This window comes from Bombus pyrosoma, linkage group LG3 (assembly GCF_014825855.1).
Source record: "Bombus pyrosoma isolate SC7728 linkage group LG3, ASM1482585v1, whole genome shotgun sequence".
Lineage (NCBI taxonomy): Eukaryota > Metazoa > Arthropoda > Insecta > Hymenoptera > Apidae > Bombus > Bombus pyrosoma.
In genome coordinates, this window is record NC_057772.1 from 15748120 (window position 1) to 15818591 (window position 70472).

General features: G+C 40.5%; 7 protein-coding genes and 1 long non-coding RNA gene across 25 annotated transcripts in view; 4 read left to right on the plus strand and 4 right to left on the minus strand.

Annotated features, from left to right (window-relative positions):
• Positions 1–803: 803 nt before the first annotated feature.
• Positions 804–2953, plus strand: LOC122565881 (peroxisome biogenesis factor 2). The gene has a single exon (XM_043722361.1). It carries the CDS (start codon positions 2081–2083, stop codon positions 2951–2953), a length of 873 nt encoding a protein of 290 aa, XP_043578296.1. The 5' UTR covers positions 804–2080.
• Positions 2954–3053: 100 nt separating this feature from the next.
• Positions 3054–21958, minus strand: LOC122565876 (protein bicaudal C homolog 1-B). Of its 12 annotated transcripts, none has more exons than XR_006316305.1 (15): positions 18933–21013; positions 18389–18432; positions 15185–15254; positions 11817–11896; positions 9869–10084; positions 9528–9767; positions 9230–9448; positions 8667–8970; positions 8171–8551; positions 7947–8048; positions 7624–7871; positions 7301–7535; positions 6890–7009; positions 3903–6807; positions 3054–3757 (listed from the first exon to the last, which is right to left on the minus strand). XR_006316305.1 is itself a non-coding variant. In XM_043722334.1 (15 exons), exons 2-15 carry the CDS (start codon positions 19150–19152, stop codon positions 6689–6691), a joined length of 2598 nt encoding a protein of 865 aa, XP_043578269.1. In that variant the 5' UTR covers positions 19153–19207; positions 21173–21958; the 3' UTR covers positions 3054–6688. The 12 variants fall into 12 exon arrangements, 11 of the variants coding, with proteins under 11 accessions (XP_043578269.1, XP_043578268.1, XP_043578270.1 ...); XM_043722334.1 differs by adding an exon at positions 21173–21958 and having other exon boundaries at positions 3054–6807; positions 18933–19207; XM_043722333.1 differs by having other exon boundaries at positions 3054–6807; positions 18933–19207; positions 20488–20502.
• Positions 21959–22136: 178 nt separating this feature from the next.
• On the plus strand, positions 22137–24311 carry LOC122565879 (N6-adenosine-methyltransferase non-catalytic subunit). The gene is made up of 5 exons (XM_043722358.1): positions 22137–22415; positions 22507–22683; positions 22754–23071; positions 23144–23526; positions 23608–24311. The coding sequence occupies exons 1-5, from the start codon at positions 22359–22361 to the stop codon at positions 23843–23845; spliced, it is 1173 nt and encodes a 390-aa protein (XP_043578293.1). The 5' UTR covers positions 22137–22358; the 3' UTR covers positions 23846–24311.
• LOC122565877 (phosphatidylinositol 3,4,5-trisphosphate 3-phosphatase and dual-specificity protein phosphatase PTEN) lies at positions 23970–38750 on the minus strand. Of its 6 annotated transcripts, XM_043722346.1 has the most exons (10): positions 36906–37840; positions 36461–36665; positions 36240–36369; positions 35872–36150; positions 35658–35803; positions 35416–35579; positions 35057–35338; positions 34731–34917; positions 25722–25805; positions 23970–25623 (listed from the first exon to the last, which is right to left on the minus strand). In XM_043722346.1, the coding sequence occupies exons 1-10, from the start codon at positions 36975–36977 to the stop codon at positions 25604–25606; spliced, it is 1569 nt and encodes a 522-aa protein (XP_043578281.1). In that variant the 5' UTR covers positions 36978–37840; the 3' UTR covers positions 23970–25603. The 6 variants fall into 6 exon arrangements, with proteins under 6 accessions (XP_043578281.1, XP_043578282.1, XP_043578286.1 ...); XM_043722347.1 differs by lacking the exons at positions 23970–25623; positions 25722–25805 and adding an exon at positions 26071–29275; XM_043722351.1 differs by lacking the exons at positions 23970–25623; positions 25722–25805; positions 36906–37840 and adding an exon at positions 38229–38750 and having other exon boundaries at positions 31303–34917.
• Positions 38751–39207: 457 nt separating this feature from the next.
• On the minus strand, positions 39208–41431 carry LOC122565880 (outer mitochondrial transmembrane helix translocase). Its single transcript, XM_043722360.1, has 6 exons — positions 41080–41431; positions 40708–40950; positions 40448–40649; positions 40171–40367; positions 39858–40036; positions 39208–39770 (listed from the first exon to the last, which is right to left on the minus strand). The coding sequence occupies exons 1-6, from the start codon at positions 41233–41235 to the stop codon at positions 39620–39622; spliced, it is 1128 nt and encodes a 375-aa protein (XP_043578295.1). The 5' UTR covers positions 41236–41431; the 3' UTR covers positions 39208–39619.
• Positions 41432–41641: 210 nt separating this feature from the next.
• LOC122565884 lies at positions 41642–47284 on the plus strand. The gene is made up of 2 exons (XR_006316306.1): positions 41642–42613; positions 45018–47284. It is a non-coding gene; the product is annotated as an uncharacterized LOC122565884 (long non-coding RNA).
• On the minus strand, positions 47037–48311 carry LOC122565882. The gene is made up of 3 exons (XM_043722362.1): positions 48152–48311; positions 47624–47809; positions 47037–47473 (listed from the first exon to the last, which is right to left on the minus strand). The coding sequence occupies exons 1-3, from the start codon at positions 48207–48209 to the stop codon at positions 47256–47258; spliced, it is 462 nt and encodes a 153-aa protein (XP_043578297.1). The 5' UTR covers positions 48210–48311; the 3' UTR covers positions 47037–47255.
• Positions 48312–59945: 11634 nt separating this feature from the next.
• LOC122565754 overlaps positions 59946–70472 on the plus strand; it is a 19661-nt gene continuing 9134 nt past the window's right edge. The window contains exons 1-2 of one of the 2 annotated variants that reach the window (XM_043722057.1): positions 59946–60623; positions 63318–64020. In XM_043722057.1, coding sequence (XP_043577992.1) covers positions 63805–64020 — 216 coding nt within the window. In that variant the 5' untranslated portion in view covers positions 59946–60623; positions 63318–63804. Of the gene's footprint in view, positions 60624–62973; positions 63115–63317; positions 64021–70472 lie in introns of those variants that run through there. The other variant, XM_043722058.1, reaches the window with a different exon arrangement.

Here is a 70472-nt window from a genome sequence, read left to right on the forward strand (position 1 = left end):
TAAGTATGATAACCAGATTAAATTCGAAAAGACACCAGAAGATCACGATACGACGTCGAGAAGACATTTTTCGCGTGTTCAGATGCAAAATATAATATACTTTCGAACAAAAGCAGGAGATCGAGTAAGTTCGATGTAAAAAGCTCGATTCCGTTCGTTTGAGGAAACGATCCGGGGCGGAACGAACATCGTCACGTCGCGTCGCGTTGCATTATGTTCGATGTTGCGATCGGTGGTTGCAAACAAGTGGCCAACACGAAAATAACGCGTGCAACTGTGCTACTAATGCGCTTTAAGGCAATGTGCTCGTAACGGGAACACCATAAGAGGTTACGGTTTACCGAATTAATTTGGCTTCTTCCCTCTAAACGACAACGAGGAGAGGAACGAACATGGAAGACAGAAATCAGGGAAAACGCGAGAGCTGAATCGCGATGTACAGCAAGGAAAACCGAACGCGCTCGCGCGCTTGTGCTTTGCGCGCGCGTGTGTATGTGTGTGTGTGTGGGTGCGTGCGTGCGTGTATATGAGTGAGTGCGTGCGTGCGTGCGTGCGAGCGAAAGAGCGAGCGAGCGAACGAGAGAGAGGAGGGGGAGAGAGAATAAAAGGGAGAAGGAGGGAAAAAGAGGAGGGAGAAAGGGAGCGGAAGGGAGAACGAGCCCGAAGAGATCGGAGGGTCGGATCGGAGGTTAACCTGTCAGTTGACGAATCGATGGTTCGAGGGAAGGTGATGAGTTGCAGAGTGACGACGAGTGAAAGCGAAAAAACCGGACATTATATAATAATTGGAAATACTCACCTCTGCTGGTGAATGCGTGGCAGTCAAGCACACTAGTGCCAATCGGCGACCGCCGCTAATCGCTGCGAGTTCACCGAGTTCACCGTCTGCCGCACTAGAAAACCTTAGAATTTATCACGAAAACATGATCGGGTAACTTTCATAGGACGGGCGAGGAAGGAGCTCACTCTCGAAGCACCAACACTCGATGACGTCATTCCACTAGCGGCAACATGGAGCCCAAAACGCGATAGGACGCGGGCTCGAGAGACTCGAGTTAGGTCGCGCTCGCTTCGAGCTGTCCCTCGAGTTAACCTCAAACCGCTCGGCCGTTACTCGCGAATACGCGAACCCTTCGATCACCACCGGCTGACAACGACCGACTCTCCCGTGCACCGACACCGACACCGACACCGACACCGACACCGACACCGACACCGCACCGACACCTCTCCTTTCTTTTCTTTTCTCTCTTCTCTTTCCCTCCTCTTTTTCTTTTCCTCTCTTTCTCGCTTTCTCTCGAGGCTCCGCGCTGCGAAGCACACCACCGTCCGCGACTAGAATTCACTTCGGTCCGCTCCTTTTTCCACGTGATTTCCGAGAGGCCGCTAACAGAGGGCAGTCGCGTGCGCGCCCCCCACAACCGCGATTCCTTCACTGCGGGAAACCAGAGATTCGAAATCGAAGCTGCGCGTCGCGCTACCTCCTTCGCTTTTCCAACAGAGGACGTTGTCAGGCGACCGGATGGACCCGATGGGTTGGTCGTGCCGCGTCGTCGTGAGTCGTCACCAATCGTGTCGGGTCGTTTTTCCTCGCGTCCCGTCGTGTTGCGCCGCTTCGACAACGCCACCGTCGCCTACTTTTCCTAACCTCGCTTTCTATCGTATGCGGCGACTCATTTCTTCTTCGCGCACACAGCACCAGTTTGTCCTACGATACGCAATTCTCGTATCTTTTGATATCGTTCGAACACGATTCTTCAGCTCGCATTTGTGTTCGCATTAGCGTTCGCGTTCACTCGTGCTTGTATCGTATCTTTTTCGAGAAACCTCGGAATCTCTGTGATCGCCGACCTAACAAAACGTTCGACACGACTGGCCCGTGCTGATCGACTCGTTCGCCCACTTTGCTCTGTGAACGCGCGCGCGCGCGCGGCTACGCGATCGCGCCACGACCAAAATAATCGCTTCCTCGATCGACCGTCGACCACGACCTTGCGCCATTCCGTCGCGCGGCGCGCCGCGTTCGGACTCGTCTCGTTCCCTCTGTCTTGCCGAAACCTACGACCAATCACCTCTGGAGATGCCGACATCACCTTACGTCTCTCGAATCAATCAGATTGATGCGGTGCAGTTAGACGAAGAAATCTACAAAGTGCTTAGGAATCAAGCCAGGGAAATCGGCAAGTATCAACAGATAGAGAAGATCGATCGATGGCAGCCCGAGATCGACGCGCTCCTCAAATTTTTCATATGGAATTTCTCGCTGCGCCACGGAAAATCGACATTTGGTCAACAACTGCTCAATTTGCATTACGAAAACATTACAAGCGCAAAGTCCATTCTCTACATGCTTTCAACGATCGGCCCGGCGTATGTACGAGATAAACTCGTCGATAGTGGCGCGAATCGTCGTTTCACCATTTTACTCGATCGTGTCGCGAACGTCTTGAAGCTCTGCGAGTTTATAAACTTGTTGATCTTTTTGCATCGTGGGACACAGCCTCGTATCGTCGAATATATACTCGGAATCGCGAGTTCTTCCACAACTGTTCACAAACCGAGAAACATCGGCTACTCGTACATGACCAGAGAACTGCTATGGCACGGTTTGATGGAATTGTTTACTACCAGCTTGCCCATGGTCAATTTCCATTACTTAAAGCACACGATGAAGAAGCTATTCACGCGGTCAAAGGCCGTCGACTTACAACGCATATTTCCGACCATGAACTTGTCTACCAAGTGCGCCTATTGCACCAATACACCAATTCTACCGGTACACGCGGGCTGTCAGCATATTTTTTGCTACTACTGTTTGAACGCTCACTTCACCGTGATGGTCGAGTTTCAGTGTCCCGAGTGTAGCACGCGACTCTACGCTACTAGTATGAGAACGTACGAAGCCAGTTCCTCGACCTCGAGCAAACGAGAAATGTCGAGCACGGCATTTTAACGTTCTCCGTCTTTTACCAATAAACAAACATTTTGTACATACAGATATATATATATATATATACATATATATATACATATATTTATATTTATACATACGATTGTACATGCATTGTGTTTTATTTTTTCTTTTTTATTAAAAATACCAATACAAAATTTTCTCTATCTGCTTTCATACAACGTTACGATTTATTCGGTGTTTCCTTCGAAACGAAACGATGATGGATCTAGTATATGATATACTCCTTGCTTATCGGAATAACTGGATTACCGTATAAAAATATCATGCCGCTTTATCGTAAAATGCTTTCCGTTTCGTATATTCGCGGCAATATGCTTTACATAGATTGGTCGTTGGTTTATTCATTAAGTCGTTTTACTTGCACGATGGGCGGGCACGTCCATTCATTACCTGCTAACATTCGGATGAACACGTTTGAATTCTTTTCGTCCACTCGGTTTCTTCGATATCTCGATTCGGTTGCGCTCTGATCTTGATTGGAATGTTTGCTTATTCTCTACAGTAATAGGTAAGTTGTGCGAGCGTGCGATCGCACCAGCCGTTCCAACGATTCCATTGATATTCGTTGACAAAAATTGCTCGAAGACTTAAAAAGACGTGCCATGACTGTACCTTGTACGATCACCTGACGTATATATACGTAGGTGTAATTAACAACCGTATCCCGCTGTAGTACTGAATCCGTTAATCGTAGTAAAAATGTTGATAGGGCACGTCACTCTTTTCACTTGGCGGAAGAAACTTGGCAAGATCGCATCAGCAAAGTAGACAAGATTAAAACACCTAACGTTTCGAAACAAGGCGGAACATGGTATATTTCATTTTATTCGTTAGTCTCCGAAAATATGATTCACCCGGATCGTATTTCATCGATTCTCAGAAACGTTTTACGGCGCACGATTAAACTGCCATCATGATAGGTACTCACGTTTTTACAAACGAAGCGTCTTTCGGAATACGCATCGTATTATATCGATACTATTATTACACTGCGCGTGGAAACATGCTCCAGAAAGGCATGTTTGGTCAGTCGAATGATCTCGCTGGATTGTTACTGTATGTTCGTCTCTCAATTTCTCTTCTCCTTCGCGAATCTTGTATCCGTGTTTCGTTTCGTTATTCTTTCTTTCTTTGCATGCAAATAGAAAAGAAATAAAATTCGTTAGCGAGAAAGGGTTTTTAGTTTTTGCGTATCAGATAGATCGAGGAGGAGAGAAAGAGAAAGAGAAATATGCGTCAAGAAATTTGCCGTATGCAACGTGTCAGGAAGAAGACAGGAAATAAGACGAACGATACGACCTGTACCGTGATGTTCGAAGGCTAGGTATCGAATGCTTCGTTGTCGCTTCCTTACCTATCATCGTTTCTTTTTTACCTTCCTTCTTCTTTTCTTCCTTTTAATTCTAATCGTTTTAGCAACTAATTGATCTGCTAAATCCCGCAATATCAGCTGATGCACATAGCTACATGCACATACGTACGTACGTATGTGTGTTCATGTGTATATACATATATACATATACCTATATTTTCTAGATAGGAACATCGAAGAACAGCGTAACGCATCTCTCTAAAAAAAAAAGAATCGTCGAGCATCAATCGATCGTGTAAGTATCTCGAGCAGCGTGAAAATACATATAATAGAAAGGACACGAGTGGATTCGCGGTAAAAGGAATCTTGCGGTCATCGATCAAGCTTTTCCTCGGAAACAACAATGGTCGTTACGACAAAATCGTTCTGCGACGTCCCATCTCTACCGCGAAAACAAGAACGATAATTCTCCGATACGAAAGCATGGGATAGGTACACGATTTTTGTTATCCGACCGGTGTAATGATCGGACGAAGAAAATCAAATTCGAATCGAATTTTATCAAAGAAAACGGTTAATGTTCGACACAAACACGAGTAACAGGGACGATCGGGTACAGTCTTGTTACATCACACACATACGCGCGCGCATACATTCGTACGCATAAAGTACACATAGCATGTATTCCTTCTCTAACATTTCGATCATTTTCAAGCATGCGATTTTGCCGCACCAAACAACAATAATTTATGCTTAAAAAGATTTCACAAAAGACTTAGTCAAGAACTATTAACGATAAAATCGTTCGACTCGTTAGGTATTCTCGATAAGTTTCATCGAGGCGATATTCCGAATATTTTTCTTGACACGCGATAAACAATAATTTATATCGCTAGTCGCAGCGACAAATCGATCGATCACTTAAATCGCGATAAATTGATATTTGAAGGTGTTTACATCTTTTAAATATTGTCGATCGTAGCGAGCAGAGCATGAGCTCGTTGCCGAACGCTTTCATTTCATCCATATACGAGTATACTCAGAAAAAAAGAAAAAAAAAAGATTTAAAATATTAATAATTTACGTAGAACACGAGTATCTTACTTTCGTAAAACGACTACTGTGTAAACGGACCACAACGTGCAGCTTGTTTTAACAAAAATATTCTCGTTCCCCGTATGTTTATCACGTACACGGATGTTGAGACAGAAAAGAAAATGAAGAAAAGAAGAGGAATCACGATGCACTCGTACGACGACCGATTATTGGAAATAATTTAGCTGCAGAATCGTTCGGCAGGTATTGCACGTTAGCTGAGTATAGACTCAAATTATAGCTTCAAGGGTAGTTGGAGAAAGTCGTTTCTCCTGTAAAACGATCGATCGTAATACGGTGAAAGAGACATAACTCGAAATACCCTTGAACGTTCAATCACCCCCTTCGATTCGCTTCGTGGAAAAATCATTCGCATTTGTACGTTCGACGTCTTTCGCGAGTGAATAATAAATACTTTATTACATTGTAAAACCCGAAAACGCGGCTGCTGCGAGAAAATCCGAAACTCGCGAAAACCGAGAGAAACATGACCGTGTGCCTTTCTTTTCGCTTTATCTTTACGTGAGTTCGCATTTTCGTCTCGGTTGCCAGCTTAGGTTCTACGTTTCTGCCGAGTTTCGAGCTTAGTCGAGATTAAATATTTTAACTTCCCTAAAGCGACAGGTCGCCGAACGTACGGGATATCCTACGCCCATCGCGCATATCGAGCTTCTAAGCCTCGTTTTTCCGCACTTTGCTATACTAATTGAACCGTTATCGTTAATTTATAGATACTGTATACGCCTATCGTTCAGTCCTATTACGAACTCTTCACCGTTACACAAAAACATATATGATACAACGTGTCGAACGACACTACGACTCCCGGAGCATCGTGCTTCGCGCTCCGTACAAAATAATATGAAAACCATATCGATTCGTCGAATATCGCGCGACCACGATAGAAAGACCATTAGCAACATAAAAAAAAAGCTAACGAAACGAAAGTAGTAACGAGTTTCTTAACCTAAGGCACCTTTCGACCGCGTGAATCGAGGACTGCAGGGAAAAAAATAAAAAAAAAAAGCAAACGGTCCTTGACCACAAAAAGAATCATCCGCCTATTCTTTCGGTGCCTAGAATCGCAAATTAACATACTAATTATAACTTGATCCTACTGTCGAGTCGGCGAAAGGGCTCGCGTGATTTGATTTCGATCTCGATTTCAATTCTCGTTCGAGCATCTTGAAACGTAATCGAGTCTGCGTGCGAACGCGAGGCTAATTTTAAGTACGACGCGGTCCTGTCTAAATTCTTTGTATTCGTTCTCACGAATTTTGCGAGACTCGTGACATGTTTCGTCCCTACTACCATTTGGTATCCAGATTGCATTTCTCCATCGACGACGAGGTCGACGACGTGGTCGTTTTACGTTCCGCACCAGGAGCAGCGCTACCACAGAATGGACTAGTACGTTTGTTCATTTCTGAAAACGTACAGATGTTCGGGTGAGTATTAAAATTGATTGACGTACGAAATCGCTACCAATGAGATAGCCGTTTACGTACCAGCGATTAATAACATTATTTTACGCCTTGCACCCCAAGCGGTTATCCCGATTTCGCATAGATCTTTTTCCGTCAGAGATGGAAATGTAGCCATGTCCACTTCGTGAGATGTGAACAGGCCTAGCAAACAGAAAATAAGCAACGTATAGGACGATGTGAGCGAGCAGGTGAGCAAGCAAGACGAAGATGGGATTTACCATAAGCATTGAACGTTAGCGTTAAAACGCGACGTTGTATTATTATTGTAAGCGATTTTTAGCCGCCACAATCACGTCAGATCTATGCATTTAACGCTTACAGGAAATCTCACGTTTCCGTGCGTATGTCTAGCGTCGAGGCCGAGTAACGATTAACGAGCAAAAGCCAAAAGTTACAGGACCCAAAAATTCAACAAATAATAATTTTACTTACGAATATACTTTTCCAATCCAACGCTAACCAACATGCTGGTTAAGTCGTCGTACCGGTGGGATGTGATTTTGTTCAAATGCGAAGTAGGCGTATGCTCCATGTAGTTGGAACTTAAGCCGATCTGTCCAACACGGTCTTTACCGGATCCGATTCCAAAGTCAATCTCTCTGCTGAATACCGGCGTCGTTGGTTCCTTCCATAAATCAGATGGATGGGAGGTGGTAGATTCCTGCGGCTAAAAGGAACTTGCCAATATCGTTCTCGACTCACCGATTTGTATCGACACCTAATGATGACACTTTGGTTAAAAGAGATACGCTTACCTTCTTTATGTCGCCCGTATTTATGGGAGGAATGGATTGACTGAGTCCGTAGCCGGACCAAGCGGAAGTAGGAACACGATAATCGCTGTTACTTGGTTTCCCTTGAATCACTTTCGCCGCTAGTATCTTTTTCTGTTCGTAATCGAAGGGAACGAGATTCTGTTGCACAGCCATTTCCAGCGATTTCTTCTCACAGCCTGGCGCACGACGATCGGGTACCGTAAGATCGGACAACATGCTGGATAAATCTGTCGAACGAAAAAATCCAGTCCAGAATGATAATCTCCTGTCAATTTCAAGGGGGGCGTTTGCCGAACACTCACCTATATTATGACTACTCTCGATAGGATTGACCGGAGATATGTTACGCGGACTGATAGCTGGACTAGATAGAGAACTGGAAACGCTGCTCAACGACGAATAAGCTGCGGTTAAACAAAAATAAGAGAAAATATTTTTGATGGAAAGAACATAGCGGATCGTAAAAGCAATCATACTTAAAAATATATATCGAATGTGAGAAAATAAGAAAAATGATAAAACTCACCGCTACCTTCCTTGCTTTCCACTAACGAGTTACCGTTCAATCCGTGAGTACTGTGGAAGCCTACAGGCCCGTTCGAATGAAGTTGTCCGATACCGGCAAAGCCGTGATTTTGCAGTCCATGTGAATGAGGAGGCATCGCGTTGTTATGCATTACGTGCTGCGTCGTCAACAGGTGATTAAGGTGTGGATATGGATAAGAGTGATGAAGCGGCAGTGGCGAAAAGATGGACGGTAATGGTGGTAAATGACCCCAATGAGGTGACAAGGCCATCGGATTTGGCGAATGAGGAACAGGCGATACGCAGTATGGAGAATTCTGTGTGTTCACCGTTAATATGCTCGACAAATTGTCCGATAGACTGCTGACTAAACTACTGGGACCTACGAATCATATTTCCACGATCGATTAATCATTAACATTTCATCGACTTGACGAATCGTTAGAAAGCGTATCGCTGAACGCGATAGTCAGTGAAATCAATCGAATCATACTCACTGGAGCCATTGCCAGTAGAGTTTCCTTGGAAAATATTACCAGCGTTTGGAATGTGATAGGTAGCCGGTATCTCGGCGTGCACTCTGGGTTCGTCCAGGCCTAAAAGCTGTTTCCTCGCTTCGTAAATATTGCTGGCGTTTCGTTCGATTCCTTTGATGATCACGGAAAGCGTACTCTGCTTCGGCTTGTGCCTCACGTTTATGAACACGTCCAACGACTGCATTAGTTGGGAAACGTTCTCGCTATCTACCGAAGACATCGAGTCTTCAGGTAAGTCGAACATTAGGACCAAAGGCAGGGAACCCTAAAGGAAAATTTCCTCTGCTTTTACAAGATATCATTTTACGTCATCGTAAACCGAATTCACAAACAGAAATGACGTTATCGGACCGATGTTAACGGTATGATATATGTGTATTTTGCATGTACGGAAGAGGAAGAGAGGCAGGGAGTGCGTTGAGAAAAAGAGACAAGTCAGTATAAGGAAAAAAATATAACCGAACAGATAAACGGTTCACCGATTGGCGAAAAGAAAATCGAATCACGTGAACAACATGACCTACCACTAGCTGTTGTCGAGCCAAGTAAACGTTGTGGATGCCACCTGTGATCGTAACGTTGCTCTTCTTTAAGCTAGGAATGTTCGGATCTCCGGCATCTGGGAACATTATTTGAGTGCCTGTGCGTTGCATGATCATCTTCAAGTTACTGCTCTGCTTTCCCAATACGATGCTGTGATGTTGCGGCGAAATCTCCATCGACATTTGTACTTGTATTTGACTCTAGTCGGATGAGGAATGAGATTCGAATAAATCGGATCTTGCAATGGCGATAACAGAACGAGGGGACGATCGTACTTACAGCTAAGTTTTGGCACATATAGTGAATTAGAAGCACGGTCGCTTCTTTCACTTGAGATACCTCCCATTCGCAACCTTTGACAACTACCAACGTAGCATGCAATTTTGGTCTGGTACGAAACATCACTTGAACGTTGTATTTTTCTTGAATTTTAACTACGTACGGCGAAGTGGAATCGGGCACTGTTTGCGACGCACTCATGATTGGTAACTCGAACGAGAAGATCAGAGGCGTAAGATTCTGCAAAGACAAACCGATCGATAGGTATAACGCACATTAAACCGGAAGAAAAGGTATATCGAGATCTGTCAGACACGACCGAGATGATTCTCTCGACTTACCCTGACACGAGCACGGGCACGTTCGACTCCCTCCATTTCTCCCGCAATCGACACCTGGTTGCTCTTCTCCTGATGATTACTTCGATTACTGTCTGGAAAATGGATGTGGCATCCAGTTTCCTCCATCACCCGTTTAATCGTTAGTCCACCCTTTCCAATGATGTGCGAATGGTCCGTGTAACTAACGTCCAACTTCATAGTTACTCTGTTGCTTTGCTGCAATCGAAACGAAAGATCGTCGTCGATGTTTTCGAGGTTCCCGTTACTGGCGTAGCAGGCGTTTAACGCCAACGTTGCGTGCGAAGATCGCGAGATCGATCGACGCGGCGTGTATCGGAGCGAAGCGCGAGCACGGTTCAACGACGAAGTCGGCCGAAACTGCGGATAGCGCGACGGGAAAGATAAATTTTGATAAAGAGCGGCATCGAGCAACGTAGAGACTAATGGAAAATTACGCATCGCCCACGACGTTAGGAAACCGCTAAACTGTTCACGTAACGCGATGTGTTGAATTTTGTACTCGACGCAATATGCACGCGATCCCGATCGTCCGATCGTCTATCAAATATTATGTAAAAGGCTACGCGATTCGAATTCGTTCAGGTTACGACTAGCGTAAAGGTGAACGCTCCCTACGCATTCTGGAAAATTGCTACTTGCCTCTTATTTACTTCGATCGTGCTAAATTCGCGTGATTTCGCAGCGTATCTCACGTTCCAACGAGGAACAGCTACGACGAGGTTGTTACTTATGAAATCGTGCGACATTTACGGCGTTCGATCGTCAGAGCAACAGGTTTGTGTAAGTACATACGCAGATGTCCGAGAAATTCCGTCTACTCTTCGTTTCGTTGGAAGCTATTCGAAACGATCGGAATCGAGCAAAGTCGATGCGGTACGGTACGATACGGCACATTACGATATCATGTGGTGAGATGTGGTGCAGAGAGTGGATGAGGGAGTGTGTATCGAAGTGGGAGGCAGAAAATGAGTGGGAGACGGTGAGCGAGAAGGAAAGAGCAGTTTGCACGGCCGGTGGAGGACTGTGTTACGTTGGAGTTGGAGATAACGGTACGTGGCAAGGAAATACAAGGCGGCCGATTCGGCCGGTCGGTTAACGCGAGCGAGACTGGTTCGCATGACGTCTCGCTTTCTCGACGAGGAATTCGCGGGGCACCGTCTGTCTGTATAAATAGAATACCTTCTTCCTATGCGTTGCGGTTACATCCCTTTCTTTCTAACGATTCCGTAGTACCTTGCGACCAACGATTAACGAGAAAAACAGCCAGACTGCCAAAGATATTGATACAAGTCGGCGAAAGTTTCACGATGCGAAATGGAAAAATAAAACTGGCTGCCTCGACTGTACGACAGTTTCATGCAAACGGAATGGTGCAGCGTTAATTCGACTTTTTTGAGAAAGCGCATTGAAAGGAAAACGAAGGAGATCGTTGCTTGCGCACATTCGCCGCGCCCGATCGTTTGGACCGGTAAGAAATGTACAATTCGCGCGCGAGCAACGTCGAACGTTTCCATCGTCCAGTATGATCGAATACACCGAGCCGTTGCATCGAGTTACGTTAAATCACGCCGTGTCGTTATAGAGGTCTCGCTGCGCGCAACGCGCGAGCTTTTTATCATTCGATGGATTATCTGTGATAAGAGTGAAGAAATGTTTGTACGGCACGCGGATTCGATCGGTTCTATGCCGCTGAAAGTCGAATTTCGATCGACGAGGTCACCGCTAATCTCGCAGCTCACGAATGACGTAATGTATCGGTAAACAGCAGCAAATCGCCCGTGACACCAGTCGCAAGATCGCACGCTTTTATCTCTCTTTTCCGTTGTTCGCTCGATGATACCCTCGACGACCGACTCGTCCGCGAATAGTTCACGAAACCAACGAAACGAAACGACTACGATGAAAACAGTGGAAAAATGCTGCTTACCCTCGTGTCTAGAATTTCCATTATTTTTTCCTTTGCGGCTCGTACGTCATCGGGTCGACCCGCGACCTTTATATGCGGATCTGTAAAAGAAACGAATTACTATATAACAATGCGACAATATCGACTATATAACACAATCCCCCCTTCGAGTTGCGGGTTACGAGGGATCGCGATCGGTGAGCAGCTCTTATGCATCGACCGAGCTACCAGAACCGGCTGAGCTCTACAGCGGCACCGAACTGGCACCGAGTCATCGATTACCAAGAGGCTTTTAATATTCTCTGAGCGCCGCTTCTTCGAATATGATTTTCTTCCTGGGTATGGAACACATCGAATTCGAAGACTATGACACAGACACGACGTTCAGAAATACGTACTTTGTACGCAACAATCGTTCACCGATGATCGAATCGAACCGACAGTTTAGTTCGATCGAATTCCTCTCTTTTTCTCTCTAAATACAGACAGAGACGAATGCACGAGTAAAGAGAGCGAAGCGCAAAGAGCAAACGCGACCGAGGCGTAAGGAGTATTTCGTAATTGGTCTCATGGAAGGGATCGTTTCTCGTGGCGTAATTCGTTCGTTTCCTTGTTGCACTTCGTCCGATTGCAGAGGCTGGATTCCGTGCAAACAGAGTTTTCCGAAAAAATCGATACTCGCCGGTGAATTCGCATAAAAATAGCGAGGATACAGAGAAGATGGCGAGGACCAAGCCGGTTGCTAAGAGGAGAAAACTCGGGCCGAATCGAAACGGTGACCCAGAAATAGATCGCGAACGACCGCGCGGGCGACCTTCGCGAATCTCCGTCGCGCGTGGTCTCCTAGCTGCACAGCAAAGGCAAAGATAACGCTGGACGCTAGATCGCGGTCGTCGATTCGCTCGTTTCGCGAGAAGCAACCGAACAAGCGATCGATTATCGAGATACAAGCAACAGTGACCATTTTCGCCGATATAGTCCTTCGTGCGTTACGTAACCTAACACCGATAAATCGCGCGCTAGTTTTTGTTTGTGCGTAAACTTCTACTTCTACTCTACCTGTTTCGCTCAAGGAGAACGCTCTTTCGAAAGAAAAAGGAAAAGGATCGGGATTTAAAGTCGTTCGGCACGTTAGGTGAACGACCAAACATTTCGTGGTAATCGAGTTATCTCAACGACCAACGTATCGTTTCTATGCAATCGACGATAAATCTCGTCACGCGTATCGCGAGCCGACTTTCGCAACCTTTCTATTTTGTCAACTCTTCCTCCGACTTTAACCTTTTCCAGTTAACAGGCTGACCGAAATTAAATTAGACTTCATTCGCTACGTCACAGTGAGACTCAAACGCAAATTTGCTAATTCTCGCGGCTCAGATACACAACCACTTGTTATTCACGATATTATCGATCAACGACACGTGCGATTATCGCTGAAAATGGATCGAAGCTCAAGAAAGAATAAAAGACTTTTGTTTCGTAGAAAAATATTCGTCGACGTTCCACGTTGCCGTCATTGATTTCTCGATTGGTTATTCATATCAATCGAGTCACTCGAATTCAAGCGACATGATGATTTTTCTAATAGGTGGATCGTGGATGTTTGTGCAAACGTTTTTAAATTTTAAATATGACGAATTCAATTAAAGAATCGCACACTAAACATTGTTACGAACGTTCACAACCTTGGATATTTTATATATATATATATTTTTTTATGTATTATTTACGTTTTTACATCTTTAAATGAATAAAGATGCATGCAAAAATGCATAAACATTCACATTCTACTTATAACAAAAAGGATAGAAAGTTGAAAGGACAAGTTGTTTAATCTGGACGAGACTTCACGATAAACTTCTCTCAAGAACAACCGCGACATGTATACGTAAGTATGCTTATCAATGGAAAAATTCGCGGCGAAGAAATCCTTACATTATTTCACATTTGGCTGTAGGAAATACGAATGCGAATGCGAATGCGGATGCGGATGCGGATACGGATACAAGCATGGATACGAATACGAATACGGATACGATTGACCTCGCACTCGACCTTTTAAAGACTCGAAAGTAGAATGTGTAGCTCCATCATCGAGTGTCACTACCTCCGCGTTGTAAACCGATGTACGTACACGCGTACGATACCCGACTGAATTAGAAAAACTGATTTCCCAGTTCTTTGGAAAAGAATGACGTCGTTTTACACAGCAACGTTCGAAGCTCTGAAAAAGTGACGGTCGTTACGTTCTGGCAATGAAAGAAACGTTGTCCAGGGGCGGCAAAGTTCATCGTAGTGGAGGTAGAAAATCGGTAGGAGGTAAGACTATTTATACCGGATTACGCGATTTATCATGCACAATAGGTTCCTTCGGTGGCAAAGCAGTTTCGGAGGAGAAGGGACAGTAAACAGCTGTTCAGGTCACGAGGAAGGGATGAATCACCGAAAAGTTTCCATGGCGAGAGGTACGTGAGGGAGAGGTACGTGCGAACGAGCGGACGATCGAAACGTAAAACGTTTCCGTTCATCGGACGAATTTCGTCTAGCTATTTCGATGCGTTCGACACGCACTGGGAAACGCGTTTTACTTCGCCGACATGCACTGCTGCGCCAGAGCAAGCACACGAGTCGTTTCGTAATCACTTTCGATTAATGGGTGCGCTCTAATTATCGAGGCTACGTTCAGGAACGAGTCGCGTAATCGCGACGAATCGAAGCCGTCACCGTTGGAGCCGGCAACGAGCTCCACAAATTCTTAGTTTCTAGCTTCTAGGTTGTAAATAGAAGCACGACTGTCCGCTAGGCGGAACAAGATCGTCAGTGCTCGCAAGTCGTAGACTACGAGCTCTCGTTTGATCAGAACGCGAAAGTACGGCGAACATGCGGCGCTGTGGAAGAACGTGCAACGCGAGAGTTCGCATACACGAGCTGCAAATAGACGTAAGAAAATACACGATAACAGCCAGCGTCAGCTGTCGAGCCAAGGCAACGCAACTACTCGCGTAATCGCATGCCGTGTATATGTAATAAGGTTCGGTCGGTAAACGATAAACAGTAGACACGATCGAACCGAAGAGAAGGAGAAGCCGAAGCAAATCAGGAAACGATCGGTGGATCCGCCGACCCTTCAAGGTCGGCAGTGTCGTCGAACCTACTTACTTAGGTCGTGTCACGTCGCACCGCATAGCGTCGTTAGCTCACGTATCGTTTCCGGGTGTTTGGCTCTCGCACCACACTCCCATATTTTCTATCGGCTCGTTTTTAACAAAATATTTGCCATTTGCGACACGTGTCGAAAATTTCGATCTAAGTTTTCGATCGTCTGAATGCAACTGCGATCGGCGGACGTGCTTCAAAGTACGTGCAAAGTCGCGCAGGCGCGCACTTACCTTTCTTCGACTTTGCTCCGATCTTTAGACGAGACGGCCACGTAACGAAGGTGTTTGTTTCCTCCATAATCTGTAATACATCAAAAAATTGCATTTAATCGCAATCAACTGTTTCGAGCGTTCGCGCTTGCCGCCACGCACGCACACATACTATCAGAGAATCGCGAAGTCGTCGAAGAAAATTGCAAATACTATCCGGTATCGAAAATTACCACGGTCATCGTTGTCGGGTGGTGATGGTATCTCGATCGGTATCGATCCTGATTACTTCGTAGTTCGATTTGGCAAGTCGATGAATCGTCGTCGATGAATCAGCAGCAGAGAAAAAGAAAGAGACGGAACGAACTCGGAGGAACGAAGAGCTACGGTTCCGGCACTTATATCACAGTCACTGTTCGTATGGTTGTTCGAAATGTTACACCAGGGGCATGATCGTTGTGCGATCTCTTCGGCGACGAGAAAACCCGTTCGGATCGAGAGCGGAGTAGAAAGAATCTCGAATGAGCGGAGACAGCTCCGGGTGACGTACTTTCACTGCCACGACTGTCGAGAGCCGCGAAACGTCCCGCCGCGCCACGCCGCGCCGCGCCGCGTTATCCGTTCACTTCATCGCGGCTACCCGATACGCGCGATTGATGAGCCGACACATCAACGACCATCGACCATCGATGATTTTTATTTCGATCTTTTCCTCCTAAAATTTCTCCAAAATCCTCCCACGAGTTTCTTTTTTCGTCAGAATCGTCGCCGATCTTGAAATTCGATGCAGATTCGATCGGGGGCTCGGCTCGTTCTCTGGATCGGCTGCCGGTTAATCGAGCCAACGTTCACATACACTTTTCACATGCGATTCGTACACCCGATCCGAACGCGTTATCGGTAACGCGGTAGCTACGTTTGTGCACGAATCGAACTTGGAATTTTAGTTGAGGCAGCTTGCGAACGAAACTGCAACCAGGAAAATGACAAAAACGATGCCGACGAAACTCGCTGCGCTTTTCAACGTGACCGGCTGTCTGGTTGGAAGAACGATGTTCGGAACGGCCACGTCGTCTCTCGCTTCTACCGCGTCCGGATCACTGGCACGACTGACTGACTAACAGCATATAATGTAACGGGACGGCTCGGTGAACCACCTCCCACTCGTCGTCGTCGCGACTCTAGCCGTCTCCGTTCCTCCGGAGTTCCGTACTCCCTCCACTATTGCCTCGGCGGAGAAACGACAGAACAGAAACGAAGTAACGCGACCCGATCGCGACTATACTCCAACCATGCACCAGAACATCTCACCCGTTTCCGCCTGTTTCCATTGCCCTCTCCTTTCTTCTCTCTCTCCCGCGACGATTTAAAGAGCCGAATACAAGAACAGGTAGTTTTCTGCACGATTCATCCGTACGATTCACCTACGAAACTTTGACTCCGTTTTCGGGCGGCTACTACCTGCAGATCTGTTCTCCACTTCTTTGATGTTCGGTTCATTGATTACGTTACACGCGAAATCCTATTAATAGATGACAGACGCGCATCTCTGCCGACAACAATCGACAAAATCTAACGATGCGCAAAAGCGAATGCAAACGTGAACACGCAATCAGATTCGAATGAACCAGTGTGAGCTAGTGTGAGTGAAACGAAACTAAGCGAGACTCGACGTGAGAAATACATACGTGGAAGTAACACGGCCGGAAAGTTTCACGGTCGGTCGTTCGATGGAACGCGTGAATCTCCTCCGAGCAGGGTTACCTGGAAGCGCATCGGATACATTTTGCGAGCAGGCACCGTCGTAAAAGTTTGAATGGCAACCCGATCGACAGAGGTAAAACCGTTTTAGATTCATAGGGAGATTTGAAAACGAAAAGAGACGAGAACAGATAATTCAGCAAACCCGACAGCACCAACACGAAAAAATGTTTTGACGTAAAGCTTCGGAGGAGCGAGATTGAGTGTGTAGCGGCGAGTCGAGTAATGCCGGTCTATAAATAATCGGGCGGTGTATTTCCAGGGCCCCTTTTACGCAACGTGTCAACGATAAGGATAAGCGCGAGCGTTGCCTTCGAACACGATGGCAAACGTTTTGCGTTCCCTGCACTCGTCTATGCGTCCTACACAACACGCGTTTATCGTTGTTCCAACTATTCGCAGGTGCACTACGCTCTACGCGACAAACGTATCATCTATTATCTCACGACCATCGCTTTTACCGAGGAGAGAGGAACATGTCATATGTCTTTCGTTCTCGGATACGCCTTCCAGATGCAAGCTTGACTCCAAGTGGGACGCAAACGTTAATGACCCGCGAAAGGTGAATTCGAAAGATCGGCGAGTAGAAAAGAGAAAACTTTCGACTCGAAGCCAAAACACCGAGCGATGACTCGATAGAACAACAATTATTTGCCGCTCCAGCAACAGCATCAAAGAAAACTGTACAGAAATAGCTCCGTTCGGTTTCGTATAATCGCAAGGTCGCAGCACTCTGCGCTACGAGCGCTGCTCGCGAAATCCGTGACGTTTTGCGCCATCGTTCTTTCCACGGCTCTTACCCGTCTTGCGTACCCTACATTCGTTTTTCTCGAGAAAAGACTCGAATAAATACGCGTTCCGATATAAAAATCCTCAAAAATCGAGTAAGATCGCGAACGAAAACAATGCGGTGATTCAAACGTTGCACGATAGGTTTAATCTCAAGTTAACACAGAGTTAATGTCAAAAATGGGAGCAGCGACGGGGCGACTAGTTGTCGATGCCATCGAACATTTCGAGCAACGAGTCACAGCGAGACGCACCGAAGACGTAGTCCGAGTCCGCAACAATGACGATGACAACAAATTTAAGGCTGACCTTCCGTCCACGCGAATTGTATTATGTATTTTAAATTAAAATGGACAATGTCTTATACGATTACATTGTCAGAAATACGATACGTGTTACGCGTTGCATGTATATATTTTTACACATTCTTCGTATGACATAGGTCATAGGTTGCTGATGTCGCATGAACGAAAAATCTTTTATCGGTGATCGTTGATCGGTGATCGGCACAGTGTTCTGTTCAATTCGTTGACGAACAGTACTCAAAGAAAACAAAAAGTACACTGCGTAAGTTCCAGAAAAAATTAGGGTAAGATAATATAGCGCGCGGAAAACGAGTTTGATTACCGGATCGACCGATCGAGATATCGACATGAAGGACGTAACGCAACTTACGTTATGAAAAAACGTGTCCGCTAGCTTGGGTGCGTCATTATCACCTGTAAACAAAGAAAAATGTACGGTCAGGGTACAACGAACTCTCGTCCGTTTGTTCTTTTTCTTTTTCGATACATTCCATCTTCGAGGATGGATCGTACGTAAAAAGACACTGAAATGCTTGGAGATATTAATTAAGGGCGAAATCAGCGGGCACAGCTTGGACGTCAATTCCGACTTTGACACCGATTTGATTCGGTTCGTCAGCCAAACGGATAAACTTATCGCTGATATTTACGTGATTCGCTCGATTTCAGCACAGGCGTAAATATCTATATATGTATGTAGAGCGTCTCAATCAAAATAAACGTTACGATCCTGGTACTTCTAATCGTGACCAATTACCATTTGACAGTCTCTCTAATTCCGTTTACAAACAGATAATCTATTTAAATCGCGCGATATGTAGCTTTCGAGAATCGTAAACTCGCATATCGAATAAGAAGGAAAAAGAGAGAGAAAAAGAAAAAAGATGAGAAATCGAATGACTCTGACCACTCACCTAGAAGCATCTGTTCCAACTTTCGGCGATCAACGCGAAATCTTTCTTGCAGCAGGTCGTCTGGATTGCCAATGCCAAGTACAGCCGCAATGTCGAACAACTCTTGGCGACTCTCGAAGCCCGATTTACCAGAGACGCTGGTCGTCATTGTGCCCTCCGACGTCTCGGACATCGTCTCCGTCGCTTTTCTCTCGTTTTGTATCACCTCGTCGGGTCTCATCTTGTCCAGATTCTTCGATAACCACTCTTCACCGTTCCAACTCGATCAATCCTTCCTGTAGAAACAAATACAAAACGGAACGATTTACATATTCACTCGACTGCGGACGGCACAACGCACGAGTCAAGGATAAAGGCATCCGAAACGAGGGCAGCGAAAACGCGAAATTTCGGGAAATCTGAGAATAATGGCGATGCGGTGTCGGCCCATTTCGCCGAGGAAACGCGATGATATCGATCGTGAATTCGACGAGCGTGTCGCGTCAATGACGCGCACGAAATTGAGGAGCGCAATGATCTCGACCGCGCTATACGCCATGCCAGTCCCCTTATTTTCTCTTTCTATATTTTCCCGCCATTTCACTTTCTCCTTGATCGTTTGTTTCTATATCTCTAACCCCGTTCGAATCGGCGCGTCGTCTTCCTTTTCTTTCTTCCGTGTTCCGTATTTCGTTCCGTATGCGTGGGTTGTACGCTACCGCCACCGTCCAGGACCAACGACTATAGGACGCTTGTTGCCCACACCGTTCGCGTAAATAGCTTAAGGGATTCCGGTGAGCGTAGCGCCACCGGCCGATTTCTTGGAATTCGAGCTGAATTTCGTGGAAGAGGCTCGACAAACCAACCAATCGGAACCGGTAATTGCCCGGCTGACGATTCACTCGACGCGTGGTTTTTCTTATCCCTCTCCCCCCTCCGCCGACGCGGTTCGCGAGACTACCTCTGTCATCTACCTTTCTCTCGTCGGTGTTCTCTTCTCGCTCCAACACACCTGTGCCAACGAATGTCTGCAAAAAATTGTTTTCGCCAACGCGCGACATGTCGCGTGTACCTACGTGACTCATGCCTCGTCGATTACCCTGACGAAAACAATGCATTCGATCGCCGGACGATACCCTAAACTTAATCCACCCGACACTGAAACTATACCTGCTGATACCGTCGAATTTCCGATCGGGACGCCCTCGATCAAATTTGCCGCCATCCATCCATTCACCCCCTATCGCGTTCCAAATTCTTTCTCGTCCTTCCTCCATTTGACATTTTGCTTCAACCTCGATAGATATTTGCTTCCTTTGAGTTTCACCTCCTGTCCTTCGCGTAACCTCAACGCAATTCTACTAATTTTACACGGTCACGAGATGAGCGGAATGTAAGTCCATGTAATAATTAAAATCGTTATAATCGATCAAACTCGAAAGAAACTCGAAAGAAGAATACAATGATAGGGCCGATCACAGATCGTAATTCGAACATTTACCGAACCTAGCCATTTAAACAAATAAAGACTCGTTTACTCGTTATCCAAATGGATCAACTGTTCCAACATACGAACCTTGATTACCCGGCGCAATTTTTGCGTCGTATCACGATGAAAATTCAAGCGAACCCTGGTCAGTCGAGACAATATGGAACGTTTGACGATAGTGAACACGAAGACGACGGAAAGACGACAGCAACGACGAGGTGAACAACGAGGAAGCGACGCGACGACGGCACAGTCTCTCGCTACGTGCTTCCTACGACCGTTACCTTGACACCGTCGTGATGGACTGTGTCAACGAGAGTTTCGTCTCTCACCGGTTAATACCGATCGCTACCGACCAGTGCCGATTCATCGCCTATTGTTCGAATTTACTCTAGAACTAGAACGTCGCCCAAATTTTCCAGGATTTCTATCTATCCGATTAATTGAGCCAGCCCAATGAACAGCGCAGTTAGGTTATGTATAGATTCTGTTCTTTTTTCCCGTTTTACGTAAATTACTTTCATCCTCGCGCATAACAACGTTTTGTCGGTTGCGTATCTCAAAGTTGCGTGATCGATCTTCTTCCTTTGCCTAACCTCTTACTTGGCCAATATGAGTTAGAGCTAGTAGTACTAAATCAATCAAAATGAGTGTTTAGAATGAGAAATTTATTTGTTTTTATTCATTTTTAATCCGTAATCATAAAAGTTTCTGAACAAAGGATCTGCCCCGTCCCGCCCCATCAAATACGTCAAATTAAACAAACGCTTACCATAAACCAAATTGTATAGGATTTCATATGGTCTTCGTCTCGATTATTCATCAAGGGTGAGCTATGGCTAGTTGCGCGGTCCACTAGTTGTCCTCCGCGTTCTCCAAGGAAAATCGAATCTCAACTAGCCTTGGTCTACCAATCCTGGTCATGCTTTGAAACGTCTATTTTCGTCACCTGTTGAAAATCTTACATTTTACAATGAAACGACCGTACTGCGATTCTGTTCGTGACCGATTGTCACCGCTTTACGCTGGTGCTCCTCCTGAGGACTCCGATCGCGTGTCGATTTCAAACCAGACTAAGGGAGACTGTGTCGATCATAAAACGTTCTGCAATCGTTCCTTCGTACTCGTGGCCATTCCCGTCACCGCGTCCACCGCCACTCTTATCTTGGTTATTTTATTTCCCTGAGCTGCGCTTTCGTGACACACTCTTCTTTCACTATCCTCGCTTAACTTTCGCTTTCGATCACTCCACCTTCTAATCCTCCTTCCCTTCCTAGGTGATTCTTCTAATAATCCATCGAGAAACATATAAAATGCACCTATTACTTAGAGCGAGATCTTTTTGTTTTCTTTAAGACTACATTGCTCGTCGCAACGATTTATACTATTAATATGTTTAGAGATTATACTAAAATCGATAGCGATCGCTTTCGCATCGAGAAAAGTACAACGCAAGAACGAGCCCAGAGAAAGCCTTTTCGATTCGCTTGGCGTTATATATTTGCAACCATATTTTTTTTTGAAAAAGTAAAAACGTCATTTTCTTCGTGCGTGATAGCAACTTCGAACGCTGCTCGGACGCAAAGCAGTCTTGTCGTTTGTTGCACGGTTTTCCACGAGAGGTCGTTCATCGTTTACGCGCCGTCTTAGCGCGATACATGAAGGAAAATGAAAATTCATTTGGCTACAAGATGGCGTGCGTGTACATTTTGTTTTCAGATCTTTTGGAGTGTTAGGTTAGGCAGCAGCGGATTATCGTTGACTGTACATACGTTAAATTTCGCGAACTTTCTCTTAAATTCGATCACTGAATTATAAGATAAAAGGAAAGTAACAAATACAGTTGTAGTTGTTCTGCTTGTTCTCCCTTTCGAACCGTGGAAATGAACAGAATAGTTATAAACGGAAATGTACGATAGATATTATTTTGCGACCAGTTCCAAAGGATTTAGCAGAAGATGCTTCAGACGCTACGCGAACGTTCGCAAAAACGCAAGAAATTGCTCGCTCAGACGGTGAGAACTACTCAAACGTGATTTCATGACATTGAGGTTATGTTCGCAAATAAGAGTTTGTGAATGGTACGAATTCGTTTCTTCCATGTAGTTAGGTGTTTCGAGTGTAGACGAGTTGCGGCAAATTCTTGGAACGGATGTCGACGATACGCAGAAGAAAAAATTGAAATCGGTATCAGAGAAATCGGAGAACGGAGTGAAAGATTTAAAAGGTGAAACAGCACCGACCGACGAAATCGTTTACAAAGACTCGTCGACGTTTTTAAAGGTAAGCGAGTTTGTATTCATAACCAAGCAACTATCTGTTTCCACTTTCGACTACGGATTTATTTTTTAAGGGAACGCAATCGTCGAATCCGCATAATGACTACTGTCAACATTTCATCGACACGGGTCAGCGACCTCAAAATTTCATTAGGGACGTGGGTCTGGCGGACAGATTCGAGGAATACCCGAAACTGCGAGAGCTGATCAAGTTGAAAGATGATTTAATCGCCGAAACCGCAACACCGCCCATGTATCTAAAAACCGACCTGTTTACGTACAATTTGAAGGAACTGAATTGCAAGTTCGACGTAATTTTGATCGAACCTCCTTTGGAAGAGTACCAACGCACCTGTGGTGCTACAAACGTGCAACTTTGGAATTGGGATCAGGTGAGTAAAGATTATACAACGTACCTCTTCTCTACTCGTAACGCCTTTATTAAAAACAATCTATATTCGTAGATAATGGAATTGGATATCGGCGAAGTGGCGGCCAATCGGAGCTTCGTGTTTCTGTGGTGCGGCAGTAGCGATGGACTAGATATGGGACGTTTCTGTCTTCGGAAATGGGGTTTTAGACGATGCGAAGACATATGCTGGATTCGCACCAACATTAATAACCCAGGGCACAGTAAAAACCTAGATAGCAAGGCCGTACTTCAGAGAACCAAAGAGCACTGCCTGATGGGTATCAAGGGGACCGTCAGACGATCCACGGATGGAGATTTCATTCATGCAAACGTCGATATTGATTTGATCATTTCGGAGGAGCCTGAATATGGTTCTATAGAAAAGCCTGTCGAGATTTTTCACATAATCGAACACTTCTGTCTCGGCAGACGACGGTAAGCGAGAAAAGCGTGTACATACGTATCAGAGCGTTCAACTCACTCAGCTAATCAACAATATTTTCGCACTTTACATAGATTGCATTTGTTCGGTCGAGACAGTACTATTCGACCAGGATGGCTTACTGTAGGCCCTGAGCTAACCAACACGAATTTCAACGCAGACCTCTATACTAGTTACTTTGCCAATGGTCAAATCACCACTGGTTGTACAGAACGTATCGAAGCTCTCAGACCAAAGTCTCCACCGCCAAAGGGGAAAGTCGCCGGTCGAGGTAGAGGCGGTTTCACTCGAGGACGTGGTAGAGGAAGGTAAAACGGTCCGCTGGCGATGATCGTTTTAAATCCTTTCTTTACGTATTGTAATGACCAAATACACCACACGTTGCCAAAACGTTGGCAACCAGATCACCACATCTCTTCCGTTAAAAGATTCGGTATCACGTGAAGAAAGCTTGTACCTTTGTATTGTACGATAATTTGTTTTACATATTGTGTTATAGCGTATTTCGAATATACCGCGCTACCGAATATACCAATTCTCTTCAATTACATGTATATATAATCACGCAACGAATCAGTTAACGCGCGAATGGTATCGAAACTATCGGGCATTTTTCTCACACCCTGACTTATGATTTAGAATCGAATATCACGATGTTTCTAACAATATACACCGCATTACGTGTAAATACTTTTATCCATTCGCGTCCTATTTGGAATATTTTGTAACGCAAACCAATATACAACATGTTCGAAATAAAGTCCAATATCGAATCGATGGTCACGGAGAATATCAATGCTTTATGCCTATTTACGCGTGTGGGTCGCTTAACAATATATCAATCATTCACCGGCACAATTAGCCGAGAGCTTTTTAAATTTTCGTCTAAGAACGATTCTTAAGAACGATTATACAAATCTTAGCATCTTAAGTATACGCATTCTTAAAAAGCAAACGCGATTATTTCGAAACGTTTGAGATCCGGTCATATTACTTTGTACTTTGTGTCTTGAGAATATTGAAATTTCTATAAATACAACTTACTACATAGTTAACTACATTTACAACTTTTATACGATCCACGGAAACTTACGAACATACTTCTTGGCCCCAGTAAAGCTTCCGGTAGTGTAGAATACGTATTCGATAAATGGTTCGCATTTTCTCGCATCTGAAACTTCCCATGAACTTTAAACGTATCGAAGAGGAACGAATCATGCTTGACGACAATCGATTTACGACGCTTTTAGATTATAGATTTCATGGAATAACATCCTTTGATTTTCATCGCTGACGCATCGCCAAAAGTTTGCGAAACGTTCGTTTCATAATAATTCGTATTAACTTCTAAATCTACGTACGATTACTATGCTCGGCGAGTACAATGAATTAAAAAATGGAATTATCTCGATAATAAAAAATATAGAGCACTGGATGTGCTTACCGATTCGGTTCATTGAACGTTTGAGAGAAAGAAAAGCTTGCAAAACCAAAATTATCGTTTGAATAAAATCACGAAAAGAAGATGACAAATTCATTGCCTTAAAACAATGATCGTCAATATGCGTAAAAATATCGAACGACGAACCTTGCGGTCAACGCGAGTATAAAATATATTTCTTTCTAGCTAATTACATATTGTCGTCGATATAAAATATACGAGAAACGAGTATCTACAAATTAAAATCGATCAACGGTACGATCGGTCGTCGAAAGTATAAATTAGAAGGTGTTAATCGTTCGAGTTAAGAAACGCGTCTTTTTTCCCAAAAATGCCGTGTAGGCGAAGAGAACTATCTTACACATGGTAAAAATGATTAGACAGAAAAAGAGAGAGAGAGAGAGAACGAGAAAAAGAAAGAAACGCAATTTTTTTGAAATTCTACCAGCTATTAAGAAGAATACGAATATATATGTATAGCGATGAACTGGCAGGCACAGGCAGAACTCGTTGGTATCGACTGATCGATTCGTTCGTGAGCAAACGATGAGTCGCAGTGAAGTGGACCGTTTTTGAGAGTAGAGTTTAGTTCTGATCGGTCTCCATCGGATCGGTCTACAGTTTCAAAGTCACAAATAGGTCGACTCCCCTGTAAGCAGAGTCAATGTGAATTACGTGGAAAGTTGACTTGTTAGCATATATGTACATAGTTAACGAAACGCAAAATCGCGTCGAGCAAATGCGTACCTGTATAGAAGAATTTAAATTTCTGCGAATGCGAGTGGCAAGGATCTCGGTTTTCTCCGTTTCCTACTTTATGCAGGGTGTTTCCTAGCGTATTTCATAAGAACAAACAAAAATCATCGTTAAAACAGTAAACTCGCACTACGTTTAGAAAAGTTCGAAAAGGAAGAACAAAGAAAAGTAAAAGAGATGCGGAAAAATGAAACGAACAAAATAGAGAGGAACAACGTGTTATTGTTTAATTGCGTCCTTCGATGCTCGATAACCTTTTTTTTTTTTCTTTTTTAATGATCGAAAATGTTGGAGGGGACGATATGTGGAGAGTTGTATTCGTATATAATATCACAGAAAAAAATAATGCATCTTATTTATATTTTGAACATTCCGCATGAATCATATAAAAGTTAGTTTTAAGAGATATCACTTATAAAACGATATTTATGAGCTTCGTATGAGAAAAAATATGTCCGAGAAGCGTGTACGTTACAAGAAGTAACAATATGGTACATACGTATGCCATAATTATTGGTACGTAAAAACGTATTTAGTAAGTTTACCTTCTTCGTTACTTTTAGAGGGTAAAAAACTGAGGTATCGCAACGATTGCTAGCGAGTCGACGTTAGTTCAGTGAACTACAGATGCGATTAAAATAGTTCGAGCGAGGTAAATTTACTAATTCGTTCGAGGTAATCCAAAACTCGCTACCTGATAACACGAATAAGTATTTCATTCGCTCTTGCACTGTTTTCGATCATTGCACGCACACACGCACACATTCTCTCTCTCTCTCTCTCTCTCTCTCTCTCTCCCTTCTTCCTTCCTTTTTCTTCTCCCTCCCTTCCTCTCTTCCATTTTATCAACCATCAAATTTAATTTCGATGACAAAAAGAAAAGCAAACATAGAAATAAAGATAGATTCTGAGACGCGGGATCAGAATTTATTCGAAAAACGAGAATGAGCTTTTTTTCTCGATGCATTCTCTTCGACATACGTGAATCGCGTATCAACGTATTTATCGTGCCATAACTAATTTTATGCAAATTTCATAAGTTTACGGTACTTATATCAACGAACGGAAAGATGCACCAACGAACGATAACGAACGACCGCATTTTTTTTACTTAACCGTGCGCGCGTATTACTATTCGTATTCGTAATCTTGTCTAAGGCTCGTGGCTAAAATCTATGCGAACGATCAACTCGGCAAGTTAGCAAAAGAGAGAAAGCGTTGATGTAAACACGCGAAATTTCAACATACTAATACGTTTCGTTAAAAGGAATAAGTTTTTGCAATATCATCTCTTGTTGCATATACGGACTCGGTCGATTTTGAATTTTCTTCCGTAGCGCGCGTGCGACTTGTCCGGTCTGCGTATCGGTCTGAGCGTACACATAATCGAAATGTTCGTTCATGGCTGCATGTACAAACGAACAAAACGAAGATACAATAACAGCGAAATTAGAAGAAATGCCAGTTAGAACGATGCATGACGCGACTCTATTTGTCATCATCGTTTTTAATTGCATCGAGTTACGAACTATCGTATCGCAACGTACAAGCTATGAGTTAGGAAAGGACGGCGTCAGAAACGATTCTTGTTGCGTTCTCTAAATTCATTTGTATCCTTTGCATATTCGATCAAATGGACGTTTCTCATCCAAAAGCTTAAAGAATTCGCGTATTGTGCGAGTGCTAAGGAAACAACGATATCTTTTATTCGAACAAAATTTCGCGAAAAATTTCGATCTACATCGAACGTTACTACGGTCGCAGGCGTGTACCAACTGTTTAAACGCATCGCGAACATCGTAACGTTACAATGTGATCTTTCTTTTTAGCCGTAACACAGAGCAGAACCGCATAGCTTCCGAGTCCGACATCTATGGCTTTTCTATCTTTCTTTTTTCTCAATTTTGCTTTTTCTTGAGACCATGTAAACGAACAGCGATCAGAAACATTCGTAGAACATCCGATGAGTCGGTGTAGAATCTATTCGACGATATCGTCGTAACGATTTATCGATTAACGTCGTATCGCCTTCTACCTTCGAAAAGAATAAAAACTGCGAACCCTACACCGAATAGGTTCGTTTATACAATTCTACTTTTCACGGCGCAATTCGCAAATTTTTCATAAATACCCTTAGCTTAGGTAAAAGCAAAAATGTTTATGCGCGCCGTGATCACGAGTCGAAGTGAAACATTGCGCGGCCAGATTCTTCATGACTATGTAATACTTAGACGACTCACGCACGATACATTCTACATCGCTCGTCTATTTTCCTTTTGTTACGCTCTTTCCCTCATTTTTATTCTTTTTTTGCGCATATACATAAGTATCTGTGATCGCAAAATTCGTCAGATAAGATCATTCGATATACATATTCCTTTCGGTAGATTTGTCATAGTGAAACAAATTTTGGTAAATTATACCGATTGCAATAGAAAAACATAGAGTTACGTGTTTAGTTAATGTGGTGATACAACGTGTATCGATTCGATCGTCTTTACAGAGGAAAACAAAGTTAATACACAAGTACGATAAACGTCGTCGTTATCGAACGAAGAGCAAACGACATCCTTGACGCTGTGGTTACCGATGTTAGAGTTCTCGTGAATATTAGTGATGCTGATGTTCTTCTTGTCCTTACCATTCTTGTTGCTGTATTTATTGACTTACAATTTATTAACGTTACGAAAATAATCTTGCTTTTTTTTTTACAGCATTATTCTTCCATCTGGATTCATAATCTATATAAACACACTTTCTTTCTCAGCCTATAAGACCGACGCGGCTATTTCTTCAAACACCAGCCATTGTCTCGTATTCGCGAGAATGCGCAGTTTCACCGACAAAACGAGATAAGCGTTACACAAGCCGCATTATGTATCTTTAATATGCTGAGCATGGAATTTCTCTTTACCATTTACATTGATTCTTTCTTTCTATAACGTTTAGCCTTTTCACTCTTCTTTTTCATTTTCTTCTCCCTTCTACCTCTACCTTTCAGATTTTGCTCAGAGAACTTCCAGCTCGTTGATAATAAATATAAAATACATGGTTTTAAAGAACATTCATTTATAATTATGCTTGGTGTTTATAAATAAATTCCAATGGAATTCTTCGATCAAACATATTGGACGAAAGGAAAGAATATGTGTGTAACACGAGCCAAACTGATGCGCATTCGTGAAAGAAGTTAAGAAAGAAAGAAAGCGACATATTTTTGAGACACGAATCTTCGAGATACGAAACAAAATTTCGTTACTGATATAAACGTTTTCTTTGGCTTGTTGGAACTAATATGCGTCGTCTAACAACACTTTACATGTCGTTAAAAGGACACGGATCGTTTGTTCGAGCGTAACATTCCAATCGAGCGTACATCTTCGATAATAAAGATGATAGTCGAATTTCTAATGTCCGCATGTGAATATGCGAGAGACAGCAATGTCGAAGAGTGTAGAGGGATGACTGGCGATGAACTCACAAAACATCTATCATTCCTCCGTCTGATAGAAGGCGGTATCGTCCAACACGCTGGTCCATGTCCACTAAGGGTGAACAGACATATAGAGAGGCAGTTGGTCAATATTGTGTATTTCAATTCTTAGATCGAATCTATATCTAAATACGGTGCGGTGCGGTGGAGGACAAAGTGAGCTCACTACCAAATATCTATATATTTCTCTTCTTCTTCTCTTATCCACATTCCTCTTCAAGTAAATTTCTCTCTCACTCCCACTCTCTCTTTCTTCCTTTCTTCCTTTTTATTCTTTTTGCTCGCGCGCACATTCTTCCAAAGATTCACGTTTCTCATCATCTTTTATCGACAATAAACGCGCGTGATAGAGTAAACGTGTTAGTGATTAACGATTGAACAGATCACCCAACACACGTACCCACACCGTATTAAATTTATAAAAAAAGATTTAACGCTCGATAACGAGACAACAGCACGTAGCATTATATTCGGACATGCGAAAGAAAAAGGGAAATTACAAAGCTGTATCCATTAAATCACATTAAAATACTATATAGCATTCACCAAAGACCAAAACGCTGTTAAAGATCATGTAAACGGAAGAAAAAATGACATGCAAGATAACAAGATAACTTCTACGGAACAAACCAAATGGAGAAATTTTCATGATCGACATTTGATACAATTTTGAATGCTGTACAGGCATAACGTGATCTATAAAGCTCAAATTTTGTATTTGGCAGAAGCACATTCTGATACATTCGCATGACACGCTGCCAATGCCAAAATGCTACATTTCTGTCTTGTGCAACAAATATTTGACGCTATGCAAAGAAAAATGATGTATAATTGTTATATAAAATACTATTCGTCGTTACAGCGGCATACATTAAAAGGCAAAAGAATTGGTATATCCATATTCAAATACGGTCTCATGAAGATCAAGTATGTTACACTCTTCTGCCAAATTATTAGTTTAGAATGTGCTTCGGATACGTACAATGTTTGAGTCCAATCAATGAGCCAAGCGCTTCATAATCCTCCCGTAAATAAGGAACTACAAGGAGAAAGCGTTACAAACGATGTACATATTTTATTTTTTATAAATAGAAAGGAGAAGTAGTACATAGATAAATATAAAAGGGTGGGGAACCATAAGCAGATATGTAATGAACAAAATTTTTTGTAGTAAGAGTTTTGAAGTAAAGTTTGCATATTACAGAGAATCGGAAGACGTAAGTATATAGAAAGTTCTAAAAGTGTGCTATTTAAAACTGCAATGCATGTGTAACATCATTCATAAAATATTTGTTACAGGAATACATTTGAGATATAAATATACGTTTATACGCTTAAAAATCGCTAATATTTTGTTTGAAATATTAACAATAATAACAATAATAATAATAATAATAATAGTAGTAGTAGTAGTAGTAGTAGTAGTAGTAGTAGTAGTAGTAGTAGTAGTAGTAGTAGTAGTAGTAGTAACAGTAGTCCTAGCAGTAGTAGCAGTAGTAGTAGAGGTGGTGGTGGTGGTGGTAGCGGTAGTAGTAATAACAGTAGTAGTAGTAACAGTAGTAGTAGTAACAGTAGCAGTAATAATAATAGTAGTAGTAATAGTAGTAGTAGTAATAGTAATAAAATAATGATAATAATAATGATGTCTCTGATGGTGGTATTAGCATAATGATAAAACAGCAGCAGCAGTTGCAGTATTAAAGATAAAGATAATGATAATAATAATAATAATAATAATAATAATAATGATGATGATGATGATGATGATGATGATGATGATGATGATGATGATGATGATGATGATGATAATGAATCAAAGTAATAGAAGTAGAAGTGAAAGTAATAATAATAGTAGTAGTAGTAGTAGTAGTAGTAGTAGTAGTGGTGGTAGTAGTAGTAGTAGTAGTAGTAGTAGTAGTGGTAGTAGTAGTAGTAGTAGTAGTAGTAGTAGTAGTAGTAGTAGTAGTAGAATAATAATAATAACAACAACAACAACGATAATAATAATAACAATATTAACTAATGATAATAATAGTAATAATTAATAATAAGAGTACATACAAAGATATAGCAACGATATAATTAATAATCATAAGTATAATAGTATCACAAAATAATCATTACAGAATATGTAATTTAAAATATTACAGACATCCGATAACTATGGTTATTATTAACTACAAACATGCAGCGATGCAAAAACCAGTGTAAAATTACAATGTATCAAGGTTTTGATATAATATTCCTAAACATACACCAAAAAACAAGATAAAATTTTGAATATTTGCATTCTAAATATTAAAAATTGCCAGGCTTCATCTATCTTTTGCATACTCATGCATGACACGATAAATATAATGTTAATCATGAAAATTATTAAACATGTACAAGTACTACAATCTATAAGAACAATTCAGAGAGGAACTACATATTGACAAACGATGAAATTTTCAAAGAATGACAATCATCCGAATATCTAATCCCTGTGTGGTTAGAGAATTGTTCAATTATAATAATATTAACTACGTATTTACAAAACTAACATATATAAAAGTCTAAAATCACCGTATATTAACAGCTTCAAAGATATCTTTCTATTTATACGTATTAACTATTCATAATCAGAATTCCATGTTGTTTGAAACTTTGTGTGCCTCTATTATGCTTTTCTCGATAATCTAATTATATTATTAACAACAATCACATATAAGTTTCATCGAAGTATTCGTAAGTTTTCTGTTTTACTTTAATACGACCTTATGAATTTTTACATAGTCGTATCGTACGTAGAGATTTTAATTCATCACACGTTCAAACGCGTAAGTAATCGAAAGAAAAATGGATCATTTTCTAAATAATAATAAATTTCATAATTTCTGATCATGTTCAATTTTTTTTACAACTTAAAAAAGAGAAACGGGAGAAAAAGAAAACAGGAAGAAAAAGAAAAAAAAGAAATGTGAGGAAAACTCTTCTCACGCTTGATAATGAGCGAACAGATGAAAAATTGGAGATTAATGATAACAATTAAGCGAAACACGCGAATGTGTGTGATTGAACATAGAGAAAGATCGTTGCGATTTTGACGTGAGTAAATTTAGAGGTAATAGGTAAGTAGGAAATGAAAACGGAGCGAATAGAGTCTCATAAGGAAACTTTGTGTACGTATCAAGTAACAACTTTCAATACTAATTTATTTATCGACAATTTATTGCTACCTAACAGTATACGTATCCGCTTCGTAATCATATCCATATACGCTTGAATTATGACTGCGTAGCTTGTACGAAAATCTGTAAAACCTATATTTATATATATGTGTATATATATATACATATATATATATATGTATGTATATGTATATCTAATAGAAAAATAATTAATTAGTAAAATCAGTATTAGATCGTTTTCAAATTCATTTTGCAATGTATGCAATTCTTTGCATGCCATTTCGCAAGTCTTATTCTCGTAAATTTATTACGACATATATATATTTAATTTGTATGTAACTATTATTATTCGTACCACAAATCTGTAACTCAATACACAATTTCCGAATCGATATTCGATACGGACAACATTTCAATGGTTGCACTATAATTCAACAAACGTAAAATATCAGTTTTAAGACCGCTTCTTTAAAACTGAATTTTACAAGGTTTCGCTAAATATTTCTGTGTACATTTGTCGCGAATTTTTCGTGTTACTTTGTACCCATAAAAAAAATAATTTAAAAAACAGCAAACGAATAGAAAGAAAAAATAATAAAACACTTCTCTCAAATTACATGTAATTATGTAAAAGAAAGAAGTTAATATCCTTAAGGTAACGTTATTCGATTAGGTAATTTTTGAATATTTGCACACGATATAATCTTAGTACCGCAGTAACAAAGATTCACACACGATAATTTACTCGATAGAACACGATAACTTAATTGAAATTAGATGTATCTTGTCATCGATATGAAAATCGTGTTCGCAAGATATCAAGAATTACAACTTTAAAAAATTGCACAGCCTGTTAATCTATAACATATTTCTATTACAAAATTGAAAGAATTAAATTTTCTGTACATTTGTTATCTTACAAATTTTGGCTACAATCTTCTACTCAAATCTATGCGAATTAGTTTTGCTATTTCCAAAACGTTAACGATCATCACATTGTATAAGGCAATCAGGATACATTTAAGTTATTTATCTGTTTCATAATGCCACGTCGAATACAAGTACAAACGGTAAAATGTTACGATTACAAATTGTCGCGCTTCTTACTCCCGTACTTATTGCATTAGTCAATTATTTTCTATAAGTTGGCTTTGTCATACAATTACAAAACAAATACTAGTTTCGTACATAGTACGTGATTACATAATTGCATAAACGCAAAAGACGGCACTTTCTCTTCAACACTAAGAATTCTCTTATTTGTTTGTTTGTGTGTATGTGCGTGGGCACGCGTGCGCGCGTGTGCGTATGTACATATGTATATTCACACACAACATCAAATTTTACTACATCGGACAGTTAAAATAAACAGTCATCGAAACAAAATACTTCAGGAAATCTACTGAAAAATAGATGGAACGTACATGGTAGTCATAATAGAGATTAATTCTTTTTCAATAATTTTTAATAATAAATATCCAATAATTTCTATTCAGAAAAAAAGATCGTAATCTTGAATCTTGAATACTGAAACATCTTAATATTTTGCAAACAATATCTGCTATGCAAAAATATACAATATCTTAATTTGCAGTTCTTTTATTTCGGGACATTCGATGGAATCTACTTAGTATCGACTATCTCAGATATATTATCAATATCAAAAGCTTTTGTTACACAAATGTAGAATCAATAACTTTGATTAATTATAACTTTATAACTACAACAAAACATTAAACATTCATTTGATAAATGTTATCTTACCGAAGGAATAGTATCGAAATATTCTGATATACTACTGATTTCATAAAAATTCTCTACCAAAGTATTTTTTTAAGTCTTCTTATCTTTCGAAACTGATCAGCCTAAACCTTTCTATAGACACATATTATTGTTCATTATCAGAGGACATTAGATAAAATCGATGCATTTAAGAACTTATCGAATGCTAATTTTTCATGCTAGCATAACAAAAAGAAACTAATAGCACGATCTGGTTTCACATAAAATTATTGTAAAGCTCGAATGCCAGTTCAGAGAACTCAGCGTTTAAGTACAAGATACGATAAATATATGTATATATACATATGTACGTGTATGTACATATACAAATATATATTTCTTTTTATGTGTCTAACGTGGCCGAACGTATGAGAGCTGAAGAACGTTTCACATTGCCAGTGCTTTGCCGATGACTACTTCTACTTTTATCCCCATGCGAGAGTAAACCTTTTGCAGTTTCTCTGAGACTAGCTCTTTGGTGGATACTAACGTGTGTACGGCTACTGCTGTGTGTAAGAGGATGGTGATTCACCACCAGAGATGCAGAAGACTCACCAGATTCCCCATCTTCATCTCCCGTCGTATCACCAGTTGTGTCGCATTCACTGCTATCCGCTTCGCTTGATTCGCTCGGGGTATCTTGTCCTCCCATTCCTATTTGTATACCCTCTCCTGTTCTATTTGTTGTCGCTGATACAGTTTGCGATATATTACCACCCATCCGATGCATAAATAAGCTAACCTACAACAACGTTCAATCAGTTAGAATAGAATGATTGTTCGTAGAATAAAATTCGGATAAATATAATAAATACATATAAAACGCGACAAATGTGTATGATTAATTTACTCATCAAATGTGATCAATTATATGTACTTACTTTAAAATCAGCGCTATACACTTTGTGATGTTTATCCTTGTGTGCGTCGTCCAGACCCCATTTATCTATACTTAAAACAAGAGTAGGTGGCATAGGTCCGAGACTAGCTAAGGATCCGGCTCTGGGTTTCATGTGCGACATAACCACTGGTAATTCCATAGTTGCACCATCGCAACTCAATGCCCTAGTTGAACGCTCAACTGGTAACTCTCCATTATCGTATTCCGGCGATAAGTAGTCTCGTACGAAGAATGTATTGAACCAAAAATGAAACAATTTTTCCTAGGTACGGAGCGAACGAATTGATTAAGTATGTTATGAAAAATTATGAATCTCGTTAATCTTATCTGAATATGTACCTTTCGCTTCATTTTTGGTCTGTTAAAGAAATCCACTCGTATATCTCCCGTCAATGCTATGCTGTGTTTTAAAGGGATGCTGACTGTGTGCATTCCTTTTCGTACTTCTACTATATCGGAACTAAATATTTTTTTCTTAGATTCAGATATTATGCAATGCAAATCTAAAATACAAAAACTGTATGTAATCATATTTTAAATCTAATTTTTCCAATAAATCCTCAATAGCTCATTATTCTTACATCCTTGACCTCCATGAAAAATAGGAGCTGGATCCAATTGTATTTTTCGTAACAACAATGTATCCGGTTGATAATCTAGTCCTTCTTGTACAAGAGTAGCATAATAATCCACATACCTCCTCTGTGAAGGTATTGTTACCCCCTTCCTGAATAATAAACAATATTAATAAAACAATTGTTCATACATAACAAGAACAAAAGATAATATAATCACCTATCGTGTGTTCTTTTATTTCCATAGTAATTAAGGGCTTCTGTGGCAGTGGGAAATTGTTTAGTATGAAGAAGGTAACAACACACCATTACACCCGTCCGACCTTTACCAGCCTTACAGTGTACGACAGCTACATTTTCTTGATGACGACTAAGCCATTCGTGCACGTCTTCACAAAATGGTCTGATTTGATCCAACATTGGTGGATTATGATCATCAAACGCATATGTAGCTACCCTTTGTTTAAATTTCTTAAAATCATAAGATCTCTCTGAACATCTGAAAGATATAATTGTTTTAAAATTTATTTCTTGATCCTTTGATAAAAGAAACAAAAATAAGCATAAAAGAGTGTTTGAAATGCTTACAGATTGTAAATCTTATAATGATCTTTATGCCTAGATTCCAACAGTTTAACAACATCATCTATGTGATTCCTATATACTCCTTCTAACTTTTCAGCTGGAAAACCCATTGCTATTAAGTTATCTCTTATATCTGTTGTTAACACACCATGGTTAAGGAATATAGAGACAAAAATATCAATACATATCAAGAAATTATGCTGATAATTGTGAAAAAAGGATACATGTGAGATCAAGGTCAAAGCCATCTTCTGTGAAACGCCTACGACGTTTGCTCACCATTCCCTTGATACGGTTGGTCATCTTCATATTACTGATAGTGTTGGACATATTTAGCTGACTGAATTTTAAATCTCCTCCCTCAGTTCCAATAATTTCAGTCTCCACTTCTTCTTGATAACAAAATGACAAGATTGCCCATGACCATTGCTAGAGAAAAATGACAAAATTTTGGTACTAGACTGTTAATTATAATTATAACAGATGTAACATATGTATATACATCCATACATTTGGTTCGTATCTTTAGAACAAGATTAAGAAGTGCATTATACAAACACTGACAAGTAATACAAAAATCAAGATGACGGAATACAAAAAAAGGATAAAAGATAAACCTATATTTCAATTTGAACGTAAATGGTAGATATAGAACCATTAATAACATACTCGCATAAATACTGTGAACTTAATCTTCATACAATCGTTGACAAAATCAGAAGTACAGTCAATAAAAAGCATTTTTAGAGTTTTACAAAGTAACGATTATAGTCTCATGTTTTTTATGATAAATTAAAATCGTACATGAATGCGGTAAGAAAAACTGACACTTGGAACATGGCGAAAAAGAAAGAAAAGAAATGATAAACGATAAACATTCGCGATTTATGGTCATTTGGTTACAAGTTCGTTATCAAAAGAACATTACTCGCAAGAAAACGCCGTGTAGAAGCGTCGATGAAAAGTTAGGTTAAGCACCGTTTATTATACATCACAGAGGCCACTTAACACCGCGGTACATTTTCACGCCAGTTTCACCGATACATTGTCCATCTTCTCTTTAATTTAATGTTCACATATCGTTTATAGGAGACTTGCATCAGATTTTAAAGAAATCGTTCGAGATACCATATTACTTTTGAAAAGTAAAAAAACAATCTTTTCTCGCATGTAACGTAAAATTCACTCCAGTCCTTTCGGAGCATGTTCAACTACGATCTAGCGGCACTCCCAGTTACGGTGAATTTCTAAAGAATAAAGTTAGCATCGATAAAAATCTCCCGAGTGCTTCATGGAATCCGTTGATCTAATTGCTTTATAATCGACAAGTTTTGTCTAATCACACCAATAAATGTATAAACTGGTTCAGAAGTTTTCGTTCACAGAAGAATCACGTTTTGGTGGCGTAATCGTGTCATCGTGTCAAAGTAGTAATATGAACTCAAACCACATTCTATCACGAAAATAAAGTGGTTTTTGGACAAAGAATTTATACAGATGTAATAAACGCACATATTCATGAATACGACCGTGAGGAACAACACAATGTCTATGTTGCATCCTCAATTTGCCAACATGGATAGACACGCACACGCGATACAGACACTCACCACTAACGCATAAGATCATGCATCGCGGTTGTTGCGGAATGGTTGTCCACTCTGCGAACGAACCGTCGTGATGTTACGCAGGATTTTACAGACGATCGTACCGGGATCCGATTGAAATCGTCGTTTTTTCTTTTCTCTTTATCTCCATCTTTTCGTTAAATCGTTAACGAAGGTCAGGCGGAAAAATGAAGAAAAAGTTCAACTTAATTAACAAACAGAAGTTTTCTTTGTAACATCCATTTTAAACACAGTTTACATCTTATGTGAAATGTAAAATCTCCTTCAGCCACCTTTGTCACTAGAAGCGCCATTCACAACGACGCGTTCATATCGCGTTTACTTGCGCTTCTCGCTGCAATGCTTGATAACAGCATTTATGTACCTTTTCTTTTAAGAAAATGTTCTCCTTTCTTGTCTATTCTCGGCGTTTCACCGGTATTACTGCCGTATCTTACCGAAAGAAGAAGAAAGGAACAGGGTAAAGGCTCACAGAGGCTTTGTCATCCTAGAAGTTTCATCCCGGAAACTTTTGCTGCTCTTCTCTGAAATACTCCGTCGGTATCCTTTTTTTTGCGCATGCGTTTTTTCTATTCCTTCTTTTTTTTATATTTATGCTTTCTTTTTATCAAATGTTTCTATTAAACTGCAAAAATTATTTCTCTAAACATTTTATGAATACCGATTCCTTACACTTAAAATCGTATTTTATTAATATTATTAATTTTTTTTTTCTTTGTACTACAAATGTTGATTAAAAGTTATTGTAGTCTTTAACCAAATGTCATATACGTATACATAGAAACAAACTATTTAATATATGAAACTATAATTTTTTTCTTTTTGGTATTTCATGAATTTGCGTTGTCTTTCACACAAAATTATTTTCAAACAGTATTAATTTTTCTATACACGTACTGTCAAGTTTGGTTATAGTCTCGATCTTAAGTTTAAATTATTTGTGCATTAGATATAATAATTTCTTTATCGCTGCTAATTTTGTTTTTATCAATTGCGAAGACGCGATTAATAATAATATTCGAAATATCTGCTTATTTATGAACGAGAATTATGAATTCTTATCTGTACACTGATAAATACAGAAGTTTATACATTTAAGTAACAATCAATTAACAAATTAATTTACATAACAATAATCAAGATATATCCATATCGATTACTTTCTTATATTAATCGAAATCACGTATATACACTTAAATGCACTTGTTCTTACACACATATAGAGGTTGCTTCTGAAAAAAAATTGCGGACATATTTAGAGATATATTACCAGTATGATTGATTATAATTCACTAACTAATAAAAAAGAAATTAAAATCGAATTAAATTAAAATGTCAAAATATAAATGTTGAAAGATTCAGTGACTTTTAATCAAATTGCGTGTGAAGAAAGTATAGGCTGTTTTACATTATCTTCGTATCATAAACCTTATTAAACCAATGTGTTGTACACAGTAATAATTTAAATTATACTCAAATTTTTTCTTCTTGAAATATGTAGGTTAGTAATTTTATCAAACGTAATTTTATATTATATACATGGTTATGCATATATACATTCTTCTTTCACGCGCTCCATTCCTTTTAGTGTGAGTAATTATTTACCAATTATGAAATTTTGCAGTAAGGCAGAAATTTTTTTTACACACATTTGGATATTTGAAAAGGAGAAATATTACTATAAAATTGTTTTCCTAACTTTTTTTTCTTAAATAAAAGAATTTTAAAGTAGATTGATATATTATAATATCTTGTTTAATCTATATCAGATTTAAGAGCACTAAGAGTACCCGTATGTATTTTAGATGTTTTTATCTTTTTGTACGATGTGAGAAGATCTTCCATTGTTATAGGTCGTACTGCATCATGATATTCCTCATCGTCAGTACTGGTAGTACTTGCGTTTCTGCAATACAAAAAAAAAATTAATTATGCGTTTTAATATCAACTTTTACATATATTCTTAAAGTAATGATTAAACATAAATATTAACTGTGTATGAGTTCGCAAATAATCTCGAACACGATAAATAGACGCATTTCTGCAAAGTTCTTGCAGATCTGATCCAGAAAAGCCTTCTGTTATTTTCGCTAGTTTTGCTATATCCACATTTTCAGCTACTGGTTCATGATCTAAGATCAGTTTCAGAAGTTGCATTCGTTGCTGCTCATTCTGAAATATATATCATTATATATATAAGAACTGTATGTTATATATGCAGTAAATATGCAGTATTTCATACATGAATATGTGACATATATGCAAGAATACACGATTTTTTATCAATTTGTATAAATTTTATTTACTGGCAAACCAATGTGGAAAGTAGCTGGCATACGTCTAAGAATAGCTCTGTCTAAATCTTGTGGTCTATTAGTAGCACCCATTATTATAACAGTGCAAGAAGGATCTGTAATTAATCCATCCCAAAGAGACATAAATTGAGCCTTCATCATTGCCGTTGCTTCATGATCTTGTGAATTACGTGCTCTTAAAAATGAATCTATGAAAAAATCCACAGAATATTTTACAACATTGATGATAGCACAAAATACATTATGATACATTCTTTTTCTCACCAACCTATCTCATCAATAAAGATTATACATGGTTGAAGTTTCACAGCTAATGAAAATACAGCTGCAGTTAATTTTTGACTTTCACCATACCATTTATCAGTTAGAATGCTTACATCTAAATTAATAAAACATGTTTTAGTCTCTTTAGCAGTTGCTTTGGCAATCATTGTTTTACCACAACCTGGTGGCCCATGCAACAACACACCCTAAAATTAAAATACAGATTATAATATATAAATCATTTAACGATATAGAATCATATACCTTTGGTGCTTGTGTTAATTGAGAGTCTTCAAATAATTCCTTTCTTTGTATAGGCAATATTACAGTTTCCTTGAGTTCTTGTATAACATGTTCAAGGCCTGCAATATTTTCCCATGAAACACGGATATCTTTAGGATCCACTATATGATTAGCTATCATCATTTCATAATCTGTCAACTGATCCATATCTACTGTCCACAGTAGGTTATCAGTTTTGGCCAATTTTCGTAACTGTTCTTGTGCCTATAGAACATTTAAATCACACTTTTTCATAGAAAATATATAAAAAATTAAGGTTGCCTTTCTGATATATAGAGAACAAAGGTTATGTAAGACTTAATTTTTGAAAATATTAAATGATTAATGTATAACCTTTTTTCTGGCTTTTTTCTTTGCATTGTTTGTAGGATCAAGTTGATTCATAATCCATTTCATACTGAAAAACCCAAAAGCCGCAATAAACGATATTCTTGCCACAAGTACAAATACTTCCGATCGCGTGTATCCAACTCCATCCGCAATATTCATTGTATATGATAGTCTATTTCAATTTTAACAGCAAATTCCTTTGTCCGTGTAATAACTTCTAACCTTTCTTCACCAATATCACATGCCACTTTAAACACTGATCAAACTTCGAACTTGAACATTTGCAAAGAAAAGAGTGATTGTATACAACAAAGCGAGAGAGAAGCGCAAGACATGCGCAAATTATGAAAAAATCCAACAATTTTAATATAAAATTCCCCACAATTCACAATAATCAGAATTACCAATATAGAGGGTTATTACTTGGGAGTCAATAGCTGCAGTCACAGCAATCAGATTTTGTTTATGTCTACTCTTTCGTCTCATTGGACAAACTATAGCAGAGTGGAAATGAAAGTGCTCACGCTTGGTTCCCGGGCTAGTGCTGCATCATGCGGACGATACTGAAAGGTGATCCACGTTAGCATATGCAAGTACCTATAAGTTAGAGATCTATCTTGTTTAATTCTACGCTACAAGAACTTATTAATTGTACGGTTAGATGGAAAAGTTTATATCTACTTTTCTATTCGAGATAGACAAGTATGAGAATCATAAAAATCGCGCAATAATTAAATTAATTGTAAGTTGCCTAAGAAAGAGAAATTAATTGTTTACTATATTGTAGCGGCTAACTACGCTAACAAAGAAGAAATTGTCGTGTAAACAGCTAGCACGGCTTACGCCTGAAAAACTATTTTTGAGAAAGTCATGATTTCCAAGAAAGAACATTCCATAAGGCATGATTCTTTAGAGTTTTTCAGTACGGCCTCAATAGCAAATTGCTGATGTCACAAACCCGTTTCGTTACCAACATCCCTTGGTAATAATACTCCCACCAAACGTGCTGCTGAAAATACGCGAAGTTTCTGCGGAGAAAAAATAGTCAGATAGAGTAGGAGCCTCCATTGCGTATAGATGTAACCATTTTCAGTAAAAATTAAATGTTAGAAGCTGACTTCATCATTATATTGAACACGTCTCTGATCTACATTACAATATTTTTGTTAGAGGAAACAAGAGAATATTCCCTTTTAATCGATAATGGATCAGTAGAATAATTCAATAATTTTAATATGTTTTCTATACACCATTCCGATTTAACATTAACTCTTGGCACTCTGTATGTCAATTATATTGGCATGAATATCTTTTAAGGCACTTCGCCGGTTTTACAATATAGAGCTGAGCAGAAGCGCTGTTCTTTCGTTTAAGAACAGGCGAAAACTGTTATGTCGTTGAAGAAAGGGCCTTCACAAGATTGCAAGAAAGCTCTTTGAGGGACTCTATGATGTACACGTCCCTCCAGAGTCATCTGATCTGCCGCATATGACCTATGTTAGTAGAAACAGCAAATAGATCTGGACCTTTTCAATGGGTGAGTCATGTATCATAATGATATAAATTATTTACTATTTATGATTGAAATTTGCTATCTGTTATATATTTGTATATTCATTAAATTTATTTGTTTGTAAATTGGAATGTTTGATGATTAAATAATTACAAACTATTTTTCAGATGGTTAAATAATAGTAAAAAATAAGAAAATGTTTTAGATATGTTAAAAAACATAAATAAAATCATTAAATTTTAGTTTTCTGTCAAATATTAACAACCAAATATGTGTACTTTTCATCATTATGATACTAAGTGCTTAATGTTAATTGTGTATTTATTGTTTATTCTTCTTTTGTTATTCGTCATTCGAATAAATTTTGGTTGCTAATCGTAACAAGTTTACAAACTGACAAGCAGAAACAATAGCGTAGTGATCAACCGATTGGGGGGCTTGGTAGGCCTTTGTGACATCGCCGAAAAATTGCTCACGAGACATTTCCATGCTAGTCCGTGCTAAATCGGCCTTCAAGGCACTCGAACATAGCTTCAGTGGAAACGGTTTCATATATTTGTATAAAACCAATTTCTCAAGTAATTTTCCAGTTTAGTTTGTCTATAGGAACAGTTCCATATAAATACATTGAAGCAAATTGTTTCATTTTTGATTGCCAATGGATCTTTAGCTTAAAGCTTGCATTTGTTTAATAGGTAATAAAAATAGACACGAACATGATATATCATAGCATACTAGCCCATTGTTCTTTCTCTTTTTCTCGTGTCATTACATATTGTTATTTATAATGTTAAGCATTTAAACAAAAGGCGGTCTTTGGATACAATTTCAAGTAAGCAATCTATTAAGCGCATCTGCGTTAAGTTGTCAATCTCAATATGTATTATAATCTTCCATAGATTAAATCTATAGATTAACATTCAGAGAATTAATAAGCTTTACTCAGTAATGAAAGTAAGATGGATAAAAATCATAGAAAAAAATGTGTGATGACGTCAAATCTTATCTACAGTTAGTTTATACTTCTGTTTTTATCATTTTTATAAACGAATACGAAAAACAGGTACATCGCGCCAGAAATATTACTCGCAAACTATCAACTACTAAAATTACTAATAAAATGAAATTTAGGTTTTCTTATAATAACAATATTATCGCAAGGAAAATAAATTTAATTTCAAATCTAAAAATTTTTAAATCTACTGTGTATAAAGAATTTTATTAAAATTATTGCACAATTGCACTGATCCATTGTCGTTTGAAAGGAAGGATTTGCTTTTGTCCTCTAAAAAAAATATTATAAATGATTAATTTCTCATTCTCAGACAACTAAATTTAATCATTACACGATTTTGTTATTCTCATACTTATCCATCTCAGATAGAGAAGTAGATATGAACCTTTCCGTAAAACCGTGCAATTAAATAGGTTCTTCTAACGTGGAACTAAATAGGCTCTTGTTTACCCTAGTGTAGAACCAATCAGGGCAGATCCCTAACATTGAAATTAAATAGTTAGTTTCTTGTATATGCTAGCGTGCAACCAAACAGGAAAGATTTCCTCTCTGACTATAATTTCTAACACACTGGTTTCTAGCTAAGGTTGCCTACTTGAAATATAATATCCAATTCAGTTTTTTTTTCACATAACTAGTAAATTTTAGTTAAACCGGCGAAATACTATTATTTGTTTTATGTTTTTCCTGGAGTTTAATTATCGACTCTTTTTTAATTTCATTCTCTGTTATATGAAAAAATTTTACAAAATCTGCTTAATTCGAAATAAGATAGCAATATTGAATTTCGGGAATTCCTTTCAATACTTATCGACGTTTTACTTTTTTAATTATATTTTAAAAAATATGAATTTGCATGAAAATTCGCAGTATAGTTATCAACTTTCATATCTAAAATATAACATTTGAGTTTGCATTGCAATCAATGTTATAAGTGCTTCTGACATTGCTAAAAATTAACAATTTTAATTTACTGTTTTGTCAAACTATCAGAAATATAAAAATTGAAATATAAATTTAATTGGGAAAATGTTAGTATAAAAATTAGATTTAATATTATTTACTTCGAATGATTAATACTTGTTATTTTGTAGAGTTTCTTAACATCAAAAGATAAAGTTGCAATAATGTTTATGGGTTCTGCTGTTATAAAAAATCATTCGAATACAGAACATGTAGAAGAATTTACAGATCTTCATATTAAATGTTCATTTTATTCCATTTTAAGTATATTCTGATTGTACTTGTGGAAATAATAGAAATGGAAATATTTTAACTCATATTATAATATTAATTATGATATATTTCTTATTTTAGTTTTTACAATTCTGCAAGAAAAATCATTTTGATGTTTGATTTTAATAAAGAAGCAGATATTATTTCACAGTTTCAAACAGTTACAATTGCAAATAGCCTTTCCGCAGACAACATTATATTAAGGGGCCGACACGCCGAGGAGGATCTGGATCTCCTCAGACTTGCACGACGGCCCAGGGGATAGCGTTGAGAGGGGTGGCCCCTCCCAATGCCCGAACTAACCAAGGAAGGACTCCCTCAGACAGGAGAAGACGCAGGAGTGCCCCGGCAGTAATTCGAAAGAGGTCCTGGGGCATCCCAGCCGAGCGTCAGGCGGTCGACAGTGGGGTTTTAGTCGGTAAAGTCTACCCCGCCGCTTCCCAGAAAAGCGAGGGGGGGCGGGGTATCCATGAGGATTTTCCCACGTATAAAAAAAAACATTATATTAATCATAATATAAACATCTATTTTAATTTCATTATACAAATTAATATACATAATTTAGTTTTATAATCTTATTATTTTAAATCAGAGTCAATTATTTCAACAATTCTTAAAATTAATGAAATATTTGTTAGACATGTGCATGAGGTTTCATCTATTAGACTGTCTATTTTTATAATATATTACTATGGATCGTTGTTGAATTTATCGTATTTATTAATAAGGATTAATAATCAACATATAACATTTGATAAGGTCATATCAGATTTGAAATTTTATATACCAGCACCAGCAAAATCATTTTCATGTTATAGTTACTTGGTAAAAAAATAACAATTGCTTCAAATGTAAAAATAAGAAGAAATTATGAAGCAAAGAATCATTCATATGTATTACATTGCGGGCAATCAAAAGTTTCAGACAAAAACTAGCTGGGTCCTTAGAACTAATGGGAATTTGGTGCAAGTCGGTTTATTCTAGAGCAGCAAGTAATAAAAATTGTCCTTGTACTGTGAACGACCAAGGTTGCTCGTTACTATTTTCAGAAGTAAGTAAATTTTTATTTTTTCATTATTCTCCTAATATCTGGTAAAATTTTCGAGATTCACCTTGATCGCTGTAATGAAAATGAAATCCTAATAGCGGAGTGTGAGTATTAATATAGTGTAAGACAGCCGGCAACCAATATTGACGCATGCGCTGCCACAAATGCACAATTATATCCAAAATTCACTGTATTAGTAGCGACTGTTTTTTGCAAATATCTCGGAAATTAAGGTTGACTGCCAGTAATATGTATAAAAAAAGATTGTTCTTAATCATGCCCACCATCACATATTAAAAAATCATCGAAATCGATGAGGTTTTCTTCTATACATTTTCCGTAACTTTTTGTAATACATACACTGATTTTTCCTGCATTATTGTTTCAAAATTCCTCAAAATTCCTCAAAATTCAGACTTTAAAATAATTATACTTCTCGCAGCCGTTGCGAATGTGCATGTAATTTTCTAAAAGATTATAACAAGAAATTCAAAACTATGTAATAATTTTCTTTTATATTTATATATTACAAAAATATTTGTTTTTAAACAAATTACTACCTTTCTTAAACTTTCCTTCGAATTTTTATTTTTGTTAACAACTCCTTAGATAAATAACAAAATATGTATTTAAGTAATAAAAAATAAAAATAAGTATTTTAGAATCTTTTGAGATTTTTTGGAAGTTAGAAGAATAGTAAAAAAGTTAATTATAGATGACTCAGATTGCCCATAGAAGATACAAAAAATATGCTTGCTCACGAAGGGTTAAGTACTAACATCTAACAAAGTTTTATAAGATAATATCTTAAATTATAATACTTTAATAATTTTACTTACCTATGAAATATTTTGTACAACAGAACCTCAATTATCCAAACATGTTTCCCATGTAAACAGTTCACTCTTCTACATAAATTTTTGTTAGCTGTCAATATTATCACTGGCAAAAAGGTCTAAGAGCAATTTATGTAAAGAAAAAGATTGAAAGAAAAATACAGATTCAGAAGAAATTATATTACTAACGAAGTTGATTTATACCAACAATGTAGTTTATTGCATGTAATTATACAGCAGTTTTGAATATTACTGTAGATTATTTACACTTAATTAAATACAAAATTATAGGCTGAATTTAATACAAAAATGTATGATAAAAATTGACTTATTTACTTATAAAATCATGAAATACATATTAATCATATAAATTTATGTAATAATTGAAAATGGACGGATTCTGATATAATTCTGGACGGATTCCTTTCATTTATTAAAATAAGGCTACTTTTTATATGATACTGTTACGTTCGTAACCAACCATTCGAATCTCCCTTATTCTTGGTGATGTTATCTTAGTATTCTATATTGTCATCTTAAAGAGAATATAATAATCGAAATAGCAAGATTCAATAAAATGATTATTGGAAATGACGATAAAGTTGATGCCGTATTGCAAGAATTTTCAGAACAGGAACATTCTTCCCAATATACACCATTTTCATACACTCCCCAGTTACAAACACCCGTGACTCCGGTACTGGCAACGGAAGAACATCGACGGATCACTTGTCGCCATCTACCGTCCCCTTCGAAAATTGATCAAAATAATAAACAAATGGGAATTAGATTAGCAATGAAATTATCAAATGGGTGTAGTAGTAAGCGCACCACGTGTTTTAACTTGTTGAAAAGATCTAAATATGTAGTAATACAAAATTTAAAAAAAGTAAACTTACAAATAAAACCACGAGGACTCTGACGCGTTATTTTAACACAAAAGGTGCCAGGCATATATGACTCTTCGCTGTTACAATCTACAGCGATATTTTTGTCTTTATCAAATTTTTCATACGCTCCACACAAATCTTCGCCTTTTGGGTCAGTATCACTACTACATTGATAACAACGAATCGCTTGAGTGCCTAAAATTTATTTAAACGAAGTAAAAAATCGATCAAAACTTAGTAATGTTTCATAACTAGACTGCGAAATTTTCTGCAGTAATAGAGATTTTGAAAGTGAAAAGTTGCAAAGAATGTGCATACTATGAAAAAATATATAAAATGTTCAAAGTATAGTTTTTTTTTTATAATACTTGGCATAACAACTTTGTACTGAGGTTATACTTTCTTAACTATATTTTCAAAAATATAAACTTGCATAAAACTCCGCAGTTTATTCATAACCTTAAAATGAACGAACCAAATCTTTATGTAAAATAAAATATGCCAAAGTAATTTTTACTCGAAAACATGTACACTTACCTACCACTGAGAATAAAAGTAACAAATTAACACTCGCGATCACATTTTTTACAATCATTTTGAGATATTTTTGAAAGAATAGTTACTTATATTGGGCGTTGGTTAGTATAAGCATTGACTAAATACAGACAGATAGATCTAACATTTTGTGGGACTCCGTGTCATATGTTCTGAAATACCGATCGTGTAAAAAAGTATAGGTTTTGTTTTGGCACCGACGAGGTAATTTATTGCAGCATGTTGTCATTCTATTATGCCAATGATGCCATCTACGATTTAGAGCGGTAAGTATACGAATTATATTCAATTCAACAGCCGAAGTCGATAAAATCAAATTCCGCTTTTGTTATACATCCATATATACACTTCGCCAACGGCCTTCGTGCTTTAGTCCGTGATACTATAAAAGAGGGCGATAAGTGGTAAGCGATAGAGCAACAGAAAATTAACCTAACCTACAGATTTTTATAGAGTAAATCATACCGATAAACGGTGAGTGACAATTCATCGCTCAGCTGTGTAGCTTATTCCGTATAAATCTATAGGTTTGATTTATTTTCTGTCGCTCAACCGTCACTTGTTTTGCCGCTCTGCCGCTCAACGCTTGCCGCTTATTGGTTTTCCGTATAATCATAATCTTAGACACATAGGAACTACCGGGTACTAAGTACCCATAAAATCACCGAAGTCAGGCTACGTTAGGCATGGTTAGCCCGAAATGTGCTGTTGTTAAGAGAAAGAGAAAGAGAGAAAGAAAAATTGGAATTTTTGTTTCTAACGATATAGGCAAAAACCTGAACATTGTAAAATAAATAAACATACACATGTATATGTAATATATATACATATGTATGTTTAACTATTAAGGCGCTAAATTTTAACTAATTATATATTTTTAGAAAGGCACGCGCTATAAAATCTCGATTTTTTATGGAAGATATACTACATACTTTAAAACAGAGTTAAGGAATATTTGTGTATAAACACTGACTATAAGGAATCAAATAGATGATCGGAAACGTAAACAGTGGCTTGAAAGTTTCATCTTAATTCAGATCTAGTCCTAATGTTTTAAAAGAAATGGGAAGAAACGAGACCTAAAAATTCTAAGAGACATACGTATATTCAAAATTTGTCAGCGAAAATTTGAGAGAGAGAATCATTTATGATTCAGTTTCAGTATGTTATAAAACAGTTTCAATATGTATCAACATAAACAAAAAAACAAACAAAAAAAAATGAAAAGAATTTATTTTGCTAACTATCCAGTAATAACTCGCTTTATAAGCATTAAAGCATTAAAACATTGAAGATGGCGACATCGAGTGGCAATGGGATTCAGTCATGATACCGACAGAAAATCACTTTTATTCAGTGCACACGTCTTAACAAATGAATACGAATTCCATTGAATGATATTGAGGAAAACATGAATGATTCCCGATCGTACATCGAAATATTCGTCATTTAATCATGGAAGAACGAAAATTTAAGAGACATCAGACATACCCGAAACATTTTACGCGTTACAGTTTTCTTTTTGTTTCGAAATATAGATAATGTTCTAACGATTATTATCGATGAAAACGATATGTCGCGATAAAGATAAATGTTTTCCAAAATCACGAATACGGAATTGGCGTATACGAAAGAATATCGTAGCGTGTAACATGGAAAAAATTCATCGATCAAGATGTAAATGCATATTCGCAGACAAAGATCTACTCGATAGATTTGCAAAGATCCTTGGTTGGCAAGACTTTAATGGAAACGCGGCCTTTGAAAACTATAGGCATCGGAATATCCGTGCAGATGCAGCGTCAGAGACTGGTCCCGTCTATGTTGAGACACGAGAACGCTTTTCCGGTGACACGTAAATAAAAGTTCGAAGGTAAAGCGGTTGGAAATAAAACTAGCCTAGATCGAGGACTGAGGGGTAGTAATGCGAAGAAGAGGAAAGAAAATCGAGAGAAGAGGAAAAATCGTTCCATCGAGGAAGCTGACATATACGAAGACTATCGCTTCTCGTTGATGTATTCTCAGCAGGGATTTTGGAATTTGATCGCGAGTTGATTTAGGTTTACAACGCATAAATATTTTGGTGAATAATCGTTCGTTTCGAGCAATCCTAATATCATCTTACGTTGACACGAAATTATCAAATTTAATGGTAATGCTTAATCGGTATTTGACTTTTATCAGACTTTTATATATCGTTAGCTATAATAATTGTTACGATCTTGCTACGAACAATCATTTAAATAATGTGTTAATAACATTATTTAAGTACCATATTCGCAGAATGCGATAGACAGGACAGGTATGCAGCAACTGCTAGTATATACCACGAAATAAGGAGAGAACCAGAGAAAAGAAATCATAGGAAGAGACAACGAAATAAAGACAAAGCTCGTCAGTGGTGGTATAGAGAGGAAGTCTCGAGAGGAAGAGATCTTCTCTCTTATTTCTGAGGTAGTCGGTTTTTCTTTCGTTTCGGTACGAAACAGACCGAGCACGTATCTCGTTAGCGAATCATTAGCAACTCTTCTCGTACTGCAACTACCGTCGCAACAAATGCTCGCGGCTTGTTCTATTCCGCTCTCTTTTATCGTCTTCTTTCGTTTTCTTGTCCTATTTCAAAATATTTTGCGATCCTAATCTTTTTATACTTCACGCAACGTATTTCTGTTCTACAATTGTAACATTTATATTTTCTTTAAATCAATTTTTCTGAAACGATACTATTTGCTACAATACACACCTCATTGTCAGCTCCAAATATGTATATACACGTCTACACATAGAGGCGATGGTAACGATAGATTGTGTTTCGCTTCATTCCTTTCCTATTCAAACCATGGCGTTCATATTTGTTGTTTTGGCTGTCGTTCCGTTCTCGTTTAAGCCCCATCACCACCTCACTTTGGCTACCGAACGCCTTTGGCAAAGCGTGGGTCGATTTCCCAGCAAATAACCAGACGATAACTCAGCGCTGACATTGCTACCGCACTTGCAACTCTTATCGTGTACATGACCGCTGAAGGTGTTATCTCTTCACGAACTAAAGACCACGCTGCTCTTGTTCTTATCTTTATTCTTTTTTTATTGACGCATGTCTATTTCTTTTGAGAATCATTCATTTGTTTTTGTAATTTGTTCAAAATTTAATTTTAAATGTAATATGATTAAAAATGATATTTCAACGACCCATTCGTGTGCAAAGCAATAAAGTCAAAGTCATAGTGTAGTGGCTTGAATATTAATCTGAGAAACTGTAGATACGTGGAATATGTGCTTGCCATGACGTTAATTCGTCGGATGAATCGTTCAGATACGATCATGGTGAACAAGACACCACACATAACGTAGCAATGCAATGACAAACATCGAACAGAGTCAAGGACGAAGATTCGAATTTATAACAGCGACGATCGGCTTTTGGCAAATAGAATAAATTTGCAAAGTCTCGGCATTAGAGCGAGACGATTTTACTGGAGGGAAGCCGCATAATACGATCCCGGCTGAGATGGGTAGAGGAAAAGTTCGAGAACGGATCGAATGAAATTTGAATAAAAATACCGTTCTTCCTCGGATGGGTTCTCCGAGAAGGCAAAGTAAAGCACGGTCTTAGCCGCCAAGGGGTCAGTCGACTCAATTCCTAGAGGACGACGCATCGTATAATAGCTAGATTTTCCAATAGGCGGTACTAGCTTCCGGATCACGTACTTTCTCTTCGTTTCGCTATTTCTTCGACTATCTGCTCTTGATCACGCTTCACCGGAATCTCGCGAAAACGCCTTCTCAGCCTTTTTATCGATTTTCTTCATCTTTACTCTCTCCCTCTCTCTCTCTCTCTCTCTCTCTCTCTTTCTAACGGTACTTTGTTAATCGATTTGAGCTTTGATCGTTTATTGACATTTTGACGTCACGTTCATTTAACATTTTGAAGTCTATATGTATAGGACAATGTTAGCCAACAAGGATACCTGATTATAATAAAAGAAAACTTGCGGGTAGAATTCGAAAAGTAGACAAAGATAATTCGTAAGAGAATTTCTAAATTTCGGATCAAAGAAGCCGATGATTATCGGCTAATTTAGTGGCCAAGATTGGTAAACACTGTTGGTGAATCGTTCGTTATGGCTGACATGGTCCTATGTGTATTGGGTATACGTGCCGTAAAATCGACCGTGAGACTATAAATTGTACTGGTTAGGCAAGAAGAAGAATGGACACTTTTAAAAGCCTTTGGCTATCTTTGGATATTTTCAAAGATTTACGAAACTAGAAACGATCTTGGTTGGATATAGGGTGGTAGTAAGCTCACAAATTTCTTCCCTCATTTTTTTTTCCTTTCTACGTAGTTTTGTAACTTTCTTCTCGTTACTTCTTTGCACTCACTATCCTTATTATCCTTGTTTTTTTTCCTTTTCTTCTCGTCGTCGTTTCTTTTAAGAAGCTTCGTAGAAACTCTTTAGCTCTTGATATTAAGCCAAGCGATTTTACGCAAACGACGGATCGCATTTTCCAAGCTTTCCATCGCGGAACGCAAATCAAATTCCCCAAAGGATTTCACCTCGATCCTACCAAACTTTGTTCCTGTTCTTTAGGAGGGTGTCGAGTTCCGTATTTCGCGCAAACTACCGTTATATATTATACATATGTATATACACAGATATGCTGGATTCGCGTTCAATTGTTTTCCATTCGAATAATTCTTTAGCCTTTCATGACTCTATAATCGCGATAAAAGATGACGAGGAACAAAAAGTATCAGAGAATGATTAACGCAAGGAGAGAGAGCAGTAGATCGTCGATCCTTAGATAACGCGACACTGCATAGTGCGACGTATGAGTATGAGATGGGAGAAGGAAATTGATTTTGCATTACAAAGCCGGTAGTTCGTAATAATAGAGCGTGCGTTTCATAGGCGCAAGTACGAGCACTTACCCTCTATGAATTGTCCAATTATATTATTATTCGAAGCGAAATCCGTAGTCGAGTATCCGACTGAGTGAGAGGTGCGATACGAAATACGTTCCATGCCTTGATTCGCAATATCAATATCAATTCGAATATAGATTGTTTATGATCAAAACAAACTTGCGCACGAGCACTTGTCCTTTTTTCTGTTCTCGTTTGTCTAAAAGAATTTGACGTGCTGTATGTGCGTTACACGATACACCAATTCACGTCAGAAACGAAATTTTCTTCGTAATAAATTGCCTGAACACTATCGCTCACAAGTACAGCCCATAGTTAGTTGGATCGCTTAAGATTTTTAATATTTTTCGTTCTTTTTACCGATCTTTTTTATGCATATATTTGTCCGACAGATAGCGAACTGTTCGCGAATAACAGTATGGACCCATTCTAACGAATGTGGGAAGGAGCAAAACGAATGAGGGGACAGATTCGAAGAGATTACAAGGTTGGCTCATAAATACATTAGCCGTGCTAATTGACGAATCGTTAATCTCGCTACGCGTTACGTCCGGAATAGTAACGGATGCGAACAATAATGTCTCGGAGGACCGCAAAATCGGTTCGGACACGCTTCGCTCTCCCACGCTCGGAAATTGCATCGACCTACACGCTCAACGAATTCCTACCAAACCCTTGCTACGTTGCATTGGTCACAATGTATCAGGCAGATCGCCAAACGACTGCGTTTCTCCAGCTTCCTTGCTTCCTGTAGTATCCTGCGCCATTTTTATCGTTACCTTTACGTATTTGTTCTTTTGTACCTAGGTATTTTAGTACAACACTTGGTCCGATAACAACAAAGAAAATAACGAGTTTGTTGGAGTTTCCGTTTAGTTGCTTCTCATCTCTCCCCTCATTTAGTAAGATACTTCTTTAACATTAATGGTTTCTTCTTTCCATTTCAGAAATCATAAATGTGTGAGAATTACGTCAAACTTCGAAGATTCCAATATGACGTGTGATAGTCCGAAAAGCATGTGCCATTTCAAGATTGATATAATAATATGACGAAAACGAAGGAGCGAGGGAAACGTTGGTAACCCGCATAATCAAATGATCCTATCCATATTCGCGAGAACAAGTTGATCGATCACGATCGATGAATTACAAGGCGCAGAGCTGATTCAATTTGTTCCACGCTAGCTTGCAATTTTTCCGATCTCGTTGCACGCGAATGATCCTACAGGAAATGCGGTTGGCATGAAAATGTCTGTTTACTATGTAAAACGTCGATTACGAGGACGCTCCTGCGTTTATTTTTCTATTCTTCCTCAAGTTTTCAAAGATATTTCCACGTAAGGGTTTGATTTTTTAGCGTCGCGTCGGAACAGTTATCGTTAAGATATCATTGTTAATTGAAGCTTAGTTATTATATATTATTATAGATATATAGATATTATATATTATATATATTAGTAGATACCCTAAATTTTTTAAAAGATAAAACACATCTTCTCTAAATAGTTAGCGAAACTTCTGATTCGTATGAAATATACGTGGACCGACAACCATGATTCTCATCGCTTGATCGGGACATTTGAAATATTCAGGGGATCTCTGAAAGAATTATCCGTGTCTGAATATCGAAGGTACTTCGTTCGAAGTGTGTTGCAGTGTTTGCGCGGTTTCGATTCCAATATAACTGAGAGAAAAAATTACGATCAAGATGACTTCACGGATGGTTGTAGTTTCGAGGTAAGGTAAGGTTGCATTCAAGGCACCGATGGGTCCGCGATCGTAGTCGTTCGTCGAATACGAACAAGTAAATATTGATGCGCCAGTGCGATCCGATCGCCGCGCTGCGGGAATAAGTCACTCTGATGGTAGCAAATCCTTCTAAACTCTAAATTGGAAAACGTAATGGAACGACCAGGTAGAACGTCACAATATTCTGGATCATCGAACATGTACGTGCGTATCGTGAACGTAATTGTTCCAACTAGCTTCCCGAAACAAATCGAATATTTTGAAAACTGGAAACGCTTCAATACGATACCGCGATCATACTCTCGTCAATTTTTTTATAGATGTAGTGGAATTTAACTTACCCTACCGATCGTAGATACGTACATATTAAAATACCATTTCATATTAGATTTTCCTTTCTATATTACCCCCTTTTATTGCAGGAGTATATCACCAATGCCGATGACATCTCGTCTACATGAAACGTGATCAACGCAACGAAGACTGCTTATCCATCTTTCACTATGATTGCGCTTCTTTCCCTCTCTCTCTCTCTCTCTCTCCCTCTCTCTCTCTCTCTCTCTCTCTCTAACGTACGCTCTCGTTTAACCCAAATATCGAATGTCAATAAGAGAGAATATACGCAACCGGCGATTTTCGCAAACATGAAATCGAGATATTCGCGTCGATCGATCTTCACTTGCTGTGTCCCTTCGCCTCTTTTTCGTTGGTTTCTTCTTTTCTCGTAACGTCTGGAACGAAACCGAAGAAAGTAGAGAAAACGAAAGAGAGAAGGAAATCGCGGAAGAACGTATCCAGTCGAAGTTAATAACGAATCGCACCGATGGGATAGAGTGCGGATTAACCGGCATAGCTCTCGACTTTGCTTAGTTACTGGCAACTTTGATCTACCATTCCGAATGCGTCGGAAGAGGCGGAAAGTGGAGGGTTCCGACATACGAACAGTTCGGTCAGAGTTCGAGGCAGCTTCGTCCAACCGATACTCTCCAAAGCCCAGTTTCCAAGCTTTCGAGATTCCATTACGGCTGGCAGCGGCGCGGCGGCGGGAATCAATATTTAAATTCGTAATGGAAACGCCTGGCTGCAATTACGGAACGCGAAGCTCGACTGTTAAAGCGGTCGAATTCTCGCCGTTTTCCTCGTCCGATCTCTACCGCCCGCCAACATCCTTTAACTTTTGCTCCGGTTTCCTCAGATCGGTTTCTCTACGTTGTATCGGGTAGTGATACGAGCCGCGAGTGAAGATAAACAATTTCGCGTTTTCCGGAATATCCGGGAAAGGAGAGAAAGGAAAGAACAAGAGAAAGTAGCGACGCGTAACTGAGCGCCACTGGTCGAAGCGAGTTTGAGTTGGTGGTTGAGGTAGAATTGTGCGTGGATCAATAAATCGCACGTGGAATAGAACGGTTCGACGGAGACGCGAAGTAGAGAATAAAGGGAGCTTGCGAAGTAGCTTCGCTGGGAATTTAGGAACAACACGTCTCCCGATTTCGGTTATGAAAGTTTTGTTATCGCGGTGCTCGATCCGCCTCGTGGCGACGCGACACGATGCGACACGCGACTACGCAAACTTACTCACACGCTTTTATACCTCGAGCTTTTATGGCGAAACGCATCGATTATCCAAAGCTCGAAATCTACTTGCAGCCAGTGAACAGCACACATGGATAAGTCGATGACGTTTCCAGCGAAGCTTCGAATGGATCGTCGCGTCACACGGAGTGGTGAGCGGGGGATGGTCTACGGGCAAAACGACGAGAAAGAGGAGGATGAAAGGTAAATCGGGCGCAGCGGTCCCGCGAGTTTGCTCGTAAACGTCAGCCGTGCAACGTCCGAGAATCTCGAAATTCCAACAGTCGCTTGTATCCTCGACGGTGAAGAGAATAGACCTAGTTAACGCGAAGCTACGACTAGCGTTAATACCTCGGTTCTCTTTCGAAGCCAACCGTCTCTGCTCTCGACTTTGTCCGATTCGATTCTAGCAAACTGTTTCCCCGACGACTCGTAATCCCGAATGCTACCGTCAAGAGGGCTTTCCATTCTCACATCGCGAAACTTGACGGCCAGAGTTCGCTTTCTCTTTTTTACGGTCACTTTTTCCGCTTGTCCGTCGATAGTCGAAAGTTTGGGAACAAACGTGTAACGTCGAGTTGCTCCTTTCGTTTCGAAATGGAAGTTGAAATGGAAATGGAAGCGAGGTCAATTCGAAGCTCGCGAGCGAACGTCCACGTTCCACGAATAGTTATCTAGGGAATAGCGTGCGTTACCTGCACGATGGGAAACTCGAATACTTCTTCGTCTTGGATCACGTCGAATCGAACGCGATCGAATATATCAAAATAAGGAAACGACGTTGCGAAATCACTTTTTGATTCCATGGGCCGACTATAGATTGGCTATCGCTCGAGAGTCTATATCAACTACTGGGGCGAACAGGTTAGAGGCGAATGCATGTCGGCGATATGCAAACTTCCTAGGAAGATGGTAGGAAAAAGGGTGGAGATGGTGGAGGAGCGCAACCATCCTTTATGCAATTTACATGGATAATGCAAAGGGAAGGATCGTTCCTAGACCAACAGCACGCAACTGTCTCGGCCGATCCCGAACGAACCGAACGGTTGAAATTCAATTACACGAATAGAGCTGAACGCGACCACGACCGTGGCCGCGAACACGGCCCTAGAGGCAGGAGAAATCTAATAACCAAACAATGACCGGTCGCTTTTCGAGGATAAGGCGCGAGTTTCTCTTATGCGGTTGCGGCTGCAACAGACTCAGAGCGGTCGTAGAAGCAAACGTGTCGTACGTGGTACGCTGTGTGTCGAGCTACCGCGAGACGAGAGGAAACAAGCGCGGTACGTATTTTATTAGTCAACGGGGGCATCGTATGAGTTACGTCCGGTCTATCGAACAGCCAAATTGCTGTCGTCGGAGCTCGCGAAACGTATACATATACATACGTATCTATATACATAGAATTTGAAACAATGCTCGAAATCGCAGACAGCATTATGTCGTCCGTTTTCTCTATTAACGCTGCCCCGCTGTTTACGAAAAAGCCGACCGATGAAAGGCGCGGCAGATAAAGGGGTCTCGAAAGGGTCTCGACCGAGAAACAATGAGCGTGCTTCAATTATCGCGCGTGTAAAAAAATCCGCTTATATCCTCGGCGAAACCGAGTATCGACCCTACACCCACCCTCCTGCCATATAACTTCGGCAAATAGCTTTCCCGCGGGGATTTTAGGAAAATCTGGAACACGGCCAATGCTGTTCCATCGCGTTACATCGCTCTGCCTGAGTTTATATTCCTTCCCTTTCTTCCTACCTATTTTCGCGTTTATTCGTTTGCCAATGCAACGAGTTACGCGCGGATCTGAAACAACTTTCTCTTTTTTTCTCTCTTGCTCTCATTTGCTCGTTCGGCCGCGGGTTTCCTTTTCCTGTCCCTTTCCTTGGACGATTTTCTCAAAGCTCATCGATCCTCCGGCAAGTCTCGTAGTTAAGCGCGTGCGAATCTCGAGAACCGCCTGAACCGACGAAAACGACTTTCTTTCTTTCGTCCCATCTGAAACGTTCGTATATGTACACATGTATACCGCACTATCTTCGTATTCTTATCGTTCGCGAAGACCATTCCGTGTTCGTGGGGAAACGAAAACTCCGTTCGCGTATAGAAAAGAAGCGAATATACGGCCGTCGTTCGAGTAGACCCGCGTGCGATTTTTTAACTCGCTTTGCTCTTCCCGTGCTTGAGAGCGACAAGCGGGATGTTAGGACAATGCAGCTCGTATTTCGTACGTTCTCGACGCTCTACCAATGGATCTTGCTGACTCACACCGACCATTCAGGTTCCTAAGACAACGACACGGGGCGAGGGTTTTAAAGTTGCATTATTAATCGGGATAGACGACAGAGCAACGAGTCGAGTATGGGGTGCAGTTTTGTTTTCAAGTCTGGCCGTGCACGCTTCGTTGCGTGGGCGTTCGTTTAATTATCGAATGTAAATAGGTTCGTTAGGGAGACGTTTTTAAGCGGGTGCTTCCCCTGTATTCGCTCGATGCTCTCGAGGCCGAAATATCTCGCCGGCGCGACCCTCGAAATTCCTTCGTCTCGCATTCACGAAGACTTTGCAAATCTCAAAACCGCCGAACGAGAATAGGATCATATCCTGATTTGTCAACTAACTGTACATGACAACAGATAAATCAGCAACAACACTTTTAAGCTCTAAACGAACAAAACCAGCGAACGTTTCGTTTATAAGAGTGACAAATCATGCGTTGCCGAGATTACGAAAGGATAAAGAAACGCGATAAAACAAAGAATCCTACTTTTCTCTTGCGTTTCTTATCCGACATTATGAAAAGCCAGTATAAATTCTCTATATCGCAAATATCCTGAAAATATCTGCGCAAAACGGAAGTTAGGTGGTAGGATCGATGGATCGTTGCACGCGGGAAAACGACAGAAGGAGAACGCGACGATTCACGGGTATGAACACGTAGCGGTCGTAACGTACGGACGAACGTCCGAAACGCGGCTCGTGGACTTCACAGAGAAATTTATGGAAGCGCGTGCGCGTCCCGATCCACACATGGACCGCGAATAGAAGCATCCCCTTATTTTCCATGGCAAATCGTCTTGTAACGTGTGTCCTGTCGCGTCGAGCCGCGGCATGTCACGTCGTATCGCGTTTCGGTCGGTTAACGAGTCGTTGCTTCTTCCGAAAGCGCATTCCAGAAGGACAGCCTGAAAAAAAAGGGAAAGAATCGCGTTAAGAAATAGAACGAAGAAAAGAAAGGAGAGGAAAGGAAAGAAAATCGAATGGTCGGTGTTGAGCGAGGAATTGGAGCGTCGAAAGGAAGAGCTGAACGGCGGAAGAGAGAGCACGGAAGGGAAGAGCGGAAGGAAGGAAGGCACGCGTGTTGGCTCGGAGTGAAGGGAGTGGAAGGGAAGAGAGGGAAGGGAATAGAACGAGACGGAACGGAACGGAATGGAACAGAACAGAACAGGAAGAGAACGAGAACAGAACGGAACGGAACGGAACGGTAAGCCAGGAAGGGACGGATAAGAGAGTTAGGTGGGGGTGTGGGGTTTAGTGAGTTCGGTGGTGGCGGCCGGTCAACGGGTGGCGAGTTCTCAGTCTGTCCTGCGCCGTCGAAACGAAGGAAGCGCCGCTCGTCGTCGAGCGCGACGTCGAGCGCGACGAGCCGACGAGCCGACGAGCCCGTGCCCCTCTTAGTTCGCGTTCGCTCGCCGTCTCGAGAGTCGCGTTTTCTCCTTTTGTTTCGATTGCGCGAACGCGCGCGCTCCTCGCTTTTCTCTTCCTCTTTTCCTCTTCCGGTTCTCCCAGTTGCCTATCGATACTGATCACGCGACCAAACCTGATTTTTCCGTCTTTATCCCATCGAAAAATCTCGCCATACCTCCGATAATCTATTTCCTCCCCCGTTTTCTCTCTGTCCATCTCTACCTCTTACATACACACTGTCTTTTTCGTTTTTTCATTTCTTTCCTTGTTTCTCCCACTCCCATTCTCTTTCATGCTTAGCCTGTTTTCTCTACCACGAACCACCTTCTTTCTATTCGCATCCCCGTTTCTCACGCATTGTCTCATATTTTCTTGCTTGTTTCCCATGACTCGTGCCATTTCACACGACGCGATAGAAGCGAATGTTCAAGGCTGAATTTCTTCCAAAAACCATGAACGCGGCAATGTTGGATTTTTTGCTACGGACTTGATCGAGAGCCGTGCATCGACCACCTTCGTGTCAAGGTAGGTCCATCGCTACGATTTCGTTTTCTCGTTGTTATGCGCGTTCACTCTGTTAGAAAATGTAGTTCGTGTTTTTTGATGGATGATGAGAGAGTCGGTACGTGTTATGGACGTCAAGAATCGACAGTTGATCCTTGACCATTGGCCATTGACCGTTGCGTTATTCCGTTGTTCTCGTGCCGCTGGTTGATTGTTAAACAAATCCATACGAGCAAACCTGGCGACGATCGGATCGTTTACTTTAAATCATACTAACAATGGAACATTGATTTGTAATTTTTCGTGAAACTTTCGCTTTTTTTGCACGCGCTTGGCATTCGTTTCACAATGATTTTCATCTGTTTTCCCACGATTAAATCGTTAGTTGCGTTTGTAACGGTCGACAGAATCGCTTAAAGCTTGGCGTGCAATTTTTAACGAGAATCGTTCATTGACGTCTACAGCGCGACTTTAAAGTGCGTTTTTAGAATGGTTGTAATTACGCGAAATCGTTTGCTTCGAGAAAAATGCCGCCGTGATTTTTATTCTATTCGACTTCTGTACGTTAGGATTTTGCTCGCGCAAAAATTGTGTCATAAAGAAAACACTTTTGAGGGACAGACTTTTGTTCTAATAATTTGTTACGCGTCTATATGCATATATAAGTGTAAACTTGCCTCGATCAAATGTCTTTAAATTTTTAATACGAATCTAATTAAGACGCAGAAACAATTTTAAAATGTAAAAATATACCGTGCTTCCGCGATTATCGAGAAAAGGATTATTTACATCGAAAATTTGTGCAATTTCTTATAGTATTGTAATACTAATTTGATCGTTTTGAACTCAACAACAGACAGTTTACCTTACTAATTTGAAGATAAATTTACGCCTTGTAATCCGGTGATCGCATAGATGTTTGCGTACTCGTTTATGGTACTAGCTCGGCGCCAAGAAATCCAGGAAAAACTTGAACGACACAAATTGTAATAATTTTCAATAAAAACGGAACCAACTCTTCTCTCTTTTTCCTATCTGTATCTTGTCTTCCTAAGAACCATGTAGAAACGAAATCGAAGAACGAACTCATAATCACGGAAAAAAAAATTAAAATGACGATCATACATAACACGCGTAAAGGGAATGACGTTTGCCAGGGGAATTCGATGCTTACTGCTGTCGCGTGCAATGAACATTTTTCCATGGCAATGTCGCGTTTGCGTAGGCGAGCCAAGTTTGAAAATTTAAAAAGATAGGTCGAGTTTTCTGCCGGAGATTCGGTTCGCTTCCCGGTTCCAGCGGGAATAAAACCGCATCGTTCGATATCGATACCGATACCGATTCACGATTTCTGGTAAAACTGGACGCGTACAAACCGGTCAGGTGCGCGAGTTTCCCTCCGATTTTCCGGGAGTTCGCCGAACCTGCGGTTTCCATTTCGCTGCATCCGCCCCGCTCTGTCCCTTCGATGCATCGCTGCGTCGGCCAATCGGTCATTCTCTATCGAAAGCTCCGTATAAAACACTTGGATAGTTTTTTGCGGTCGATGAACGTCCGCTTCATCGTCCCGCCATGTATAAATTTTTCACGAATTCCCATCGAAAGGAAGATAAGTAGGATGTAATAAGTAAAATGGAAGAAAGACAAGACAAGAAAAGACAAGGAAGTAAATGTGAAAAAATTCTTCAAAAAAACATAAATCGGTTTCATATTTAGAAACGTCTAAACGGTACGACATGTTTTTATTTCGAATGCAACTGGAAGTAAATTATCGTTTCCTTTATCGAAATAAATTCACAAACGTAGTTTTGCAAACTTGTGTTCGCTCCTTGTTGCTCCTTTAAGTCTGCCGTTTTTAAATTTAAGCGGTTCCTGCCTGTCACGAAAGTTCGTGCAAGAAAGGTTCCAAAGGTACGTGTGAATTGTATAAGTAGTACGAGTACGTCACCAAGTCGGTCGCGAGGGAGTGGAGGGAGAGGGGGGGGGGAGAGAGAGAGAGGGAGGAAAGGAAATAAAAGTCGCAAGGTACCACGCACTAGGCGCTAGGCTCCATCCTTGAACTGGGTCGCCTAGCGTGTCCTGCAAATATCGCTGCTTCGCCGACGACAAATACCGTCGGCTCCTTTCATGAATTGCAAATTCGCGCGTGCAGTTTTTTTCATGCTTGCGCTGCCGCTATTGCCGCGTGGTCGAACTTCAATTTTTTTTAGAAAACAACGTATTCGATATAACGAACTTATTAAACCGATTTATGAGCCTAGCATTATTACAGGATCATTTTTTATTCTCTTCGTACTTTTCTTACAACTCACAACACCTCTCGAATTCCATCGATTTCGATATTAGTTTCATGTAGTATATTATATAATCGAACGATCGATTTTCCTCAGTTTCCTCGACTTCCGCCAGCAAAAAAATTTTACCAGATGGCAGGTTTACAGATTATCAACGTAATCAAATCCCTTCGTACGCCCTTCTATAATAAAAGGAAGGATCAATGGACTCACGTAAGGTATCGTCTCGATGTCGTTTCCGGACGTAGCTTCTTTTCCCCTAAGGTTCTTCTCTCGAACAGAGATTCGTCGAAAATATATATTCGTATCGGACGATATCCTGAACACTTGCCAATTATTCGTCAAAATTCCTATCTAATGGAAACGAATGCTTAATTTCTAAATTTCCGTAGCTATTCTAAAAACGTATTGATCTTTTCAGGTTGTGTGTAACGAAAGGTGGCAGGGATCAATAATACCAAGGAAAGTAACAAAATTTCATCGTTACGACGCCGGTAGCGACGGCTACGTTGACTAACAGCACCAGTAACGGCAGAAGCAATCTCGAAGGCGGCGACAATGAGTGCACAGACGAGCAAATAACGTCAATGCCAACGAAGTTTGTTCTAAAGTATTTATCCAAGGAAGAAGTGCCAAAGAACTGCGAAAAATTAGCTGTAAGGCGATAAACCGCGAAACTAAGAGGTTAACGGAGGAGAACAGAAGAATTGAAAGAAGGAGGGGAAAGAAGGGTGAAACTGAAAGGGGAAGGAGGGAAGTAAAGTGCGAAACGGATAAAAAGAGAAGAAGAAGGAAAAGCAGAGAAAAGAGGGGGAATGATGAAAAACAACGTTCCGCGCGAGAAGGAAGGATCGCGGTAGGCGAAGGATAAAGACGTGGATCGGGCTGGATCCGGGTCGATCGGTGTGATGGTCTCGGGGTGGTGCCCGTGCGTGCCGATCGGCCGCCGGGAATCACCGGCCCAGCAGCAGTCGGCCTCCTCTTCGAGGAGCTTCGGAACCGACGGTGCGCCGTTCACCGTCAGCGCGGCCACCGATCGCGCAGAAATGGTCCAGATGTTTTATTACGAAAATCGCGGCAAATGCTGCAAGAAGCTTCTCCGATACAACGGATATCCAAACAAGGTAAGCGGATGTCTTTTTTATAGTCATTTCTACGTCTTAAGCGTTGTTACGATCACTCGGAAGATAAGAACGAATATCTCCTTCGCGATTTCATTTGGTTCGAAGCAAAGAGAAAATTCAGTTCTTGTAAAATGCTGTTTTTATGGTGCCCGGTAAGAGTTTTCGGAGTTCGGAGAACAGAGAATGGTGAAAGATCCGTTCCAAGTTCAGGCCGAGAAAGGTTCCAAGTATCCGAAAGTCCCTGGGGAAATAAATCGATTCGCTATCTGAATAGCCATTATGCGGACGTGGCTTGGAGGCAAGTACGGAGGCCGGGAGGTTGGTAGGTTGGCTCATCGGTAACGCCAGCCGAAGCGTACACTCGGAGAACTCGGCCTCGGAGAAGACGAAACGCGAAAGAGAGAGAAGAAGAGAAAGCCAGGGAGAAAAGGAAAGTCGGTCCCTTAGCCGTGTTGCTCGTGGAACTGGGCTAATGTTTCGGAGTTTCAAAACTCGTATCGGCCGGAATTTTCTTTCAATAACCAAGTTATTATTCATCGCGTTCATTTATTACCTTCCTTCTGTCCTATTCCCCCTTTTCCACCTTTCGAATCTTGTCTCGCGCATACAAACGGCCAGCATTCTTTCGATTCATGGCGAATCGAATTTTCCTCTCTGCGAGGGAAACGAGAGATCGCGTTCGAACCAGAAAAGAACATCCGGCGTATTTTTACGAGGGGTTACTCCGAACGACGATCGCTCGTAGAATATCACATCGAATCATCCGACGAAAGATTATATTTTCGATCTTATCGCGTCAGCTGTTTAGCCTTGGCCGACCGAAAATTGTTCGCAGCAAAACTTTTCTTCTCGTCTTATACATCATGACATATCGCTGTATATCGCGATAAAACCCCGCACCGGGACGTTCGTTTATACGTTTATACGCGACAATGAACACGCACGGTGGGGAAATCGCAAGACGACTGATTAATCCAATCTCATGTTTGCAATCCGTAATCCAGCTGGATGGTAATTTTTCCTAGCGAATGTTTTGAATATGGATGAGTATGATTTCCTTGGCTAATTTCGTTATCTGCATATTAAAGACTTCCTCAAGCAGAAGTGCCCTCTGACTTTTCTTTTAACGAGAGACGATCTCTTTTTTTGAGTAATCTGACGCGACCAAACAGCCGCCTTTCGTCTTTAGATCTCCCGAGCTACGACGACGACAACGACGACGACAACGACGACGACGACGCGTCGCGTAGTCACGAAAATTCGCGTCAACCTCCAAATGATTTCTGTGCTCGGTCGTTAAAGTTCTATTTTGAGCTACATACTTTCGCTTGGAGAGGCATGGATCGTCCAAGGAGAGCGACAAATACGGATAAAAGGGAAGAAAAAGGAATGCGTATTCGCGTGTACAGACGCACAGGTCTCCGCGCGGTTGAACTTCGATAAAAGGCAACATTGTCTAGCACGATGAATGGCCTAGGCGGTGACCTCTCTGACTTTCAATGTCGCAGACGTTCTTTATGTCGGCACGATTAAAGATATCCCGGATGAAAGGGTTTCGTTTCGTCCGCCGTAGCTTTCCCTTTTTATGCGAGACTGCGCCGGACCAACGAAAGGAAAAGGTCACGGAATCTTTCAGAAGGAGGAAAAGGTTGGAAAAAACATGGCCTCGTCGCAAAAGCTATTGCTTCTATTTATGAATTCATCGACTCTTGTTCTATCTTCTTACAGCCTCTTTGCCTTCCTCGCATTTAATTTTGACAGAATCGATCGATCCTCGAATACATCCAAAAAGGGAAAATCATTTATCGGTTCTCTATCGTTTTTCCCCGTAGTTTTTATCGTCCTGGTATGCCGTGCTTTGCTTTGAAAATGGCCACAGTTCCGTTCCGCTTTGCCACAAACGATCGCCTGGATGATAAACGGCAGACAAGCTTCAGGACTTGTAGTCTCGTCCGGTGGAGTTTATTTCGTTCGAAACAGCGAGAAAATGAAATGTTTTGGATCCTCGTTCTTCGTATCGACTTATCCTGTGTCATAGGATACGCTAAAACGAGCGTTACAAAACATCCATCTCCAAATACGATAAATAATCGTTTGAAAACGATGTTGGGTATTTAAAATTGCTAAAAATACGATCAGTTTTTTATTGTTTCGAAATGGGAAAGTGCAACATTGGAGGGACGATATTTCGAACATGTATGTGTATGCGTGTGTGGAAAAAGGAAGAAAAAGCCGGATTCGAATGCGGTATCGAGATCGATGGAACCGCTAGACTCGAAAAGACTGGTTTGTTCTCGAGCCAAGGAACGTTGCATAGCTCCGATAACGGCCGAACTAACGGAGGAACTTTCGGCTGGGTGAAAAACCAACGGCGGTAAAGGAACGTCTCGATTCTTTCTCGTAGGATAGCGTGGGTTAGGCTAGAAACCGAGCAGAGTTCGGGAACGTAGGGTTCTTTTACGATACTATTCCTTTCTTCTTCTTTCGTTCGATGAGCACGCGAATCGATTATTCTTTTATCCCAGGTAATATCGTACTTATATAAGGGAAAACAAGGTTGCTACGTCAAAAAGTACAAAGTTTCTTTCATAGTACGAATTTGCCAAAAACTATATTTATACTTGTACCTTCCTTGCTATACGTTGGTCTCGCGCGTGATCGATCGTGACGGCCTCGACAACGAGACAAAGCATGCGACCGGATGATATCCGCTGTGACGAAATAAAGCGCGCACTGGTAGTACGATTAGACGAAGTAGCGTAGCTAGCGGAAGAGAGAGTCAATCGGAAAGGTAACGATACGGAGAGAGACGCATGATGGAAGAACGCCGAACAAGGGTAGGGAGGAGGATTGGAAGCAGTGTGGCAGGAGCAGGAACGGCAACCGAATGACTATGACGCGGCGCGGCGCGGCGAGGCGCCGTGGTGACGGAAGGATGGGGATAGGAATGGGAATGGGGTTGGGGGCGGAGAGCCAAGGGGCTTGGGGTTGCAGGAAGGCAGAGAGGAGCTGGATCCAGAGGTTAGGACTGCGGGAGGAACGGAGATGGAAATGGAGGATAGACGGAAAGGATGTGGAGCGAGGAAACGTGGAACAGGAGAGGTGGTAGGACGGTATGGGGATTGAGAGAAACGGAGAGAGGCGAAAGAGGGAGGGTGAGTTGGGGGAGCAGGGTGAATCGCGGAAAAGAGGCAAGAGGGTGGATATTCCAGGCTGCACCCCGTGGCTGTCCCAGCGCATTGCCATGGCAACCGACCCTGAAACACCCTGCGGCCGTCGCACCATCGGAGCTTTGCTTTCCGATGATAGTAATAATGTATCCTCGCTTTCGTTGATGTAGGTCGCAGGACGTTACCGCGTTACCAACGGAAGGCTAGTTTTTTCATCGACATCCTCACCACTGGTCACGATTCGCAATTACTTTTTACGCTGCATTTCTCCTTTCTCTCCCCCCCCCCACTTTTACTCCTCTCGCCCGTTACTTCTACCTCTTACCTCAGCTTCTTTCCCCTCTTTTTTCGCTTTTCTAGAATACCTATCTACGCTTTCGTACTGCTCACCGTACTTCTCGTACAGTTTCTCTCGTGCCTCTATCAACACGTTCTCGTTGCTTTCCCTGTTTTCCACCGAATACAAGAAAACGATTTTTCACGATGACGATCGACTGCCTGAAGAACATGATAACGGTGATCGAGGGAAGGGAAGAATCGTGGAAATGTTAGCGCGGATATTCCATCGGGACGTCGATTGACCGCGTGTAAAAAATGCGATAACGGAAACAGAACGAGAAGAAAGGAAAACGAAGTTGGAGTAAAACACGACGTGATTGTCGATGCATCGCAGCGAGTGGCGTCGGCGTTTTTAATCGGCGCCACTTGTTTCTAACGGCTCTCCTTTGTTTAAGTCCCTATACTGCGCTTCAACCCCACGATATCCCCAACCTCCGTCTCTGTCACCCGTCTACTCTATCCCGCAACCCGTTTCCTGTCACCCGTTACCCGTCACCCATCACCCATCACCCGTTATCCGTTATCTACTTCACGTTCCTGCGTCTCTTTTCACACCGTTCTTCGCTTGGCCCTCTGATGGTCAAGCGATCGAATCGCGACAAAACGTTATCGTAACTTCATTTTTCTTCCACTTCTTTCCAGCCTTGCATAAAATCGGAGAAACCAAAGACCAAGGACGGGTGATACCACCATGAACGTTCCTTTACGCGGCTGATCGTAGACAAATTTGTCGATCGGTCGTTCCGTTGTCGCGTTGCCGCCAGCGTGTCTTCCTTTTTCTTTCTTCCTCGACACCGACCATCAAAGCCGAGTCGTTAAGTTTGCTCGAGTGGCTGCCTAAAACATAATTTCGACGCTAACGAGTCGACGATGCGCCGCTTAATTACTTCTGTGTACGAACTTCTTAACGATTAACGAGGACGGTTGTGAACGGTTGTTAACGCGTAAACGCGACGCGATCGTCCAACGGTTGCCGATTCGAGATACGGAGGCGACCTAGTGCTGCCGAATGAAAATTGAATCGCGGATGGAAGACTACAGAGGAAGCTGGATGAAAAGAAGCGCTCCCCAATTTAGGGGAAGGTAAATGCGAAAGGGATCGATCGGAATCGAGTCGAGGCACACTTCGCGGTATTTGTTCGACGAGTCGTTTCGAAGATTGATTCTTTCTTAAGGATAGTACGTGAATGGAAGCAGAATAGCTGATGGAACGTAACTGGTAGAGTCCGGTTTATCAAATCGGATATAGAGGAAATGCAGATAGAAATTCGAATTACGATTAGTTGGTCCGATGATCGATAAAACGAGATGGAGTCGAATGTTCGCAGGAAAATCTTCCACGGCTTGCTCGCGACTAGCGAAAGAGAAGAGAAGAGAAGAGGAAAGGAGAAACGAGAAGAGGTCGTTACCCGTTTCGTTCAACGACCCCATTACGCGTGCAAGATTAAGCCCGTCGTATCTAATTAGGTTTGTAGCGTGGCAGGTGTAAAGTATTGCTGACCGTAGCGTCGCGTCGCACGGATCGGTGGGTACCGCGATTTCTGGGATTTCGTAGAGAACCGGATTTAATCTAGGTTGTACCCGTGTACAACCTAATATGTACATGTACTATATATATATATATATACATAATTTATCTATATAACCTACACGTTTGTAGATGTATATACTTATATAACGTACGTGTGTATAGATGTACATGCAGGTATATGTATATTTATCGTCCGGAACGGCATCGCGTTACCGGGCTACCGTTTTCTCGAGCAACTAACCCAGAAAATACCCAGTGCTTTGTCCTCGGGAACTCGATCGCTCGAGCCTTCGCTAGCTGCGAACGGAAAGGAGAGAGAAATTGGTAAACGAGAAATTCCTTGAGAAAATTCCTCGCCATTTCGAATTCTAGTTAAAATTCCGCTCGCATCGTCTCGCCAATTCTCTGGCTAAACTTTTCTCGGCGAAGCCCCGGGAGAAACGGGAACTCGCAATTTCTCAAAACGCGAGACTCGACAGATTTTGTTGGACCCGCTAAGTTTCATGTTCGACGCGTCACGTTGATCGGTCGAATTCATTATCGTGGCTGTGGCTCATAGCTCGTAACTCATAGCTCGGTCCAACATCGTGTTACCGTTTTTCTTTGCGCGATTTGGCGAGTCAAGAGTTTCCCGATTCTTATTCTTACAACACCATTGATATTCCACGATGGCGTTGTGCATCCAATTGCGTTCAGAAACTAAATCGAGTGAAACTTTGCGAATTCGCGAGATGAGTCCATTTGATGAGTGCATTTGATCGAAGTACGCAATAATTGTCGTACTTTTTATCTGGAATCGAGGGGGTGAACATCTCGACTGTGTTCTGGTGTGTGTGTGTGTGTAACGCAAGATAGCGAACAGATATGAACAAGCACGCAAAAAGGAAAAGGAGAATCAGCTGACAAATAAGGGTGACAAACAGGTAGTATTAGAAAGATAAACGGGAGGGTTGGGAACGATGTAAAGAAAGGGAGAACGACGAGACGAGACGAGGCACGCGCGTGGAGCCAGAGACGAGAATAGAGCGATCGACGAGGCAATGGACCGAAGTAGCGGATTATCGGATTAACCGGTAGGTATATCCGGTGTGCGTAGAACGGGCAAGGTAGTGGGCAAGGTACTCGAGCAAGCTGGTTACCCTTACTGATTCCGCGGATCGGATGGTGTATCGGACGGTATATCCCGTGTCGTATATCCCCAATGAGATCTCGCGAAATTAACTTACGATACCTAATTACGAGCTACAAGTTATGTAGGTATACGAGTTGGAGAACGAATAAACGCCACCTTTGCTCAGAACACGAGGTCGATGCTCCGAGTTCAGCTACGGAAAAACGAGCGAGAAGAACGAAGGGATATATTCAAAGGAGGGCGCTCGCGACGGAGGAAACGCCCGTAAAAGTATTTTCCG

Excerpts from the sequence above, each read along its gene's own strand:
- LOC122565882 (XM_043722362.1), bottom strand. The coding sequence starts at position 48,209 with ATGATTGTAAAAAATGTGATCGCGAGTGTTAATTTGTTACTTTTATTC. Across the intron at positions 47,810-48,151 it reads ACTTTTATTCTCAGTGGTAG|GCACTCAAGCGATTCGTTGT; the intron begins GTAAGTGTACAT and ends AATAAATTTTAG. Across the intron at positions 47,474-47,623 it reads GAGTCCTCGTGGTTTTATTT|GGGACGGTAGATGGCGACAA; the intron begins GTAAGTTTACTT and ends CAATTTTCGAAG.
- LOC122565880 (XM_043722360.1), bottom strand. The coding sequence starts at position 41,235 with ATGAATATTGCGGATGGAGTTGGATACACGCGATCGGAAGTATTTGTA. Across the intron at positions 40,037-40,170 it reads CTTTCCACATTGGTTTGCCA|AATGAGCAGCAACGAATGCA; the intron begins GTAAATAAAATT and ends TATATATTTCAG. Across the intron at positions 39,771-39,857 it reads TATTTGCGAACTCATACACA|AAACGCAAGTACTACCAGTA; the intron begins GTTAATATTTAT and ends TTTGTATTGCAG.
- LOC122565876 (XM_043722334.1), bottom strand. The coding sequence starts at position 19,152 with ATGAGACCCGACGAGGTGATACAAAACGAGAGAAAAGCGACGGAGACG. Across the intron at positions 10,085-11,816 it reads TGGAAATTCTAGACACGAGG|CAAAGCAACAGAGTAACTAT; the intron begins GTAAGCAGCATT and ends TTTCGATTGCAG. Across the intron at positions 6,808-6,889 it reads AATAATGTTATTAATCGCTG|AAATGAACAAACGTACTAGT; the intron begins GTACGTAAACGG and ends GTACGTTTTCAG.
- LOC122565881 (XM_043722361.1), top strand. The coding sequence starts at position 2,081 with ATGCCGACATCACCTTACGTCTCTCGAATCAATCAGATTGATGCGGTG.
- LOC122565877 (XM_043722346.1), bottom strand. The coding sequence starts at position 36,977 with ATGCTTTTTATTGACTGTACTTCTGATTTTGTCAACGATTGTATGAAG. Across the intron at positions 36,370-36,460 it reads CTTTGACCTTGATCTCACAT|ATATAAGAGATAACTTAATA; the intron begins GTATCCTTTTTT and ends TGTTAACAACAG. Across the intron at positions 25,624-25,721 it reads ATTTAAATTCTTCTATACAG|GGGAGTCGACCTATTTGTGA; the intron begins GTACGCATTTGC and ends CTCTGCTTACAG.
- LOC122565879 (XM_043722358.1), top strand. The coding sequence starts at position 22,359 with ATGCTTCAGACGCTACGCGAACGTTCGCAAAAACGCAAGAAATTGCTC. Across the intron at positions 22,416-22,506 it reads AGAAATTGCTCGCTCAGACG|TTAGGTGTTTCGAGTGTAGA; the intron begins GTGAGAACTACT and ends TCTTCCATGTAG. Across the intron at positions 22,684-22,753 it reads ACTCGTCGACGTTTTTAAAG|GGAACGCAATCGTCGAATCC; the intron begins GTAAGCGAGTTT and ends TTATTTTTTAAG.